Consider the following 72,089-nt stretch of genomic DNA (forward strand, 5'->3'; position numbering starts at 1 on the left):
AGACTAAACCTTTTCTTCTCCAGATGGAGGGAGTGCCCCCTCGTCCTTTGGGGGGGGGGGGGTTTAACCTGGAACAGTTTTTCTCCATATTTTTTGTATGGGCCATTTATATACTTATATACGTTTATCATATCCCCCCTTAAGCGTCTCTTCTCAAGACTAAACAATTGTAACTCCTTTAATCGCTCCTCATAGTTAAGATGTTCCATGCCCCATATTAGTTTAGTCGCACGTCTCTGCACCCTTTCCAACTCCGCAGTGTCCCTTTTATGAACAGGCGACCAAAACTGAACAGCACATTCCAGGTGAGGCTGTACCAATGCTTTATAAAGGGGGAGTATTATGTCCCTGTCCCTTGAGTCCATGCCTCTTTTGATACATGACAATATCCTGCCGGCTTTGGAAGCAGCAGCCTCACATTGCATGCTATTCTGTAGTCTGTGATCTACAAGTACACCCAGATCCTTCTCTACCAGTGACTCTGCCAGTTTAATCCCCCCTAAGACATATGATGCATGCATGTTCTTAGTACCCAGATGCATAACTTTACATTCATCCACTGTTGGTGAAATGTCTGCAGGGAAACTTTCCGTGTGGACATTTCTCTGTCTAAACATAGCCACAACCGCCCTTATGCAAATAACTAATTTAGGCCTCAAATGCGCATGGCGCTCTCTCACTTTGGAGCTCTGTCGTATTTCAAGGCAACGGTTTAGGGCAACATGTGGGGTATTTCCTTACTCGGGAGAAATTGTGTTACTTATTTTGGGGGGCTTTTTCTCCTTTTACCACTTCTGAAAATGAAAAAATTGGGGCTACACCAGCATTTTCCTTAAAATTAAAAATAAAAATTTTACACTAACATTCTGGGTTTTTCCTTAATTTTTCATTTTCACAAGAGGTAAAAGGAGAAAAGCCCCCCAAAATAAGTAACACAATTTCTTTTGAGTACGGAAATACCCCATATGTGGATGTAAAGTGCTCTGCGGGTGCACAACAGGGCTCAGGAGTGACAGCGCACCATGTAGATTTGAGGTCTAAATTGGGGATTTGCACAGGGGTGGCTGATGGTACCAAAGGTTTTGACGTAAACGCTAAAAAAAAACAACAACCCACATGTTACCCCATTTTGGGAACTACACCCAATAAGGAATGTAATAAGGGGTGCAGTGAGCTTTTATACCCCACAGGTGTCTGACACATTTTTGGAACAGTGGTGGTCCTTGAAGATAAAAATAATATTTTTTCATTTGCACATCCCACTGTTCCAAAAATATGTCAAGCACCAGTGGGGTTTAAATGCTCACTGTACATCTTGTTACATTCTCTGAGGGGTGTAGTTTCCAAAATGGGGTCACATGTGGGGGGGTTCCGCTGTTCTGATACTATAGGGGCTATGTAAATGCACATGGCCCCTGACATCAATTCCAGCCAAATTCTCTCTCCAAAAGTCCAATGGCACTCCTTCTCTTATGAGCCTTGTTGTGTGCCCACAGAGCACTTTATGTATACATATGGGGTATTTCCATGGGGTTAAAAATTATGGTGTCCTTTTTATCCTATTACCCCTTGTGAAAATAAAAAAAATTGGTGTGACACTAGCATTGTAGTGATATAATTTTTTTTTTTTTTCACATCCCACTTTAATGAAAATTTGTCAATCACCTCTGAGGTGTTTAGGCTCACTGTACCCCTTATTACATTCCTTGAAGAGTATAGCTTCCCAAATAGTGCGCGATGAGGGATGTTTTTTGCTGTTCTGCCATCATGGAGGCTTCCTAAATGTGACATGTCCACCAAAAACCATTTCAGCAAAATTCTCCAAAAGTCAAAGTTTGCTGTTTCTCTTCTAAGTATTGTAGTGTACTCGCAGAGCACTTTACGTCCACATATGGGGTATTTCCATACTCATAAGAGATGGGGTTACACATTTTGGGGGGTCTTTTTTCCCTTATTACCCCTTGTGAAAATGAAATTTGGGGGTAAAACCAGCATAAGTGAAAGAAATCTAATTTCTAATTTTCCCGTCCAAATTTACCGAAAATTCGTCAAACACCTGTGGGGTGTTAAGGCTCGCTATACCCCTTGTTACGTTCCTTAAAGGATTTAGTTTAAAAAACAGTGTGCCATGTGTTTTTTTCTTTTTTCTTGCTGTTCTAGCACCATAGGAGCTTCCTATATGTAAGCAACATGCGCCACAAAAACCATTTCAGCAAAATTCTCTATCCCAAAGTTGCTCTTTCCCTTCTGATCCCTGTAGTTCGCCCCCAGAGCACTTTACATCCAGATGTGAGGTATTTCCATACTCGAGAGAAATTGGGTTACAAATTTTGGGGGACATTTTCTCCTTTAACTCTTGTAAAAATGAAAAAAAATGGGGCTTCAAGAGCATGTTACTACAAAAAATTGAGATTGTGAGTTTTCTCCTCCACTTTGCTGCTATTCCTGTGAAACACCTAAAGGGTTAACAAAACTTTTTTAATGTCATTTTGAAAAACTTTTAGGGGTGCAGTTTCTATAATGGGGTCATTTATGGGTGATTTTTCACAGAAAGTCCCCTCAAATCCACTTGTAACTGAACGGGTCCCTGAAAAATTGCTGCTATACTTTGAAACCCTCTAATGTCTTCAAAAAGTGACATGTCACCTTTATGATGCTAACATAAAGTAGACATATTGTATATGTGAATCAATATATAATTTATTTGGAATATCCATTTTCCTTACAAGCAGAGAGCTTCAAAGATAGAAAAATGCAAATTTTTCTAAATTTTCATGAAATGTTGGAATTTTTCACCAAGAAATGATGCAAGTATCGACAAAAATGTATCACTATGTTATAGTAAAATATGTAATGGAAACACAACTTCAAAATCAAATTCATAAGTAAAAGCATTCCAGAGTTATTAATGCATAAAGTTAAGGTGGTCAGATTTGCAAAAAATGGCTGTGTCAGTGTAGGACCCAGCCATTTTTTGCACATCTGACCAGTTTAAGCATTAATAACTCTGGGATGCTTTTACCTTTCATTCTGATTACGAGACAGTTTTTTCAAAAAATACTCTACTTTATGTTAGTGGTAAAATTTTGTCAAAACTTGTACCATTTCTTGGAGAAAAATTAAAAAAATTGATGAAAAAATTGAAATTGTAGCATTTTTTTTTACTTTGAAGCTCTCTGCTTATAAGGAAAATGAATATTCCAAATAAATTATATATTGATTCACATATACAATATGTCTACTTTATGTTACCATCATAAAGTTGACAGGTTTTTACTTTTGGAAGACATCAGGGGGCTTCAAAGTATAGCAGCAATTTTCGAATTTTTCACAAAATTTTCAAAATCTAAATTTTTCAGGGACCAGTTCAGTTTTGAAATGGATTTGAATGGCCTTCTTATTAGAAACACCCCATAAATGACCCAATTAAAAAAAACTACACCCCTCAAAGTATTCAAAAAGACATTCAAAAAGGTTTGTTAACCCTTTAGGTGTTTCACAGGAATAGCAGCAAATTGAAGGAGAAAATTGAAGGAGAAAATTCAAAATCATTTTTACACTGGTATGTTCTTGCAGACCCAGTTTTTAAATTTTTACAAATTGTAAAAGGAGAGAAATCTTCCTAAAATGTGTAACACAATTTCTCTCGAGTAAGTAAATACCTCATATGTGTATGTCAAGTGCTCTGTGGGTGCACTACAGGGCTCAGAAGGGAAGAAGCAACAGTGGGATTTTGGAGAGCAAGTTTTTCTGAAATGGTTTTTGGGGGATATGTCACATTTAAGAAGTCCCTATGGTGCCAGAACAGAAAAAAAAAAAACACATGGCATACTATTTTGGAAACTACACCCCTGAAGGAATGTAACATGGGGTACAGTGAGCCTTAACACCCCACAGGTGTTTGACGACTTTTCATTAAAGTTGGATGTGGATATTTATTTGTTTCACTAAAATGCTAGTTTTTCCCCAAATTTTATATTTTTACAAGTGGTAATAGGAGAAAATGACCCCCAAAATTTGTAAACCCATATCTTCTGAGTATGGAAATACCCCATGTGTGGATGTCAAGTGCTCTGCTTGTGCACTGCAATGTTCAGAAGAGGAGGAGCGCTATTGAGCTTTTGGAAAGAGAATTTGCTTGGAATGGAAGTCAGGGGCCATGTGCCTTCACAAAGACCCCCCCCACCGTAGTGCCAGAACAGTGCCCCCCCCCACATGTGAACCCCTTTTGGAAACTACACCCCTCACAGAATTTAATAAGAGGGGCGGTGAGTATTTACACCCCACTGTCGTTTGACAGATCATTGGAACAGTGGGCTGTGCAAATGAAAAACTACATTTTTCATTTTCACGGACCACTGTTCCAAAAATCTGTCAGACACCTGTGGGGCGTAAATGCTCACTGTACCCCTTATTTCATTACATGAGGGGTGTAGTTTCCAAAATTGGGTCACATGTGGGGGGGGGGTCCATTGTTCTGGCACTATGGGGGCTTTGTAAACACACCTGGCCTTCAATTCTGGACAAATTTTCTCTTCAAAAGCTCAATGGTGCTCCTTCTCTTCTGAGCATTCTAGTTCGCCTGCAGAGCACTTTACATCCACATATGGGGTATGTTCTTACTCAGAAGAAATGGAGTTACAAATGTTGTGGGGCATTTTTCCTATTTTTCCTTATGAAAATGAAAGATTTAGGGTAACACCAGCATTTTAGTGAAACAAATTTTTTTTCCCATCCAACTTTAATGAAAATTCGTCAAACACCTGTGTGGTGTTATGGCTCACAATACCCCTTGTTACGTTCCTCGAGGGGTGTAGTTACCAAAATGGTGGTCACATGTGGATATTAATATTTTTGAGTTTATGTCAGAACCGCTTTAAAATAAGCTACCACTCTGCAAATCACCTATTTAGGCCTCAAATGTACATAGTGCGCTCTCACTCCTGAGCCTTGTTGTGCGTCCGCAGAGCTTTTTACGCCCACATATGGGGTATTTCCGTACTCAGGAGAAATTATGTTACACATTTTGGGGGCCTATTTTTCCTTTTACCACTTGTGAAAATAAAAAGTATGGGGCAACATCAGCATGTTAGTGTAAAAATGTATATTTTTTTTACACTAACAGGCTGGTGTAGACCCCAAATTTTACTTTTCATAAGGGGTTAAAGGAGAAAAAGCCCCCACAAATTTGTAGTGCAATTTCTCCTGAGTACGGAAATACCCCATATGTGACCCTAAACTGTTTCTTTGAAATATAACAGGGCTCCGAAGTGAGAGAGCGCCATGCACATTTGAGGACTGATTTAGGGATTGCATAGGGGTGGACATAGGGTTATTCTATGACAGTGATTCCCAAAAAGGGTGCCTCCTGCTGTTGCTAAACTCCCAGCATGCCTGGACAGTCAGTGGCTTTATTATGTGTTAGTGTAGTGGTTTTAGGGTATATTCACACTGGTGGGTTTACTTACTGTAAACTTACTGTAAATCTGCCCATGTGAATGTACCCTGTACATTCACATGGGGGGGAAACCTCCAGCTGTTTCAAAACTACAACTCCCAGCATGTACTGACAGACCGTGCATGCTGGGAGTTGTACTTTTGCAACAGCTGGAGGCACACTGGTTAGAAAACCTTCAGTTAGGTTCTTTTACCTAACTCAGTATTTTCTAACCAGTGTGCCTCCAGCTGTTGAAAACTACAACTCCCATCAGCATGTACTGATCGCCGAAGGGCATGATGTAGTTATGCAACAGCAGGAGGTACGCAACTACAACTCCTGTTTGCTGTTTGGGCATGCTGGAATTTGCAGTTTTGCAGCATCTTGAGGGCTCAGTTTAGAGACCACTGCACAGTGATCTCCAAACTTTGGCCCTCCAGATGTTGCAAAACTACAAATCCCAGCATGCCCAGAAAGCAAACTGCTGTGTGGGCATGCTAGGAGTTATACTTTTGCAAGATCTAGAGGGCCACAGTTTAGAGACCACTGCACAGTGATCTCCATACTGTAGCCCTCGTGCTGTTGCAAAACTGCAAATCCCAGCATGCCCACACACCAAACAGCTGTCTGGGCATGCTGGGAGTTGTAGTTTTGCAATATCTGGAGGGCTACAGTTTAGAAACCAATGTATAGTGGTCTCGAACTGTAGCTCCCCAGATGTTGCTAGGCAACTCACCGGCTTCCATAGGATCCAGGGAGCCGCATCCCCATCCTCTGTTGCAGCTGATCACCACCGCCGATTGCCGTCTGCTGCCGCTAATGGGTAAGTGGCCTTCGGCGCCGGTCCTCGTCGGTTTCCCCGTTCTGCCCAGCCTACTGTGGGTGGGCAGAACGGGGGAAACTGAAAGTTAACCCCCCCGGCCCCAATCTGCTATTGGTTGTCGCTTCTAGACGAACAATAGCAGGGATAGGAGGGGTGGCACCCCTGCTACCTCACTCCTATCCCTTCAGGGGGATCGTGGGTGTCTTGGACAACCCCGATCCCCCTTATTTTTCGTGTCACCAGAGACCCGTATGACCCGGAATTGCCGCAAATCGCTGGTGTGAATTCACCGGCGATTTGCGGCAATCGCCGACATGGGGGGTCTGATTACTATATCAGAAGTCATCCCGGTCCCCGCCCCGCGTGCTGCGGGGACCGTAATTCCCACGGACGTACATGTATGTCATGGGTCCTTCATTACCAGGGTCTCATGTTGTACCAGTAAGTCATGGGTCCTTAACAAGTTAAGAAGTTGAATCTTCAATCTTCAAATATTAGATTGTTAGTACAGATGCACTTTTTGCTCTTTCTTATCAACTCCTAACAAGGGAAAGCAACAATGTAATATTCCTTTGAAGAGGGTCTTTAGTCAGAAGTTATTAAATAGATAACCTGTAGGATAACACATGGCTTAATAGTAAAGCTGGTTACAGTAGGATCACGTCACAATGTTATATACAGTATATATCACAAAAATGTATTGGAATTTTTAACAAGACTTTGTATAACAACCATATATTAATTGTAATTTTGCATTTGCAGCATATTTAGTTTCTCTACTTACAGTCAGAAATGTATGGCATGTACAAGTTGTAAGCTGATAGTAAAGAAGAGAAAACTTTAGTCTGAGAAAATGAATCTTCACTCTAAAAATGCATACACATATCTGTGCTCTTTACTAAAGTACACAAAGGGGAATTAATCATTTGTGCCTTTCTCACACAGCTTTTTGAGCACTTGTGCTTTTCACACAAGTGTGTTACTTGCTTATTTTTGTGTCCTAATATGGATATAAATTCTCGTGTTTTCTAATGACCCTAACTATAAAGATCTTACTAGGATACTGTTTTAATTCAGGACATTCCTCCTGGACTTCTGGGGAAGCTGTGTGTGGCCATCATCTTCCTCATCTCCATGCAACTCCATTGTGGAGGCCAACCAGTATTCTGTGCTCCTCAGTAGACATAAGGGTGGCAGCACATGTAACAGCCAGGACCAAGACAGGCTCTCCCAGTGGTTTGACAAACAGGAGCAATTGATTCCTAACCTTTGTTGGAGACTTCTGACCTGTAGGTACTAGATTCTATCTGTTTTGCTGCCGTATTTTCCTGTATCTGGTTTTATAAACTACTAAACAGTCTGATACTGATCTCCTTTACTTCAACCCTCTCTGCTCATTTAGACTGTGCACTTTACTGGGGTCTACAACTTGTCTATATCCACAAAGAGAGAAGTCCACCATATCTTTAAAACCTATATGCCATATGGGTAACTTTGTTTGGGTAACATCTGTGAAAAATCATATGAGTTAACATCCGGTTATAAACATAGTTATGCTTCTCTTTTCCTCCGACAGCTCAACCTAAATTTACTGTTGCTGTTGTATGTACATTACCAACAACATACAAGTTTCTGCCCCAACCCACAAGTTTTATGTTTTTAGGTTTCTATAGATTAACAATAGTCCACATACTGTAATGACTCATACGTGTTTGACCCAAAGGGTTAAAGGGGTACTCCGGCCCTAAGAGATATTATCCCCGATCGCCACTGGGGACCCCCACAATCTCTCATGCGGCACCCACCTGTCTCAGCTGCACAATGCGATGATCGCTCTTTGTCTGAAGACTAACGACCATGGGGCCAGAGTATCGTGATGTCATGACTCTGCCCCCTTGTGACATCACGCGCAGCCCCCTCAATGCAAGCCTATGGGAGGGATCGTGACAGCCGGAGTACTCCTTTAAATTTTCTTGAGTTTTTGTTTGGTTTGGTTGCTGGCTACGCCAAAGCTATCTGGGCTTGTCAGCTAACCATGGTGAGATCGCACCTGTGTAGCTGGCTATTTAAACCTGCAGTGTGCTTCTAGTCCTTGACAATGAAAGACTCTGTTTACTAACCATCAATCTTATACTTCAGGTTTTTGATCTTTGCCTTGGCTTTTTGACTACTCTTCTGCTTAGTGTTCTGGTACTCTGCTTACTCCTGTTATTGACCCCAGCTAGTCTGACCTAGCTTTACTTTGTGTTTGTCTTAGTGTATCTCTGTTAGTATGTGTGCCCCCGGCTGTTCCCTGACTCCCACTGTTTTGTAGTTTATTATTTTGACAACGCTGCCCCAGCACTTAGCAGGGAGGGTCTGTCAACGTGGTTGTCAATCCGTCACTTAGGGCGGATAGGCAATAGGTAGGGACAGTAGCTGTGGGTGAGTTAGGGCTTCACTGCTCCCTGTCCATTCGTGACATATACATTTTACAATGATGCAGTGAATCTTAGAAGAAGGTTCCCCCTATGATAGGCTGATGGCTTTTGTCAACAGAGGCTTCACATATGACACTCGCATGAGGCATATTAACAGGTCTACCATGGTGCCAAATCATTAATAATAGCATTAATTTTTACAGACTATTTAACTATTGAAAGAATTCACAGATACATTTTTATATGACTGTCTTCTACACATGGTTTTTAGACTGTCCTCTGCTCTTTTGAAATTCTGACAGATACCAAACAGAATGAAAATGCCCAGTGTTGAAATTTGATATTGTGTGTGGGATTTTATAATCCTGTGAAAATAAAACCTTAACAAGACAGTATAACAATGTAGTGTCTTCTCAGCCATTAAATGCTTTGGACAGCTGCACTATTTTATAATAAATAGGAGAAATATTAACCTGTAATGTACAGACAGACTTGGCAGTCGTTTCTTGGGACGCATTCTCAACATCGGATTTGGTAAATAAATATACATTTATTGGCTGGACTTGCTGATGGACACATCAATGCAGAAAGGGAATAATTATATCTGTGCCTACTGCAGATTTAGTAATTACAGATAATTGATCTACTGACCAAAACTTTAGAAAAACTAACGTGGACTGATATACAAAGTAAAATAAAATAATTTACAAAAATTGTTGTTGCACTATAAGAAAAAAAAAAAAAAAAAGAAACAGATGCCCTGGCAATGTACTGTATATTTGCAGGTGTTACCATTGAAAAATGAAATATCAATGCATGAGTTAGCACAGAATACATTTACAGTTCATCAATTCTGGCTTGGAGTCCTAGTGTTACACTTGGCTTAGTTATAAACAGACCCTTCTCTGTGGACATATTTTCAGCTGCTATGCTCAGGGACATAAAATACAGATAGATACTAGCGATATGAATACCAATGAAACATGGACAGAATTCCTAAGCAGCAACAGCTTCAGTAGTATTTACCACCATATAACCGGTGACAGACTCAGAATAGGTGACAGATAGAATGTGTGTCTGCTGCCACTATCTCTATACCCAGTTGACAGTACACCTGGTGCTCATATATGTTTAGCTCTGTGTCCATTCAGAATCCACCAATGGTTACAAAGTCAACCACTGGAAATATTCTTAAAACAGCATTCTACATCCTTTTGAAAGGTATTACAATGAGGTGCACAGAGGTTTTTCACTAGGCTCCAGTTCATCAAATAATATCCATGTTACCATCTGCTTCTGACACATGAAAACTAGACAACTACATTAGGTAGCTGCCTTGCCTGTGTTGGCTTTTTCCTTCGATCATACTTGGTAGCTAGTGCTGTAATTTTTAGTGATCAATAATTTTCTCAATGCCAATTGTCCTTTAATTGTAAATGTATATTATGATATAGGGCCTGGATCAGCAGTGTAATCCTTGTTGCTTAAAGGGGTTTTCCCCTTTAAGCAATGTACTTTGTAGAAAATGCAAAAGTGCTTACTTTTTATGTTGTGCTTATTCTCTTTTATCACTTTGTATAGCTCATTGCCTAGGTTACAGACCACCACCCCGCTATTAAAGTGAATGGCTGCTGATGCCTTCTGTGTGTTATAAGTGTCTCACAGCCAGCTCAAGGGCTCGTGTACTAACCCTGGAGCAGTATGTGAGCCTCTTGTCACACGCAAAAGGTGACCAGGCAGGAAAGCATATTTCTGAAATAGCTTCCCGCATTGCTTCACTGCTTACTGAATGACCTGCATAATTTGAATAACTCACCCCCCCCCCTCCCTTCCCCAAACCAGGAAGTGGAACGGGAGGAAGCGATGCAGGGAGCCGTACTGGAAAGGTGCTAAAAACAACTGAGACGGCCTGTTGCACAAAGACCATCACCAGATCCCAATGGATCCCATTGACTTTTAATAGGATCTGCGTGGTTTCCATAATGGTGTCGTTTATTTGCAGGATTTGAGTTGGGAAGAAAACAGCTTGCAGTATTTTTTTCTCCACTCATGTTGTGCAATTTTAGGCTGGGTTTACATAGGGGCTTCTGGCATTTTCTCCCTCCGGTGCTGTAGAAAATTTTCTGGAAGAAAACTGATGCAAGAACTTACCCCATTTATTTAAATGTAGCATTTATTGTGTAGCATCCGGCGTCCATTGTTTCTAAATGCCAGACGAGGAAATGCAAGCAAGATGTGTTTCCCTATCTGGTGCCAGACAACGGACATATGTAATCCTATCCTAAATGGATTCTGTGACTAGAACTCCCCGAACTGAGCTCCAATACAGATGAGAACTTATCCTTAGGGTACGTTCTCATGGGTGGATTTTCGCAGCGTATTTAGCTGCGGATCCACTGGTGAAGGCCCCACTGTATGCTGGCTTTATATATGCCTGCTGGTAACGTCAATATGCCGCTACGAGCGGACACAGTGCAGCAATGTGCGCAGCGTACTCGCACATCGCGGCCGCTATCCCTGCTCTGAGCTAGGCAGAGAGCTCCCGCGATGTGCGAGTATACTGCGACTCGCACATCGCAGTGTGTCTGCTGGTAGCGGCGTATTGCCGCTACCAGCAGCCACATGTAAAGACAGCATAGAACGGGCCTTCACCAGTGGATTTGCAGCGTAAAATACTCTGTAAATCTGCGCGTGTGAACGTACCCTTAGTTGTTTATGTCTGGAACATTATCACACATATAGAATAGACATATATCACACTTATAACCCAGGCTATGTAAAGCACTGCTCTAGATATCTGAAACAAAAATAACAATTCTATATACATGCTAGGTCAAAATAATGTTATGTTGAAACAGAGTCAATGATTTTGGAAAATTGCGGTTTTATTATGTGGACGCAAACATGCAGTTAGCATATTCAATATTATTACAATGGCTCTTTATGGCATAAATTGGTTTATAGCCGTATAATGAGTCACATTGTGCCTAGAACAACCTTGACTGTGTACGCTTTACAAACTTTTCCTCTATTAGTTGCTCAAAATAAATCACAAATCACATAAAAAGGGAACAGTTGAAGTGTTTCACAAAGGGATTTCAGAAAATTTGCTGGTAAACAAGACAACTAATGTGTTCTTAGGACCTGTTCAAAAAGTGGGTATTGTTTCTGTTCAATCTGAATGAACTTAAATAGTTTTTGTAGGGGGGGGATGGGGCATAATTAGCGATATTGTAATAGTTACTTTCAGTAACGCCAATTAAAGAAAGCTTTATTTTTTTTTACACTTTCACACATTTAATTGATGCATGGATGCAGAAAAGCGAGACCAGTTTTATTTCTTCTACCATTTAAATACCATCTGCTTGAATAAGATTGTATTCCGTAAAGTGGCTGACTCTACTTGCCAACAAATGTTTTCGCCTGACTTCCTCAAATTCTGGCAGCTGCTTCTTTATTGGTGAAAATGGAAAAAAAAATTATGTAATAAAATGGGCTAAACACCTGTCATGTATATGGCTACTGAAGAAGAGGCAGAGCAATGATATAAATAGGATTAGGCAGAGCTCATTGAGAGATGATTTATTAGTTGGAAATAGATAAGATATAAAGAAATATTTAGTAAATGCAGCTAAGAAGTATAAATAGTATATCTAGCACAAGAATGTACATTGATCTTGGTCCAAGATTTTTTTGTTTTATAAACATTCCAGAATAGATAGGAGTTTTTAATGAAACTAGCAGAAAAGGCTCTGTTAATATTACAATTGCCTCCTACATTGGAGGTTTACATCAGAAAAGTTCTCCCAACATATACATTAGATGGAAGGCGGTATCACATTATTCAGTATAACCGTCAGCGGCTGGTCATTCTATCAACCCGATGACAGCGCCTGGTGTCGACCCCGACCATGATTTGTCTTCATTTGATCAAGTTTTTTATCCATCATTCAACTTTATAATATTTGATCTTATTTCCATTTTTATTTTATTTTTATTTTTCAGTTACATTTATTTTTATCTATATCCATTTTTATTACAATTTTTATCTTTTTTTTAATTTCTATATATTTTTTTTATTATTTTTATTATCATCCTGCTTTGTCTTTGTTCATATTTCCTCTCATCACAAGATTCTACATCACTCAGTACTATTTTTATTCATTTTTATCCGTATCCACTTATGTCCCATGTATAATGTTTTGTATAAATGATTTTTGCATAATATTCATTATTATCATCCATGAAATTATTAGTTTATCATCTATATGGTCTGTGTATTTTATTTTATTTTTCCCTAATTCTGATTATTTCTACATTTTTTCTCCTCTTATCCTTTTCTCTTTTTTTTCCATTTTGGAGAGAGTATATATATATATGTGTGTGTGTGTGTGTGTGTGTATAACACTTTTGTCTTTACATGTGGAATGGTTTTCCAGGTTTTATAGAACGCTTAAACTGTGACATCACTTACCTGTGTTATATAAACCCGAACCCTGGGATGACCAATTATTATATTTTTGGCTACTGGAGAATAAGACTGTTGTCTTAAAAAGCGTATAGCCCTACATATTATCTTTTATTTTATAATATCAGCACCTTCTACGATAATTAAAGCCTACGTACCAGACTTTGGCAGCGCTGCAGCACCTTAAGTTTCGGACCACTGTAAAGATCATGCGCGCAATCTAACATGAGGACGCCAGTTAACAGAAAGTCCAGTTACCTGTTTTCATCATCAGAGACCTCCTTGGCCGGACGCACATCCGTGCCCACCTGCACCCTGCTAGGACCGCTGAATGGGACAACTAACCCGCACCAAGGCCGACACAACTATGTGCCAGCTCCGACTACCACCCTCGCCGCTCCCACCTCGAGGATGCCGGTAATACAGATCATGAGTAACATATCATCTCGGACTGCAGGTATTACTATACATCACCTCTGAACCAGTTCTAAATATCATCAATACCTATTCTGGCTACTTTGTCCTCTGCATCATTTATCGGATACAGGTTACTTTACAAGACTGTTCAAAGACATTTATCGTTGTTATATGGACATTGCCATATTTTAATTTACAGGCTTGTTACATATATTGGCAAATTTTCATATTTTACCATGTGGCTGATTATATCCTTTTATCATTCATTGAATATTTTTATCATTGTACAATCGCATCAGGTCCAAGGGCCCTGCACAGATGTGATAGCTATGACACTTATTAAACATTTATTCTATGCTCTATGGCTCCATCCTTGACTCAGGTCTCTCCACATTAGATACAAATTATCTTTTCCATCCAATCTGTATCTTTTATTCTTTTCTCTCCTTCTTCTTCTCTTTTTTCTTTTTCTATTATGCCCCTTTTTTTTCTTCCCTTCTACACTGTCTCTTGAGGACTGGTTCTTTATATATAAGCTATTATATATAATTATTTTTCCGGTATCACATAATTCAATATAGTACAGTATGTAGCCATAATAGGGTCCTATGCTTAATAAATATAAAACAAGCTAAAAACAAACCAAGCAGTAGGAGTTTAGTATTACCAGGGGGAAAATATATCCAGAAAGAGATTATCAGCTCACCCAAGAAGATCTTCCACATCACGGACAGTGCTAGGCAGCACTCAAGGAACTCTCAACAAACAGAACAAATGTCCAGTGCAAATAAAATGCAGATATACATTTATTCATACACCAGGGTGGAAAGGGCCATTTATTGTGCCCCTGCCTAACCTAATAAACCGACCCTCTGTTTTTTCACCTCATACAACACCTTTTACTATGTCTGGGGTTTTGCACTCTTGGAGTGATACAGATGTTCTTTTTTCCAACTCATATTATAGAGAGTTAGTGTATTCTGATGTGATAAAGCTTTAGTCTGTATCTTAATGTTTTTCCCTGTCAACCCTTTCAAGAAGGAAGCATGACTGAACAGCGTGAAGTAGCACAGTCAGTATCATTCAGGGGAGTTTTATACCAATAATGGTAGGGACCCCCTTACTATATCACTGCACTTCTGGTCTGTAATTTATATTTTCAGCAGTGCTGTATGCATAGAGCAACTAGAAAGGCAAAGCTTGGCGAGAAGTTTCTGAGAACTACCAGAAGGGATTAATGCACAGGAAGTCCTTCAAACAAGGAGTTTTACATTCTGTACATACAGGAAACCAAGCTTTGGACTGGTGCTTATACTGGGGATCACACAACTTAGTAGTCTATTATGAAAGGGCTGAAAAAGTATGACCCACGGGCCCCCTTTTCTGTTTCACAAAAATAATATCAGTTTGATGCCCAGGAAGCCCATATGCTTTGCCCTTCACATCAAGTCATTATATTAACATGTTGGCACAGTGACATCACTATTACCAGCCACGGGCACGGGAGACCTCACGGTACTTTAGTGATACAATAAACAAGTCTTAGTGCAGCGTCAATAAAATATCCATGTTTCTGAACAAAGGCTCAAAGGTATAAATCTGAAGACAAAAACTGTGAGATTTGTCTTTAGCAACCAGAGTTCAGCTTTCATCGTACCAGATTACAATGGCATATGATAAATCTGGGCCTTACTATATATGCTTAAGTTTACTCCCTTATAAATTGTGCAGGCTTGGATACAGAAGATCGCTCTCTCTTTTCTTAAAAAATTCTGTTAAATAAAAAGAAGATAATTTAAATAAAGGGAAACTGGTGCATGAAAGTTAAACAGATTTGTAAATTACTTCTATTAAAAAAATCTTAATCCTTCCAGTATGTATCAGCTGCTATATGCTCCACAGGACTTTCTTTTCTTTTTGAATTTCCTTTCTGTCTGATCACAGTGCTCTCTGCTGACACATCTGTCCATGTCAGGAACTGTCCAGAGCAGGAAAGGTTTGCTAGGGGTATTTGCTCCTACTCCGGACAGTTCCTGACATGGATAGAGGTGTCAGCAGAGAGAATTGTGGTCAGACAGAAAGGAAATTTAAAAAGAAAACAACTTCCTGTGGAGCATAGAGCAGCTGATAAGTACTGGAAGGATTATTTTTTTTTTTAATAGAAGTCATTTACAAATCAGTTTAACTTTCTGGCACCAGTTGATAAAAAATAAAAAAAATCCAGTGGAGTACCCCTTTAACCACTTAGGGACCATGGGCGTGCAGGGAATTTCGAACACCGCGGTGCGCCGGACGCAAACCGGACCCGGGTGACTGCTGATATCAATGCTGATATCGATGTCCAGGGGGGTCATCAGACCCCCCCCCCATGTCGGCGATAGGTGTCGGCGACAGGTGAGTTCACACTTGCGATTTGCGTTGATTCCGGGTCATACGGGTCTATGGTGACCCGGTGACCCAGAATATAAGGGGGATCGGGGTTGTCCAAGACACCAACGATCCCCCTGAAGGGATAGGAGTGAGGTAGCAGGGGTGCCACCCCTCCTATCCCTGCTATTGTTCGTCAAGAAGCGACAACCAATAGCAGATCGGGGGCGGGGGGGTTAACTTTCGATTTCCCCGTTCTGCCCACCCACAATAGGCGGGCAGAACAGGAGACTGACAGGGATTGGGCGCCGAAGTCCACTTACCCATCGGTGGTGGCAGTGGGCAGCGATCGGTGGGGGCCACAAGCGGCAGAAGAGGACGGCCATGCGGCTCCCTGGATCCTACAGAAGCTGGTGAGTTGCCTACCAACATCTTGAGGACTACAGTCTGAGACCACTATACAGTGGTCTCTAAACAGTAGTCCTTCAGATGTTGCAAAACTACAACTCCAGCATGCCCAGACAGCTGTTTGCTGTGTGGGCATGCTGGGAGTTGTAGTTTTGCAACAGCTGGAGAGCTGCAGTTTGGAGATCACTTTGCAGTGATGTATAAACTGTAGTCCTCCAGATCTTGCAAAACTACAACTCCTAGCATGCCCACACAGCTGTTTGCTGTGTGGGCATGCTGGGATTTGTAGTTTTGCAACATCTGGAGGGCCACAGTTTTGAGATCACTGTGGCCCTCCAGATATTGCAAAACTGCAAATCCCAGCATGCCCAAACAGCAAACAGCTGTCTTGGCATCCTGGAAGTTGTAGTTGTGTACCTCCAGCTGTTGCATAACTACATCTCCCAGCATACCCTTCAGTGATCAGTACATGCTGGGAGTTGATATTTTGCAACAGCTGGAGGCACACTGGTTGGAAAATACTGAGTCAGGTAACCGAACCTAACTGAAGGTTTTCCAACTAGTGTGCCTCCAGCTGTTGCAAAAGTACAACTCCCAGCATGCACAGTCTGTCAGTACATGCTGGGAGTTGTAGTTTTGAAACAGCTGGAGGTTTGCCCCCCCCCCCCACCCATGTGAATGTACAGGATACATTCACATGGGCAGGTTTACAGTAAGTCTCCTGCTTCAAGTTTGAGCTGCGGCAAATTTTTCACCGCAGTGCAAACTCCTAGCAGGAAACTCACCATAACACGCCAGTGCGAATGTACTCTAAAAACACTACGCTATCACATAAAAAAGGGTAAAACACTACATTTACACCCCCTTACACCACCTGTCCCCCCAATAAAAAAGAAAAACGTATCATACGGCAGTGTTTCCAAAATGGAGCCTCCAGCTGTTGCAAAACAACAACTCCCAGCATTTCTGGACAGCCACTGACTTTCCAGGCATGCTGGGAGTTTAGCAACAGCTGGAGGCACCCTGTTTGGGAATCACTGGCGTAGAATACCCCTATGTCCAGCCCTATGCAATCCCTAATTTAGTCCTCAAATGCGCATGGCGCTCTCTCACTTTGGGGGCCCTGTCGTATTTCAAGGAAACAGTTTAGGGCCACATATGGGGTATTTCCGTACTCAGGAGAAATTGCACTACAAATTTTGGGGGGCTTTTTCTCCTTTTACCCCTTATAAAAAGGAAAATTTTGGGTCTACACCAGCCTGTTAGTGTAAAACATTTTTCATTTTTACACTAACATGCTGGTGTTGCCCCATATTTTTTATTTTCACAAAGGGTAAAAGCAAAGAAAGACCCCCAAAATTTGTAATGCAATTTCTCCTGAGTACGGAAATACCCCATATGTGGGCATAAAATGCTCTGCGGGCGCACAACAAGGCTCAGGAGTGAGAGCGCACTATGCACATTTGTGGCCTAAATTGGTGATTTGCACAGGGGTGGCTGATTTTACAGCGGTTTTGACATAAACGCAAAAAAATAAATACCCACATGTGATCCCATTTTGGAAACTACACCGCTCACGGAATGTAACAAGGGGTATAGTGAGCCTTAACACCCCACAGGTGTTTGAAGAATTTTCATTAAATCTGGATGGGAAAATGAAAAAAATAAATGTTTTCACTAAAATGCTGGTGTTACCCTAAATTTTTCATTTTCACAACGGAAAATAGGAAAAAAGACCCCCAAAATTTGTAACCCCATTCCTTCTGAGTAATAACATACCCCATACATGGATGTAAAGTGCTCTGCGAGTGCACTACGATACTCAGAAGAGAGGGAGCGCCATTGGGATTTTGGAGAGAGAATGTGTCTGAAATTGAAGGCCATGTGTGTTTACAAAGCCCCCATAGTGCCAGAACAATGGACCCCCCCCACATATGACCCCATTTTGGAAACTACACCCCTGACGTAATGTAATAAGGAGTACAGTGAGCATTTACGCCCCACAGGTGTCTGACAGATTTTTTGGAACAGTGGTCCGTGAAAATGAAAAATTTTTTTTTTCATTTGCTCAGCCCACTGTTCCAAAGATCTGTCAAATGCAAGTGGGGTGTAAATACTCACTGCACCCCTTATTAAATTCTGTGAGCGGTGTAGTTTCCAAAATGGGGTCACATGTGGGGGGGGGGGTCCACTGTTCTGGCACCACGGGAGCTTTGTAAACGCACATGGCCCCCGACTTCCATTCCAAACAAAATCCCTCTCCAAAAGCTCAATGGCGCTCCTTCTCTTTTCAGCATTATAGTGTGTCAGCAGAGCACTTGACGTCCACACATGGGGTATTTCCATACTAAGAAGAAATGGGGTTACAAATTTTGGGGATCATTTTCTCCTATTACTTCTTGTAAAAATGTAAAATTTGGGGGAAAAGCAGCATTTTAGTGAACAAAAAATTAATTTACACATCCAACTTTAACGAATAGTCGTCAAACACCTCTGGGGTGTTAAGGCTCACTGTACCCCTTGTTATGTTCCTTGAGGGGTGTAGTTTCCAAAATAGTATGCCATGTGTTTTTTTTTTTTTTTGCTGTCCTGGCACCATAGGGGCTTCCTAAATGGGACATGCCCCCCAAAAAGCCATTTCAGTAAAATTTGCTTTCCAAAAGCCAAATGTGACTCCTTCTCTTCTGAGCATTGTAGTGCGCACGCAGTGCACTTGATGTCCACACATGGGGTATTTCCATACTCAGAAGAGATGGGATTACAAATTTCGGGGGGCATTTTCTCCTGTTATCCCTTGTAAAAATGTAAAATTTGGGGGGAAAGCAGCATTTTAGTGAAAAAAAAAAATTCATTTACACATCCAACTTTAACGAAAAGTCGTCAAACACCTGTGGGGTGTTAAGGATCACTGTACCCCTTGTTACATTCCTTGAGGGATGGAGTTTCCAAAATAGTATGCCATGTGGTTTTCTTTCTGCTGTGCTGGCACCATAGGGGCTTCCTAAATGTGACATGCCCCCCAAAAACCATTAAAAAAAAAAACACTCTCCAAAACCCCAGTGTTGCTCCTTCCCTTCTGAGACCTCTACTGCACTTGACATACACATATGAGGTATTTCCTCACTCGAAAGAAATTGGGTTACAAATTTTAGGAAGATTTCTCTCCTTTTACCCCTTGTAAAAATTCAAAAACCGGGTTTACAAGAACATGCAAGTGTAAAAAAATTAAGATTTAGAATTTTCTCCTTCACTTTGCTGCTATTCCTGTGAAACACCTAAAGGGTTAACTCACTTACTGAATGTCATTTTGAATACTTTGAGGGGTGCAGTTTTTATAATGGGGTCATTTGTGGGGTATTTCTAATATGAAGGCCCTTCAACTCTACTTCAAATCTGAACTGGCCCCTGAAAAATTCAGATTTTGAAAATTTTGTGAAAAATTGGAAAATTGCTGCTATACTTTAGAAACCCTCTGATGTCTTCAAAAAGTAAAAACATGTCAACTTTAGGATGGAAATATAAAGTAGACATGTTGTATATGTAAATAAATATATAATTTATTTGGAATGTCCATTTTCCTGATAAGCAGAGAGCTTCAAAGTTAAGAAAAATGCAACATTTTCAATTTTTTCATCAAATTTTGGAATTTTTCACCAAGAAATTATGCAAGTATCGATGAAATTTTGCCACTAACATAAAGTAGAATATGTAATGAAAAAGCTATCTCGGAAACAGACTGAAAGGTAAAAGCATCCCAGAGTTATTAATGCTTAAAGTGACAATGGTCAGATGTGCAAAAAACGCTCTGGTCCTTAAGGTGAAAATGGGCCAGGTCCTTAACTCCTTAACGACGAAGGACGTATATTTACGTCCTCTGCCGGCTCCCGCGATATGCCGTGGGGTCACGCGGTGACCCCACGTCATATCAGGTTGGTCCCAGCGGCCATCAATGCCCGGGACCCACGGCTAATACAGAACATCACCGATCGCGGTGATGCCCTGTATTAATCCTTCAGACACGGCGATCAAAGCTGACCACTGCATCTGAAGCGAAAGTGAAACTATCCCGGCAGCTCATTCGGGCTGTTCGGGACCGCCCCGGCATCCCGAACAGCTTACAGGACACCAGGAGGGACCCTACTTGCCTCCTCGGTGTCCGATCGGCGAATGACTGCTTCGTGCCTGAGATCCAGGCTGGAGCAGTCAAGCACCAATAACACTGATTACAGGCATGTTAATACACGCCAGTGATCAGCATGAGAGATCAATGTATGTAATGTTATAGGCCCCTATGGGGGCTATAACATTGCAGAAAAAAAGTAAAAAAAAAGTGTTAATAAAGATCATTTAACCCCTTCCCTAATAAAAGTTTGAATCACTCCCCTTTTCCCAGTAAAAAAATAAAACAGTGTAAATAAAAATAAACATATGTGGTATCACCGTGTGCGTAAATGTCTGAACTATACAAATATATAATTAATTAAAGTGCATGATCAATGGCGTACACATAAAAAAATTACAAAGTCCAAAAAAGCTTATTTTTGGTCACTTTTTATACCATTAAAAAATGAATAAAAAGTGATCAAAAGTCAGATCAAAACAAACATAGTAGCAATAAAAACTTCAGATCACGGCGCAAAAAATTAGCCATCATACCGCCCTGTACGTGGAAAAATAAAAAAGTTAGAGGGGTTAGAAGAGGCCATTTTTAAACGTATAAATTTTCCTGCATGTAGTTATGATTTTTTCCAGAGGTACGACAACATTAAACCTATGTAAGTAGGGTACCATTTTAACTGTATGGACCTACAGAATAATGATAAGGTGTCATTTTTACCGAAATATGCACTGCGTAGAAACAGAAGCCCCAAAAAATTTCAAAATTGTGTTTTTTCTTCAATTTTGTCGCACAATGATTTTTTTTCCCGTTTTGCCGTGGATTTTGGGGTAAAATGACTAATGTCACTGCAAATTTAAATTGGTAATGCAAACAATTTGCCATAATATGTATTTTTAGGTGGGAAATTTAAAGGGTTATGATTTTTAAAAGGTAAGGAGGAAAAAAGGAAAATGCAAAAACTAAAAAACCCTGCGTCCTTAAGGGGTTAAGTTTTATTTCAAGTGTAAAATCTCATTGCTGTTACCAATTGTATTTAAGCATGTAGATATATAGCAGAGCAGAAAAAGGATTATTATTTGGCACACACAAAGTTGATGTCACCGTTTTGTTACATGGGATAATCCATCAGGTAAAGCTAAAACAATCTCAGCTTTATCTGTACGTTTTGCAAAACCATAATGTTTCTTCCTACGCTAGAAGCATTTCTGTCTTGGGAACATTTAACACTCTGAACTTTTTCCTTGCACAAGTAGATCAGTTTAGGTTAAAAACATTATATCCAGGTCTTCTGGTTCTCCAATATACCTCAATTTAACATCAGGTCTGTTGGTGACCATGGACTATAGAAGTCTGTGCATAGTCTCTCACCTCTTCAATATGTTGAGACAGCTGTACAATTTCCTGAGAATGATGTAAATCTGGAAAATGCATTTATAAAATAATGTAGCCAGAAAAGGAACATTTTCCAGGAGATCTCACCGAAGTTTCTGTAATGGAATTAAAGTTTAAACCCTAGGAATTTAAAGACTTTACATTAGGAGCATAAATCTTAAAAAATGTAAATGCAAAAAAGGATGCTAAGACATTGCCAAAGACAAGAGAGAGGGGCTGCAGAGGTTGGAGCTGCAAAATAGCTTTAGGCATCGAGAGCTTGTGCAGTGGTGTGTAGACGTGAGACCAGAGCGGGTACAGGAAAGACTACTCCTTTTTTGGTTGGCATGGAACGTGCTGGAGGAGTAGTGGGAGGAGACTTGTACAGAGCTAGCGCTATTCATTTGTTATAAACGGTATTCTACTGTAACTCAAAATGTGGGTGTCTTAAGTAAATGCACAGACCTGTTGAAGCCATTGCACACACAGACATGTCAAAAGTTTTATTGGTCAGGGTCTCTGTGCTGAAAACCCCATTAATCTCTAGATATAGCCAGGAGGAGCGAGCTTCACTCCCTGGCTTGTTGCTCAATCTGGGTAGTTGCAGGAGATGGGCTCTATTGTAAGTCTATGGAGCTCCTCTCCTAAACCAAGCTGCATAGAGTGGCAAGTTCAGAAGGAAAGCTTACAGTTATAGTAATATTATTTTATCTCCTAACCCAACTCTTCCAGAAAGAGGAGAAAGGGGACTCCCAGAGAGGAGGGCGAGTCTACATGGTCACCTAAATATCCCTCCCCTCCCAGGCACCCCCATGAGCATCCTGATACTGAGTGGTGAGCATCTTAAATGGGTACTTTTTTTTTTATGTACTGGTGCAAGAAAGTTAAACAGATTTGTAAATTACTTCTATTAAAAAATCTTAATCCTCTCAGTACTTTTTAACAGCTGTTTGCTACAGAGGAAAATCTTTATTTTTTTAATTTCTTTTTTGTGTTGTCCACAGTGCTCTCTGCTGACATCTGATGCCCATATCAGGAACTGTCTAGAGCAGGAGAAAATCCCCAGAGCAAACCTATGCTGCTCTGGACAATTCCTGACACGGACAGAGGTGTGAGCAGAGAGCACTGTGGACAACACAAAAAAGAAATTCAAAAAGTAAAGAATTTCCTCTGTAGGATACAGCTGCTAAAAAGTACTAAAAGGGTTAAGATTTTTTTTAATAGAAGCAATATACAAATCTGTTTAACTTTCTGGCACCAGTTCATTAAAAAAAAAAGTTTCCCACCGGAGTACCCCTTCAATGCCTGGTCTGATAAAGAGTGTATATAAATACAGTGGGGCAAAAAAGTATTTAGTCAGCCACCTATTGTGTAAGTTCTCCCACTTAAAAAGAAGAGAGAGGCTTGTAATTTTCATCATAGGAATACCTCAAATATGAGAGACATAATGAGAAAAAAAAATCCATAAAATCACATTGTCTGTCTGATTTCTAAAGAATGTATTTGCTAATTATGTTGGAAAATAAGTATTTGGTCCCCTACTAACAAGCAAGATTTCTGTCTCTCACAGACCTGTAACTTCTTCTTTAAGAGTCTCCTCTGTCCTCCACTTGTTACCTGTATTAATGGCACCTGTTTGAACTTGTTATCAGTATAAAAGACACCTGTCCACAACCTCAAACAGTCACACTCCAAACTCCACTATTACCAAGACCAAAAAAAACTGTTGGAGGACACCATAAACAAAATTGTAGACCTGCACCAGGCTGGAAAGACTGAATCTGCAGTAGGCAAGCAGCTTGGTGTGAAGAAATCAACTGTGGGAGCAATTATTAGAAAATGGAAGACATACAAGACCACTGATAATCTCCCTCGATCTGGAGCCCCATGCAAGATTTCACCCTGTGGTGTCAAAATGATCACACGGAGGGACCTAGTGAATGACCTGCAGAGAGCTGGGACCAAATTAACAAAGTAACCAAAGTAACAAAGGCTACCATCAGTAGCACACTACGCTGCCAAGGACTCAAAATCATGCAGTGCCAGACATGTCCCCCTGCTTAAGCCAGTACATTCCCGGGCCCATCTGAAGTTTGCTAGAGAGCATTTGGATGATCCAGAAGAGGATTGGGAGAATGTCATATGGTCAGATTAACTTTTTGGTAAAAACTCAACTCATCATGTTTGGAGGAGAAAGAATGCTGAGTTGCATCCAAAGAACACCATACCTACTTTGAAGCATGGGTGGGGGGGTGGGGGAAGCATCATGCTTTGGGGCTGTTTTTTTGAAGACTGATCCATGTAAAGGAAAGAATGAATGGGGCCATGTATCGTGAGATTTTGAGTGAAAACCTCCTTCCATCAGCAAGGGCATTGAAGATGAAATGTGGCTGGGTCTTTTAGCATGAGAATGATCCCAAACACACTGCCCAGGCAACGAAGGAGTGGCTTGGTGAGTAGCATTTCAAGGTCCTGGAGTGGCCTAGCCTATATAAACCCTATACAAAACCTTTGGAGGAAGTTGAAAGTCCGTGTTGCCCAAAAACAGCCCCAAAATTGCTCTAGAGGAGATCTGCATGGAGGAATGGGCCAAAATACCAGTAACAGTGTGTGAAAACCTTGTGAAGACTTACAGAAAAGTTTGACCTCTGTCATTGCCAACAAAGTGTATATAACAAAGTATTGAGATAAACTTTTGTTATTGACCAAATACTTATTTTCCAATATAATTTGCAAATAAATTGTAATCAGACAATGTGATTTTATGGATTTATTTTCTCATTATGTCTCTCATAGTTGAGGTTTACAGATGATGAAAATTACAGGCCTCTCTCATCGTTTTAAGTGGGAGAACTTGAACAATTGGTGGTTGTTAAGTGGGAGAACTTGCACAATTGGTGGCTGACTAAATACTTTTTTGCCCCACTGTAGGTAGTTTGGTGACTAGTCTGTAAACAGGGGGTATGCTTTGTGATCTTTAAACAGAAAGGATCTGGAGTTTATAAAATGGGGGAAAGTCTGGTCTGGGGTTGGTATATTGTGGGGCCTTTACTTGAGTCTGTATATAAAGGGGGTCTGGGCTGGTATCTCCATAAAAGACTGTGGTTTGTATAATGGCTTTGGTGTAGTCTTTTTATTCTGGTGTCTATATATATTTAGTGGGTTAAGTGTTATTTTTTGTGTGCTGAAAGGGTTCATATTGGTGATTAAAATGCCATAGGTTGGGGTAATGTCCCCATTTTCAGAATCTCCCTTATGTCCCATCCGAAATGTTGGCAAGTATTCTCTTATCCAACCATAAACTAATTAATATTCATTCTTAAAGAGCAGATGCTGAGTTCATAAGAGAATAGTACAAGTCTATGGATGTGAGGCAAGCAGATGAAAATGGATTTGTGTGTAGCCAAGGGAGAGATTCATTACAGATTGAGTAACATTGTAATGTATTTTAAATTGTTTCAAACCTATGGCTCACCATCTGCAAAACTACAAGTCTCAGCATGCTGGCAAAGTGGGACACCTCTAAGATATAACATATAATTTAGAATTTGTGATCACTTTGATGCACAAATTCATAGGTAAATGACGATTCATTTGCCTTTAGGATATCCTCAGCAACCAGATGGAAAGCAACATAACATTCTATTAACTATCAATTGGACCTTATTTGTTAGAGTGATACCATGGTAAGTAGTTAGGATGCACAATATTAAAACAATAATAAAACACTTAACTGGTTCCTGTCATTAGTAATATAAATAATATATTATAGATTAGTTAATTTGAATTACTTTTCTAATACATTACATTATAACTTGTTCCTCAATAAGGGAATCTCTCGAGGGGCCACAAAAACAATGAACTTTAGGAAGGCAAAGTTTGACCAACTCAGGGAAGCCCTTAACAATATAAAATGGGATAATGTCCTCAAAAACAAGAATACTGATACTAAATGGGAGACTTTTAAAAATATCTTAAACTCTCACTGTAAGATTTATATACCTTTTGGGAATAAAAGTGTGTGAAATAAAAGAAAACCAATATGGATGAATAAAAATGTTAAGGGGGCAATAAATGACAAAACGAAAGCATTGAAACTACTAAAACAGGATGACAGCGAAGAAACTTTAAAAAGCTATAGAGAAAAAAGTAAAATATGTAAAAAACTGATAAAAGCCACAAAAATAGAGACGGAAAGACTTATTGCCCAAGAGAGTAAAACTAACCCCAAAATGTTCTTTAACTATATAAATAGCAAAAAGATCAAAAATGAAAGTGAAGGCCCTTCAAAAAATGATGAGGAAGAAATTATAAACATGGATCAGGAAAAAGCTAATATATTAAACACATTCTTCTCCACTGTATTCACTGAGGAAATTGAAATAAACTCCCCAGTACAGGTCACTCGTCTAACCCAGGAAGAAGTACAGTGCTGTCTACAAAAAATCTAAGTAGACAAATCACCAGGTCCAGATGGCATTCACCCCCGTGTTCTAAAGGAATTCAGTAATGCAATAGACAGACCCCTATTTTTAATATTCAGGGACTCTATAGAAACAGGGACTGTTCCCCAGGACTGGCACATGGCAAATGTAGTGCCAATATTTAAAAAGTGGATAAAAGGTGACCCCGGGAATTATAGACCTGTAAGTTTAACCTCTGTTGTATGTAAATTGTTTGAGGGTTTTCTAAGAGATGCTATTTTGGAGTATCTTGATAAAAATAAATGTATGACTCCAGATCAGCATGGCTTTAGGAGGGATTGGTCCTGTCAAACTAACCTGATCAGCTTTTATGAGGAGGTGAGCTTCAGACTGGACCAGGGGCAATCGCTGGATGTCGTATATCTGGATTTTTACAAAGCATTTGATACGGTGCCACATAAAAGGTTGGTGCATAAAATGAGAAGGATTGGGCTGGGGGAGAATGTGTGTAAGTGGGTAAGTAACTGGCTGAGACATAGGAAACAGAGGGTGGTTAATGGTACTTATTCGGATTGGGTTTTACTAGTGGGGTACCACAGGAGTCAGTCTTGGGTCCTGTCCTATTTAATATATTCATTAATGACCTTGAAGAGGGGTTGAATAGTAAAGTAGAAATCTTTGCAGATGATACTAAACTCTGTAAAGCGGTAAACACTATAGAGGACAGTGCACTGTTACAAGTGGATCTGGATAGGTTGGAGTTTTGGGCTGGAAAGTGGCAGATATGGTTCAACACTGATAAATGTAAGGTTGTGCACATGAGGAGGAAAAATCCAGGCTAGAATTAGGTATTGAATGGGAGCACACTTGGGACAACAGACGTGGAAAAGGACTTAGGAGTCTTAGTTAACAATAAATTTAGCTGCACCGCAGTAAATGGAGTTTAATTAAGCGATTTGCGCGATAGAATGAAGGCAATATTCGCATTTGTTGCAAATCGAATATTTCCTGAAATTCGTATCAAATTCGGGCTCGTCAGCTTCGATTCGCTCATCTCTAATCCACTTAATCCCAAGTGACTTCTGACACCCCAAGTCAACAGTCGGTGGGTTCCTCAGACTCAACCCTCAGTTGGCATGGCCCGGGAGCAGTCCCTATCCTCCAGCTGCCTCTGTCCTATGCTGTTCCCTCCTAAAAGCCTTGCAAGTTACAAGGGTTCAATTTGAGGAACTGAACTTGAGGAACCGTCCTAGGAGAGAGTCTCCTAGGACTATATCACCCTTTTCCAGCCCACCGGAGCACCTTAAAGCTGAACTAATTTATGCAAGCTAATGTCAGCAACTGCCAAGCCGAGAAGTTTGTGACGAATCAAATCACTGTAACTTTGCTCATCTCTACCTATGATGTTTTTGTAAGAATTTATTCACATTAGTGTCACTTCTACAGCACTCTTCATATCCAAGCTATCCTACCAATCTCCCACATTCACACTCCAGTCCAGACAGTTGTGTAGCGTTTTATTCATGTAAATAAGTGTTTATTTAAATCTGTAGCCTATTAGAATGTTAAATTATGATTATGAAATTAACTAGTCACTTTTCCTAAATTATAAAATGTCTTTAAACAAAGTCTGCAAATTACAAGGCTCTTCTAACAGTGATCAAAGAAGCAGAGAAGTGCTAAACATTGTTACATGGGGGGAGATTTATCAAAACCTGTCCAGAGGAAAAGTTGCTGAGTTGCCCATAGCAACCAATCAGGTCCCTTCTTTCATTTCTCAGAGGCCGTTTCACAAATAAAAGAAGTGGTCTGATTGGTTGCTATGGGCAACTCAGTAACCTTTCCTCTGGACAGGTTTTGATAAATCTCCCCCATGATGTGCATTTCAGAACATGCAAAAAATGCAAACTTCAAAAAACATCTGTGATAAAAGTGCTATCAAAAAATAGGTAGTATTATATGTGACAAGGGCATCAAGGGTGGATTTAAAAAAGGGAAAATTTAAGTTGTAGACATTTCTGCAGAAGTCCGCTCCATAAACCTGAGTGAGGTTGTTTAAAAGGGGAACACTGAGATTATAATGCTTTGCCACTAGTTGTTTTCAAGTTTTTTTTTTTCAGATTTGTACTTTTCTTCTACTTAAAAATCTTAACACTACCAGTACTTGGAGCTGGAATTACCGGGGCTGCTTGCACCAGACTTGCCCTCCAATGGGTCCTCAAAAAAGGATTTAAAGTTTGCTCATTCCAATTACCAGGCTCTGTTATTGTGCTGCCATGTGATCTCCTTATGCTGCTGGCATATTAAATTTGTTAATTTCTTCAAAATCTTCAATTGACATTTAAAAAATCTCTTTAATCTCTTCAATTGTGATGCCATATGGTCTCCGGACCCTGCTGCCACATACAAACACTGTCATTGTGCCGCTCTGCGGCAGTGATTCTAATAGCGATGCCTGTAATCGGCATGTCATACTGAATAACAGTATTATTTCACTACACACCCCTATTGTTCCAAACCCCTATTGAGGCCCTCTCTAGCCTAGAAATAGCCGTTTTATATAGAAATCTGCAGCAAATAAATCCGGATTGAACCAAATTTTTCAGAGAAATTAGTCAAAACGGCCAAATCGAATTTTTGAAAAATTTGCTCATCTCTATTTATATAGGCTGCACATCGCTCTGTGTAAACAGGGGATGTATAGCTGAAAATTATGAAGTAAGGGCTGCACAAGCGATCCAGCAATCATTCATGCAGCCCAATTAATAAAGCCTTGTAAATGCTCACTAAATAAGTACTGTTCATAGAGATTGGCGCTTGTTATCCTTCTGCCCTGTCAGCCTATGTAAAAGGGCCCTCACTATGTTGGGCAACAATTTTGGCTATGGATGTTATCAACACACAATCAGCTGTGTACTGGATCAATGAGTGTCAAAGTTCAGAAGCTCCTTGCTGGAAATCCCGACATTGTAGCTGGTCAGTGTACCAGACATTCTCCTGTGCATTAGATAATTGACTTCAAGGCCTCTCCCCCTCCTAACTGTGCCCCCCAGTTCTCTCTAAGTTGCCTTGCATTCCCTTCTTTCTACCACCCTAGGCACAGGCTCTCTTCAATGTACATGTATCTGAAATACAAAAGGGCTTTAGTTATAAGTGTCGGTAACGTAAACATCCTACTTTATTATCAGTCTATATTTTCACTTGTTTTTTTATATGTCTTTGTACATATAAAACAAATGACTTTTCAGTAAAGATTTTCATATAAAAATATTAAGACTTTTCTGAAAAATGAACCAAAATGTTTTTGTGCTGAGTTGATGTTCTTGTTGAACCTATCACTTCTTGTTCCACCAATGCTAAGCAAAGAAGACAACAAAATGAACTGGGCTCAGCAAAATGACTATAAATGTAGACAATATTAAAATGAAATACCAAATGGACCATAATAGTTCACTTCTCTGTAATTGCTGGGACTTGCGATATGTATAATTACTTCTTAACATTTCTGTATTACAAGAAACTTCTCCTACAGAAACCAAGTATACATTTTACCCCATTCTAGTCACACGATACATCATGTTGAATTAGGTTCAGTGTAACTACAGATCATAATTTATTATACTCCACATTCTGCTATAAGACACATCTCTCTGGGTTAGCAATATATTCATACCAATGTCTTGAGTGCTTATGTTGATGAATAAAACTGATGCCATTTGTAAGTGTATCAGTATATCCTAGTTTCCTCTTGCTAACCCTTTAAGGACACAGTCCATTTTGGCCTTGAGAACACTGCCAAGTTAAATTTTTGCATTTTGGTTTTTCCTCCTCGCCTATTAAGAGCCATAACTCTTTTTTTCATCCACAGTCCCATATGAGGGTTTGATTTTTGCACGACCAATATTACTTTGTATTGACACCTTTTATTTCCCCATAAAATGTACAGCGCAACTAAAAATTATTATATATGGGAGTTGAACAAAAAGCAAATTTTCTCAACTTTTTGGGGGTTTTGTTTTTGCGCAGAACACCTTATGATAAAACTGACATGTTCTCTTCAATTTGATTGACATGTTTGTATGTTAATGATCTACTTAAAAAAATAAATATGCTTAAAATATGCTCAAAATTGCCATATTCTGACCCCTATAACATTCTTATTTTTCCAAATACACAGCTGTATTAGGGCTCATTATGTTGTCATCTGTAGTTTTTATCAGTACAACATTTGTGTATATTTGACTTTTTGATCACTTTGTACTCTTCTGGAATGTTATCAAATATCCGCAATTTTGAATGCTTGTGTTTTCTTATGTTTACACTTTTTACCATACAGAATCATTAATTAATTCTGACATTTCCGCAAATGGTGATACCAAATATATATATATATATATATATATATATATATATGTATATATATATATATATATATATATATATATATATATATGTATATATATATATATATATATATATATATATATTGGTTTTTTTTTTGTTTTTTTTGCAACAAAAATTTTATTTACATTTTAAAGTCCCCACAATACTTTAATGTTTTGGTTGCTCTGAGGCCATGTTCACACTGCATAATTCCCGTGTGGGATTTTTCTGCACTGTTCACATAGCAGAATTTCCGTGCCAGAAACATCTGGTTTAGAATTTTTAATTCTGGTGTCAACAGAAAGAATAGACATGTATATTCCTTCTGCGGATAACACACAGAATTAATTGCTGTCTAAGAGATGGCACATTCCTGAGCGGTCCAGCACCGGCATGTCTCGCTGTCAGAGGCAATGTCCACACAGAGATTTACAGTGCAGACATTGCTGTGTTAACATATACTTACTGTCCGTGATATGCATTGGCATAGCACTGATTTGTGTAATCAGTGAACTACTTGTATAGTTTGCCAGATGACCATACAAGAGGATCGCCGGAGCAGCCATGGAGCAGTAAACAGGACTACAGCAGCCATCTTGACTCATCAGACCGCTTTACAGCATCTAAAGGGTTATTGGCAGGCATCCGCAGGATCATTGATGTCTGCCATTACTGATGAGGTCCCAGCTGTTGAAACTGGGACCCACCGTGCATGAAGCAAGAACAGCTCCTAAATTTTGTCTCCTAACCTGCTCTCCAGACTTAGATTTTCAGCACATTTCAGAAAGGCAGGGGAAAGAGACTCTGTTTGAACCCCCTCTCCTCAGAAATTCATTCAGCAGGCATCCCGGCACATCGCCGAGGGGGGTCCCATATCAGCGTTCCCCGCAGATCGCCGGTCAATTCAGCTTCGGCGATGTGTGGCGATTCCGGGTCATTCGGGTCACATGTGATCCGATGACCCAGAAAAGGAGGGTAACCAGTGGTGTAATATACACCACCAATCACCCTCCGTTCAGTCCTGGGAGGTGGCAATGTTGTCACCCCCAGGACAGCTGTGATTGGCCAGTCGTAGTGACCGCGCCAATCACAGCAGTATGGGTAGGGGGGAGGAGGGAGAAGTAGAATGTTGCTTCATTCTGATCACAATTTTGTGTGATCTGGTGACCAGGACGTGCTGCCCCATGCTGCTGTCTCCCCTCCTAAGTACTCAATAAGTGCCCCTTGTGTACCATCTGTAGGTGTCTGCTAGTCCGCAGCAACTTTAGCTGCATGACCTGGGACTTGGGTTGCTGTGGGCTTCCCTCAGCCTTTTTTGGGGGCGCAGACCTTTTTTTTTTGCTAATCGTGTGGCCTCTTACATATAAAACTGGCCACCGTTAGCCAGTCACTCACCCACTGCTGATCAGTTTTGGAATACTGATCAGCATTTTTTTGTTGTGCAGGCACTTTTTTGGGGTTATTTTCTTTTTTGCAACCATTAGGCGGTCCGTGCCACCAGCAGCAGGCCAGTGCTGTATGGATGGACCATACCTGTGTGTGCATCAGGCCTACCCCGCTGTCAGTGATTTTTCACTGATCATCATATTTTTTTGGGTTCAGGCAGGTGCTTCTTTTTGGGTTTTAGTTTTTTTTGTGTCTGTGTGTGTTGGGGGGGGTGTCTACATAGTAACTACACAACTCAAAGAGACTGCCAGAATTCACACTATATAATGCACAGTCCCACTAGGGAGTTCCACCTCTCCCTTTCAGCTGCAATATAGTCACACACTGTAGGATATAGAGACACTTAAGACATGTCCATCTAATATAGACCCAGCCGGGTAGTAACTCACGATTCCGATGTTCATTTCAAGTTATTCAGCAGCTTTGATTTTTGAAACTTCATCATGGATCTTATAAACTAAGTGGAACTTGACATATCAACAGACGGATCTGAGCTGAGATCTTCCTCCTTCTCCTACACCTTGGACGTGATGGCGTTTCGGGGGCTTGCCCCGTTAGTCATATATGTACCAGGTGTGGGGAGGGGAAGGGTTATATAGCAAAATAGATTCACACAGACATAGTAACAATGAGAAAAATCATGCAATTATTTCAAAGTCAATTCACATTAACCAAAGTCCTATCATGCTATAAAAATTATTTAAAATTACATATTTCGTTCAAACCATGTGGAAAAACACTATCCAGTTCTGTAATTAGGCGCCTTTTATTAAGACTCTTTTTTGCCTCTGGAATCTCCTCAAGTATGAACCATTTATGTGCTGTAATAGAATGACCACATTCACGGAAATGTCTAGCAACAGTGCTCTCTCCATAACCCGATGCCTCCATTTTTTCTTTACCAAGAAATTTCCTAATAACAGACTTGTGTTTGGTGAGACGGGTTTTGATCATCCTAGCTGTTTGACTGACATAAGTAAGTCCGAGCATGTATATTACATTTTTAGTTGTACAGGTATAAAAACCTTTATGCATAATAAAATGACCTTTTGAAGGGTGGTTGAACTTTTCTCCTTTAATTATGCAACTACAGTGCCTGCAATTTAAACAAGGGAACATACCCTTACGTCTACTAGCCAAAAAAGTTTGCCGACTATAACATCACTTTTGATACCTTTTTCAACTATTGACTGGCCTTTTTTGTAAGCAAACCTCGGGGGGGGGTTGGGGTCTTTAACCCCTTAAGGACGCAGCTCATTTTCCCCTTAAGGACAGAGCCATTTTTTGCAATTCTGACCACTGTCACTTTATGCATTAATAAATTAAAAAAAGATGCTTTTACCGATTATTCTGATTCTGAGATTGTTTTTTCGTGACATATTCTACTTTATTTTAGTGGTACATTTTCGTCGTTACTTGGATCCTTTCTTGGTGAAAAATCCCCAAATTTCATGAAAATTTGGAAAATGTTGCATTTTTCTAACTTTGAAACTCTCTGCTAGTAAGGAAAATGGATATTCTAAATAAATGATATATTGATTCACAAATACAATATGTCTACTTTATGTTGGCATCATAAAATTGACCTATTTTTACTTTTTGAGGGCTTCAAAGTATAGCAGCAATTTTCAAAATTTTCATGAAAATTTCAGAATCTGAAGGGACAGATGTTACAGAACTCCAACTCCCAGCATGCCTGGGCAGTCTATGCATGTTGAGAGTTGTAGTTGGAGGGCTACCGTTTGGGCACCACTGTATATAGTGGTCTCCAAACTGTGACCTTCCAGATGTTGCAAAACTACAACTCCCAGCAGGACCAGACAGCCTTTGGCTGTCTGGGCATGCTGGGAGTTGCAGTTTGGCAACCACTAGGAAGACAGCAGTAAATATCGCTTTACTGTCACCTTCCTTGATGCTCCGCGCCGTCGCCTCCCTACCTCCGCCGCTGATCTCCCCTGATGCCACCAATGATCGGCGGTCCCCACGGCATCTTCTCCCCAGGTACCAGCTGCCATCTTCTCCCCCTGTTCTGCCCGACATCCAGGGGCCAATAGCCATTGGTCAGTAGTCATTGCTGACTAATGGCAGGGGATAGGAGGAGGCGGCACCACTGCAACCTCACTCCTATCCCTTAGGATGATCGGGGCTGTCACTGACCCCTGGGGGGGCCCGGCAAGCGGCGGGGAACAGAATTCCCACGGGCGTATCCATACTCCCTACGTCCTTAAGGACTCAGGATGCAGCCCTGCGTCCAGAAGAAGTTAAATAATTTACCATAGTTTTTATCTGTCTGCAATATATGCCAATTCTTTAGAATGGTTCTTTTAACAATACATGTTCTCTTGTCGTACGTACCCAAATACATCACACGATCCTGTACTTTTTTTTTATTTTAGGCTCAATAGATTTTTTCAATAAATCGCTCCTTTTCATCTCTTGAACTTTTTCTCCTTCATGTATTATTTGTTTAGCATTGTAGCCCTTTTCGATAAATTTCTGGTCTGTGTACATGCCACCAGCCACTGTTCTGGGCTGAGTGGATGGACCCCCCCACTGACTTCTGTGCCCCCTGCCACCACCAAGCACTTATCAGTGTGCACACCACTGATTAGGGGAACTTTTTTTTTTGGCGCAGGGCTTTTTGCGCTAGAAGTCCCTTTGAAAAAAATAAAAAACTTTCTTTTCCTTTTTTTAGTTTTTAGTTTACTTTTATTTAATATTTTTTATATTTTTGTTCTGTTAAGGCGGGTGGGGTAGTGGGTTAGTGTAGGAAGTATCGCACCACAGCACACACACCAATTAAGTTTTCACCCCACACATACATACACTTCACCCCCCATTAGAGTAGGGAAATGGCCCACAGTGCATTTTCAGCAGAGGAGGCATATGCCTTACTTGCCTCTGACACTAAAAGCACCAGTGAGGATGAGGAAATCCCCACATTCCTTATTTCTTTTGCGTCCTCCTCATCATCTAGTGATGATGAGCCGCCAAGACAACGGAGTCACCACCATGCGAGGCCACAATCCTCCCCTGCTCTTCTGACCCTGTGACCGATGCTAGTGCGAGTCCCCCTGGCATTCGTACTAGTGAAACCCCCCCAGCCAAGTTGATGGTTGAGCAGATGAACCTGTATGCCCAACAGTTTGTCACCACAAACCAGGGCACAGTTTTGTCTAGGCCCAGTTGCTAGTTCCCAGTTGATTCAGCCAAAATAAGGACCTTTTGGGGCCTCGTGCTGCATATGGGCCTTGTCAAAAAAACATGTGTCAGGCAATACTGGAGTTGGGTGACGTCCTCTACCAGCCGCCGCTCTACAGTATGGCCATCGCACATCCCCGGTTCGAGGCCATTCGAAAATTTCCAGGCGACAATTCGGAGTCACATGTTGGTTGTTCACAGAAGGATAAGGCATAGCAAAGATTGAAAACAGCAATTTTGAAAAGCTACCCTTCATCCATTCCTGTAAAATAAATTTAGGAAACACCCGTGCGTTCAAAATGTCCTCTTTAGCCCTATACCCATTCCTCGGGGGGTACTTTCTGTAATCGTGTCACATATGGGTGTTTCTTTTTTGTATTTTCCTCTGAATGTATATAACCGTCAGCTACTGATATGAAATAGGCCTCAAATGCAAACAGACCTCTATGACTTCTGTGCCTTGGTGTGCGCCCACACAGCACGTTACCCCATATGTGGACGTATTTCCATAGTCAGGGGAAAAAGCTCTCCAAAATTTGTAACCCAATTTCTCCCATTACTCCTTGTGAAAATGTTAAAAATTGGGTAACCCCAGCATTTTAGCGTAAAAAAAAATATTTTTTAAATTTACGGTCCACTGTTCAAAAAACCTGTGAGGTGTAAGTTCTTTCTCACTGTACCCCTTGTTACCTTCCTTGAGGGGTGTAGTTTCAAAATTGTGGTCACTTGCCACTTCACCACTTCAGGCCTCAAATCTCATTGGTGTTGTCTCACTCCTAAGCCCTGATTTGCACCCGCATAGTGCTTTACCACCATAGATGGGGTATTTCCTTATTCTGGAGAAATTGGGCTACAAATTTTGGGGAGCTTTTTTTCTCTTACTACTTGTGAAACTTAAAAATGTTTATTAATACCAGCAATTCAATGTTAAAAATCTAATTTTTACTGTTCAAAAAACCTGTGAGATGTAAGTACTCACTATAACCCTTATTACATTCCTTGAGTGATTTAGTTTCCAAAATGGTATCACGTGTGGGTTTTCTGCTGTTCTTGCACAATGGGGCTTTGTAAATGCAAATGGCCCCCGACTTCAATTCCAACAAACTTTTCACTCCAAAAGCCCAATGGCGCTCCTTTATTCTGAGCATTGCAGTGCGCCCGCAGAGCACTTTACATCCACATATGTGGTATTTTCTTTCTCAAGCGAAATTGCACCACAAATTGCACCGCAAATTTGCACCCTTATCACTCCATGTGTAAATGAAACATTTGGGTTAACATTAGCAATATAGTGCAAAAAAAAAAACACATTTTTCACTTTTACAGCCCACTGTTCAAAAAACTTGTGAGGTGTAAGTACTCACTGTAACCCTTGTTACATTCCTGGAGGGGAGTAGTTTACAAAATGATGTCACATATGGGGGGTTCTGCTGTCCTTGCACCATGGGAGGTTTTTAAATGCACATGGCCCTCCACTTCAAGTTCAGCAAAATTCTCTCTCCAAAAGTCCAATGGCACTCCTTCTGTTCTTAGACCTGTTGTGCGCCAGCAAAGCACTTTACGTCCACATATGGGGTGTTTTCTTAATCGGGAGAAATGGGGGATCAAATTTTGTGGTCATTCTTCTTATATTACACCGTGTGAAAATGAAAAATTTTGAGTAACACCATAATTCTAGTGTTAAAAATCTAATTTTTCACTTTTACGGTCCACTGTTCAAAAAACCTGTGAGGTGTAAGTACTCACAGTAACCCTTGTTACATTCCTGGAGGGGTGCAGTTTCCAAAATGGTGTCAATGGTGTGAAAAATTTGGAGTAACACCATCATTTTAGTGTTAAAAATAAATGTTTTCATTTTCTCGTCCAAGCTTAACGCAAACCCATCAAACACCCATGAGGTGTTAAGGCTCACTGTACCCCTTGTTACATTCCTTGAGGAGTGTAGTTCCCCAATCAATATATAATTTATTTGGAATATCCATTTTCCTTACAAGCAAAGAGTTTCAAAGTTAGAAAAATGCAAAATTTTCAAAATTTGCATGAAATTTTGGGTTTTTTCACCAAGAAAGGATGCAAGTAACGACGAAAATGCACCACTATGTTGAAGTAGAATATGTCAAAAAGGGCCCAGTCCTTAAGGTGAAAATGGGCTGCATCCTTAAAGGGTTAAAACGTGTACTTCACAACTTGTTGAAGAGACTCGTTAGACTGTACAAGAAGATGAAAGATCCTGCAGCACGGAGATCTCTGTCCGCCATATTAACTCACCAGACCCCAACAATTGTGCTGCAGGGGTTAAATAAGCAACTCGATCCCAATGGCATATCCATTTATCTACTTAAGATACCATGATTAAGGGAAGACAGCGGAATGATCCCTGATGTCCACCATTAGCAGTTTCCAGCTGCTATCAGTACTAGTGTTGGGTATTCGCTATATATTCTAAATTGCGAATATTCTTTTTTTCCGCATATGTGAATATTTGCATATGCCTTCTTTTCATTTATGGGCCAATTAGAATGATGCAAATACACTTGTCAGAGGTTATAAACAACATCCCTAGCAACCAATAGTAAAGTTTCTGTCACGATTCGGCTAGCTGGATGTGGATCCTCTGTGTCAGCGAGGGATTGGCGTGGACCGTGTTGGTGGACCGGTTCTAAGATGCTACTGGTATTCACCAGAGCCCGCCGCAAAGCGGGATGGTCTTGCTGCGGCGGTAGCAACCAGGTCGTATCCACCGGCAATGGCTCAACCTCGCTGACTGCTGAGAAGGCGTGGGACAGAAGGACTAGGCAGAGGCAAGGTCAGACGTAGCAGAAGGTCGGGGCAGGCGGCAAGGTTCGTAGTCAAATGGAATAGCAGAAGGTCTGGAACACAGGCTTTGGACAACACTAAACACTTTCACTGGCACAAGGCAACAAGATCCGGCAAGGAAGTGCAGGGGAAGTGAGGTAATATAGCCAGGGAGCAGGTGGAAGCTAATTAGGCTGATTGGGCCAGGCACCAATCATTGGTGCACTGGCCCTTTAAATCTTAGAGAGCTGGCGCACGCCAGGACATGACAGCCGGGGGCCGGGACAGGTGAGTGACTTGGGATGTGATTCGCGAGTGGACGCGTCCCGCTATGCGAATCGCATCCCCGCCGGCAGTGTCAGTGCAGCGCTCCCGGTCAGTGGGTCTGACCGGGGCGCTGCAGAGAGAGAAACGCCGCGAGCGCTCCGGGGGGGAGTAGGGACCCGGAGCGCTCGGCGTAACAGTTTCCCACCCCCTCACTGTTTTCTTCCTCGAATACGCGAATATGCGAATATTGCCATATGCGAATATTCCCATATGCGAATATAACGAATACACAAAATTTGCGAATTTAGGACGAATATTCATCTATATATTAGCGAAATATCGCAAATTGGAATATGGCCAATGCCGCTCCTCACTAATCAGTACCCGCTAGGAAGCTAGCTAGGAGCCCCTGCAATTCCTTCCTAGACAGTAAACATGCTGCAATCTAAATCTATGGCACTGTGAGCAAAGGACCAGGTGGCAGCAGTGCACATTTACTGTGCATGCCCCCTAGGGATTAGAGTGTACTTTTTACATGCAGTATGATGTGGTTTTTTAACTGTATTGTTCCAATGCCATACCCCATTTCAGCCTATGGGTACAGTATAGGACAGATGCAGCTGATCTAGCATGGTACATCCAGTGTTCCTATCTGGGACTGTTCTAGATTGCTGGACATTCAATCTGGATTGCTGGGTGATTAAATCATAAGAAGTTAAGAAATGACAAGCTCAGAGTCCTGTCTACAAATGCCTGCAGTTTAGGTAAAACAATCAATTAACTTTGGTCAATAATGGCATCTGAGAATGTAGATTTAGTGGCTGTTACTGAGACATGGTTTAACCCCTTAAGGACTCAGGACGTAAATGTACGTCCTGGTGCGGTGGTACTTAACGCACCAGGACGTACATTTACGTCCTGTGCATAACCGCGGGCATCGGAGCGATGCCCGTGTCATGCGCGGCTGATCCCGGCTGCTGATCGCAGCCAGGGACCCGCCGGCAATGGCCGACGCCCGCGATCCGGCTGGCGTCCACCATTAACCCCTCAGGTGCCGGGATCAATACAGATCCCGGCATCTGCGGCAGTGCGCGATTTGAATGAATGATCGGATCGCCCGCAGCGCTGCTGCTGGGATCCGATCATTCAGAACGCCGCACAGAGGTCCCCTCTCCTTCCTCCGTCCGGCTCCCGGCGTCTCCTGCTCTGGTCTGTAATCGAGCAGACCAGAGCAGAAGATCGCCGATAACACTGATCTGTTCTATGTCCTATACATAGAACAGATCAGTATTAGCAATCATGATATTGCTATGAATAGTCCCCTATGGGGACTATTCAAGTGTAAAAAAAAATGTTAAAAAATGTAAAAGTAAAAGTAAAAAAAAAGTGAAAAATCCCCTCCCCCAATAAAAAAGTAAAACGTCCGTTTTTTTCCTATTTTACCCCCAAAAAGCGTAAAAAATGTGGTATCGTCTCGTGCGTAAATGTCCGAACTATTACAATAAAATGTTAATGATCCCGTACGGTGAACGGCGTGAACGAAAAAAAAAAAAAAAGTCCAAAATTCCTACTTTTTTAATACATTTTATTAAAAAAAATCATAAAAAATGTATTAAAAGTTTTTTATATGCAAATGTTATATAAAAAAAAGTACAGATCATGGCGCAAAAAATGAGCCCCATACCGCTGGTCATCAAAATAAAGGGATTATAAACTTACTGATTTGGTTAAAAGTTTGTGATTTTTTTTAAGCGCAACAATAATAGAAAAGTATGTAATAATGGGTATCATTTTAATCGTATTGACCCTCAGAATAAAGAACACACGTCATTTTTACCATAAATTGTACGGCGTAAAAACGAAACCTTCCAAAATTAGCAAAATTGCGTTTTTCATTTTAATTTCCCCACAAAAATAGTGTTTTTTGGTTGCGCCATACATTTTATGATATAATGAGTTATGTCATTACAAAGGACAACTGGTCGCGCAAAAAACAAGCCCTCATACTAGTCTGTGGATGAAAATTTAAAAGAGTTATGATTTTTAGAAGGCGAGGAGGAAAAAATGAAAACGTAAAAATTTAATTGTCTGAGTCCTTAAGGCCAAAATGGGCTGAGTCCTTAAGGGGTTAATGAAAGTAATGAATGGGACATATCCATACCAGGGTACTCTTTATACAGAGAAGGCAAGAAAGGAGGCAATAAAGGAGGAGGAGGAGTGGCCCAATATGTGAAAGATAGCATAAAATCTAACCTAATACAAGTTAGTGAGGCAAACATAGAGTCAGTTTGGGTTATGTTGCAGTTTGGCAAACATGTAGTAATAAGTGTAGGTGTGATATATAGACCACCAGGCCAAGTTAAAGAAGTAGATGATCTACTAGTTGAAGAAATAGCTAAAATGAAAATGAAAGGAGAAGTATGGATGGATGTATAGAGAGAGGTATAAGCAGTAGAAAGAGAGAAGTGCTCATGCCGCTGTACAGAAGACTAGTGAGGCCTCATTTAGAGTATTGTGCGCAGTACTGGAGGCCGTATCTCCAAAAGGATATAGATACTCTAGAGAGAGTTCAGAGAAGATACTAAACTAGTACAAGAGACAGAGGGGATATGATAGAGACTTTTAAATACATAAAGGGAATCAACACAAAGGAGGAGAGCATATTTAACCCCTTAAGGACTCATGACGTACTGCTACGTCATGAGTCCGCTCCCGATCTATAACGCGGGGCCACAGCCTTTAACAACAGCCGGGACCCGTGGCTAATAGCGCGCGGCATTGATCGCAGTGCGGCGCGCTATTAACCCTTCAGATGCGGCGATCAAAGTTGATCGCCGTGTCTGAAAATGAAAGTAAACCGTTCCCAGCAGCTCAGTCGGGCTGATCGGGACATTGCGATAAAATCGCGATGTTCCGATCAACTGGGATACAGGCGGAGGTCTCCTTACCTCTTTCCGCGGCGTCCGATCGTCGATTGATTGCTCCAAGCCTGAGCTACAGGCTTGAGCAATGGACCACCTATCTGAATGATCCCTGCAAAGCTATGGCTTTGCAGGGATAAGCATAGGAGATCAGTGTGTGCAGTGTTATAGGTCCCTATGGGAGCTATAACACTGCAAAAAAAGTGAAAAAAAAAAAGTTAACAAAGGTCATTTGACGCCTTTCCTATTAAAAGTTTGTATCACCCCCCCTTTTCCCATAAAAAAAAAAACGGTGTAAATAAAAATAAACATATGTGGTATCGCCTCGTGCGAAAATGCCCGAACTATAAAAATATATCATTAATTAAATCGCACAGTCAATGGCATGTGCGCAAAAAAATTCCAAAGTCCAAAATAGTGTATTTTTGGTCACTTTTTATATCATGAAAAAATGAATAAAAATGCAATCAAAAAGTCCGATCAATACAAAAATGGTACCGATAAAAACTTCAGAACACGGTGCAAAAAATTAGTCCTCATACCACGTACGGGCCGTACGTGGAAAAAAAAAAAAAGTTATAGGGGTTAGAAGATGAGAATTTTTAACATATATATTTTCCTGCATGTAGTTATGATTTTTTTCCGAAGTACGACAATATCCAACCTATATAAGTAGGGTATCATTTTAACCGTATGGACCTACAGAATAAAGATAAGGTGTTATTTTTACCGAAAAATGCACTGCGTAGAAACGGAAGCCCCCAAAAGTTACCAAATGACATTTTTTCTTCAATTCTGTCGCACAATGATTTTTTTTCCGTTTCGCCGTGAATTTTTTGGTAAAATTACTAATGTCACTGCAAATTAGAATTGGTGGCGCAAAAAAATAAGCCATAGTGTGGATTTTTAGGTGCAAAATTTAAAGCGTTATGATTTTTGGAAGGTGATGAGGAAAAAATGAAAATGCAAAAACGGAAAAATGCTGAGTCCTTAAGGGGTTAAAAAAATAAGATTACCACATGAGGACATCGTTTTAATTAGAGGGGCAAAGGTTTAAAAGCAATATGAGTAAGAATTATTTTACTGGGAGAGTAGTGGATGCATGGAATAGCCTTCCTGCAGAAGTGGTCGCTGCAAATACAGTGAAGGAGTTTAAGCATGCATGGGATAAGCATAAGGCTATCCTTCATAAGATAGGGCCAGGGACTATTCATAGGATTCAGATTATTGGGCAGACTAGATGGGCCAAATGGTTCTTAACTGCCGACACATTCTATGTTTCTATGTTTCTATATGTGCAGTCACTTAGTGAAATGGATGGCATCTGGAAAAAGCCGATTTGACTGATGACAGCTCATCATATCTTGTTTATTTGTCTTGAAGAGTATTGGAACTCGGAACAAAACCTTTGAGCTGCCTTATTTTTTTTACTTAAAACTCCCAATGTTTCTGTAAAAATCTGTTTTCACTTATCTAGTAAAATAAAAATTCCTTGTCCTTAGAAAGCAGACTTTACTTTTCAGCTAATACGACTGACTACATGGAGAGCTGGCCAGTGTATTCTTTCAAATGAAAAACACATTCAAGTGATCTATGAACTGACATCATTTGTTGTCAGCCCAAAAAAATGGAATGACTTTAACGGGACTCACTTCCACTGATCGATAAATCTAAATTTGAGGTGCAGATAAAGTTTTAACACACAGGTGAACTTCAAATAATAGCATTTTTTTTTTATTGTTGAGAATTGTGTCTCCATGGATTACCATCGGTGACCCATGTGTTTGCCTAGATAAAACTGTCCTAATGATGGATGGTTCAGCATTGGCTCTTTCACACAGGTCTAGTAAAGAATACAGAAGGAACATTTGTTTCACATTTAATTGCCTTTATTGTTACCTTTACAAAAAAAAAGTGATACATAAGGACCATTGAAAAGATCAAGTGATACAGAAGAGTACAGATCAGTCTTACCTGTAAAATCAAGAAATTCATTCAAACTGAGTCTATGAATGACAACACAACTCTTATCCCCACAGAGACTACTGAAGGCTAAAGACTGATACATTTCTTTACCTTGGTGGCTGTTTATTTGCAGATAGGAGAAGGCATAAACAACCAATTTGTCTGCAAGCTGCACTTATTCGAGCCTCCTGCCTACCATCAATTAAATTCTGTTCCAATTCTAGGTACACCACTTATTAGGTATTCTAAGTGAAGAGACTGGGGAAACAAAAAAGTTTAGGTCAATTTATTTTGTTTGCAATCAAGTGTTAAATGTCATTTTTGGAAAGCAACAATTTTTAGTCCATTAAAAAGAGTTTAAATAGAAAAAACATGATTAGAAAAGGGTGATAGGATTGAGTCTTACCTGTTGTGCTTCAAAGTTGGCAGTATGTGGTATTTTTGGTACTACAGGTGGTTGTGAAATAGATTTCATACAGAAATACATAGAAGGGTAGTTGTTAATAAAGTTTCTGAATTAAAGGGGTACTCCACTGCCTCAGCGTTCAGAACATTTTGTTTCGAACGCTTGAAGTGGGCAGCGGGGGTCATGACGTCACAGCCATACCCCATTGTGACATCACACCATGCCCCCTCAATGAAACTCTATTGAGGGGGCGTGGGGTTACGTCACGAGGGGGGCCTGCCCATCATGTCACGGTCACCGCTGCCCACAGCAAGCATTCTAAATGAACGCCAGGTATTGCACAGAGATTGCGGGGGTCCCAGCTGTCAGGGATAAGATGTCTAGAGGCAGAGTACCCCTTTAAGGACTGAGCCAAAGAAATTATGGAGACAGCTGTCACACCCCCTCCATAGGCTTGCATTGAGGGGGCGGAGCGTGATGTGACACGGGGGCGGAGCCGTGACGTCACTATGCTCCGTCCCCGTGAGCGCCAGTAATCAGACCCCGAGCGAGCATACTCCGGGGGCTGATTCTAACAGGGTGCGGCATGGAAGATCACGGGGGTCCCCAGCGGCGGGACCCCCGCGATCAGGCATCTTATCCCCTATCCTTTGGATAGGGGATAAGATGTCTTAGCGCCGGAGTACCCCTTTAAAGGGCTTCCAAGAGACAGAACACAGTTTTTCACAATTTATACACAAAAAAGTTACATTACAATTTAAAAAGTTACAATGCTTACAGTTAATTTTTGTGACCAAAGATTTATGAAAAGGGATTTATTTTTTTTTATTGATTTTGATTGCCATTTTTTGTCACAAATCTTGTTAGGCCTCTAAAGGGTTTAGTGCTCATGCAGGTGACACTGCTGTGGCTGCTGATTGTTAAGTGGCATTGCTCTATGCAGTCCACAAACATGGAAGAGCGGCGCATTGGGAAGAAGAACTCTTTTACAAAGGCAGCAGTAAGGGAGTGTGGAAGGCAAGTATGCATTTTTTTATCCCCTCATAAGCCTGTGCACAAATTTAAACATCATTTAAACCTCAATCTATGATTGCAATATTCTCCAATCTGGCAGGCACATTCAGTTTAGTATGGCTGTAGAAAAGTCAAAAATTCCTTAAAATTAGGCTCCCTGATTATCCAGATCATAACAAGCTACAGACCTTCACATGATGTTGTCAAGAACTGCTCGTATCTATGGGCAAGTGTATATCCACACATAGAGATTTTTTTGCTGAGATTTGCTTGATCTTGCCTGTGGATGGGGCTAGTTTTAGAACAAGTTCCTGGGCAAAAAATTTAAAATTGGGCCCCCAGATTGCGTGACCAAAGATCAGTATGTTGCGCTCCCTGAATTGTGCTGCATCTCAGCTAATGTGAGAAAGGGTACTGTGCATACTGGGAGTGCGATCAGTACATACTGGGATTTGTAGTTTTGCAACAGCTGGAGGCACACTGGTTGGAAAATACTGAGTTGGATAACAGAACCTAACTGAAGGTTTTCCAACCAGTGTGCCTCCAGCTGTTGCAAAAGTACAACTCCCAGCATGCACGTACATGCACGTCTGTCAGCATATGCTGGGAGTTGTAGTTTTGAAGCAGCTGGAGGTTTACCCCTCCCCCCCATGTGAATGTACAGGGTACATTCACACGGGCAGGTTTACAGTAAGTTTCCTGCTTGAAGTTTGAGCTGCGGCAAATTTTTCGCTGCAGCGCAAACTCCTAGCGAGAAAATCGCTGTAAACCCCCTCCAGTGTGAATGTACCCTAAAAACACTACACTACACTAATACATAATAAAGGGTAAAACACTACATATACACCCCCTTACACTGTCCCGCCCAATAAAAATGAAAAACGTATCGTATGGCAGTGTTTCCAAAACAGAGCCTCCAGCTGTTGAAATACAACAACTTTCAGCATTTCCGGACAGCCACTGACTGTCCAGGCATGCTGGGAGTTTAGCAACAGCTGGAAGCACCCTGTTTGGGAATCACTGGTGTAGAATACCCCTATGTCTACCCCTATGCAATCCCTAATTTAGTCCTCAAATGCGCATGGCGCTCTCTCACTTCAGAGCCCTGTCGTATTTCAAGGAAACAGTTTAGGGCCACATATGGAATATTTCCGTACTCGGGAAAAATTGTACTACAAATTTTGGGGGGCTTTTTCTCCTTTTACCCCTTATGTAAAGGAAAAGTTGGGGGCTACACCAGCCTGTTAGTGTAAAAAAAAATGTTACACTAATATGCTGGTGTTACCCCATACTTTTTATTTTCACATGCGGTAAAAGGAAAAAAAGACCCCCAAAATTTGTACCACAAATTTTTACCACAAAATTTGAAGCACACATTTTTCTCCTGAGTATGGAAATACCCCACATGTTGGCTTAAAATGCTCTGCGGGTGCACAACAAGGCTCAAGAGTGAGAGAGCACTATGTACATTTGAAGCTTAAATTGGTGATTTACACAGGGGTGGCTGACCTTACAGTGGTTCTGACATAAACGCAAAAAAATAAATACCCACATGTGACCCCATTTTGGAAACTACACCCCTCACGGAATGCAACAAGGGATATAGTGAGCCTTAACACCCCACATGTGTTTGACGAATTTTCATTAAAGTTGGATGAGAAAATGAAAAAAAAAGGTTTTCACTAAAATGCTGGTGTTACCCTACATTTTTCATCTTCACAAGGGAAAATAGGAAAAAAAGACCCCCAAAATTTGTAACCCCATTTCTTTTGAGTAAGAACATACCCCATATGTGGATGTAAAGTGCTCTGTGGGCGAACTACAATGCTCAGAAGAGAAGGAGTGCCATTGGGATTTTGAAGAGAAAATTTGTCCGGAATTGAAGGCCACGTGTGTTTACAAAGCCTCCATAGTGCCAGAACAATGCCCCCCCCCACATATGACCCCATTTTGGAAACTGCACCCCTCATGTAATGTAATAAGGGGTACAGTGAGCACTAATGCCCCACAGGTGTCTGACAGATTTTTGGAACAGCGGTCCGTGAAAATGAAAAATACAATTTTTCATTTGCACAGCCCACTGTTCCAAAGATCTGTCAAATGCCAGTGGGGTGTAAATACTCACTGCACCCCTTATTACATTCTGTGAGGAGTGTAGTTTCCAAAATGGGGTCACAAGCGAGGGGGTTCATATGTTCTGGCACCATGGGGGGCTTTGTAAACGCTCAATGGCGCTCCTCTTCTTCTGAGCATTGTAGTGCGCCACTAGAGCCCTTGACGTCCACACATGGGGTATTTCCATACTCAGAAGAAATGGGGTTACAAATTTTGGGGGTCATTTTCTCCTATTACCCCTTGTAAAAATGTAAAATTTGGGGAAAACCCAGCATTTTAGTGAATTTTTTTTTCATTTACACATCCAATTTTAACAAAAAAGTTTTTTATTTTTATTTTATTTTTTTTGCTGTTCTGGCACCATAGGGGCTTCCTAAATGTGACTTGCCCCCCAAAAACCATTTCAGAAAAATTTGCTTTCCAAAATCCAAATGTGACTCCTTCTCTTCTGAGCATTGTAGTGAGCCCGCAAAGCACTTGACGTCCACACATGGGGTATTTCCATACTCAGAAGAGATGGGGTTAAACATTTTGGAGGGTATTTTCTCCTATTACCCCTTTTAAAAATTAAAAATTTTGGGGAAAACTGGCATTTTAGTTAAAAAAATAATAATTTACACATCCAACTTTAACAAAAAGTCGTCAAACACCTGTGGGGTGTTAAGGCTCACTGTACCCTTGTTACATTCCTTGAGGGGTGTAGTGTCCAAAATATTATGCCCTGTGTTTTTTTTTTTTTTTTTGCTGTTTAGGCACCATAGGGGCTTCTTAAATGTGACATGCCTCCCAAGAACCATTTCAGAAAAACTCACTCTCCAAAATCCCACTATCACTCCTTCACTTCTGAGCCCTCTAGTGCACCCACAGAACACTTGACATACACATGTGAGGTATTTCCTTACTCAAGAGAAATTGGGTTACACATTTTAGGAAGATTTCTCTCCTTTTACCCCTTGTCAAAATTCAAAAACTGGGTCTACAAGAACATGCCAGTGTAAAAAAAATGAAGATTTTGAATTTTCACCTTCAATTTGCTGCTATTTCTGTGAAACACCTAAAGGTTAACAAACCTTTTGAATGTAATTTTGAATACTTTTAGGGGTGCAGTTTTATATAATGGGGTCATTTATGAGGTATTTCTAATAAGAAGGTCCTTCAAATCCACTTCAGAACTGAACTGTTCCCTGAAAAATTTCAATTTAGAAAATTGTGAGAAAAATTGGAAAATTGCTGCTATACTTTGAAGCCCTCTGATGTCTTCTAAAAGTAAAAAAACATATCAACTTTATGATGAAAATATAAAGTAGACATATTGTATAAGTGAATCAATATATAATTTATTTGGAATATCCATTTTCCTTATAAGCAGAGAGCTTCAAAGTAAAAATAAATGCCAAAATTTATAAAAATTTCATCAACTTTTTGAATTTTTCACCAAGTATCGACAAAATTTTACTACTACCATAAAGTAGAATATGTCACAAAAAAACTATCTCGGAATCAGAATGAAAAGTAAAAGCATCCCAGAGTAATTAATGCTTAAAGTGACAGTGGTCAGATGTGCAAAAAATGGACGGGTCCTACGGTGAAAATTGGCTGGGTCCTGAAGGGGTTAATAAACCACCTAAAGAGGAAAAACTGATTTGTGCTGGATTTCTCTATGTGTGACCACATTAACTTACATTAGCCGAGATTCAGCACAATTCAAGGAGAACAACATGGCGATCTTTGACTGTGCAACCCTTCTTTGCCATGTAGGCATAACCTAATAATACTGTCACCTTATTCTTGTAATAGTAACTGCGCACAGATTAACAATGATCTTCTCAGTGCTTCCTGTCAGTAATAATGCTCTCATATACTATAACAGTTATCTTCTCAGCGCTGCCTGTCAGTAATAGCGCCTACTTATACTATAACAGTGATCTTCTCAGTGCCTGTCAGCAAAGTGCTAATTTTATTCTTTACGCAGTAATAGTTTTCCTCTTAATGCCCCACCCTGTAATAATGCTCATTTTGTGTCCCTTACTGTGTAAAAATGCCCACCTTCATGCTACAGTACTACAGATCACTGCGCAAAAAAATTAGTCCTCATGCAGCCCTGTACACAGAAAAATTAGAAAGTTATAGAGGTTAGATTTTAACAAAAAACTTATTTTGCTAAGACTATGAGTTTTTTTTAAAAAGCAGTACAATAATAGAAACACATAAAATATGGGGATCATTTAAATTGCATGGACCTTCATGATAAAGAGAGCCTGTCATTTTTACCATAAAGTGCACAGCATGAAAACTAAAATCCTCCAAAATTAGCAAAATTGCAGTTTTCTTTTCAATTTCCCCACAAAATTATATTTTTTTGGTTGTGCTGTACATTTTATGGTAGAATGATGTTATTACAAAATACAATTGATAGTGCAAAAATAAAATAAAAAAAACAATCCCCACATGGGTCTGTGGTTTTCCAAATATAAGAGTTATGGCAAAAATCTAAATGAGTTGTGTCCTCAAGGGGTTAAAATCTTAAATCACCCACCACAATATCTGTTAGTGGTTCCACACTGGGTAGGCAGTGATATATGTGATGTAATTGAATAATTAACCTCCCCACCCTCTCCATACTTTTCCCTATGACCTTGTCCTTTCTTTATCCATTGCACAGAGCCCATACACAGCACAGACTTACTATGGATCTTCTAAGACCTGCAATGAAATCCTGCAATGAGTCCTAGCCTATAGGAGCAATCACAGGTCTTAGCAGGTCCATAGTAAGTCTGTTAGTGCTGTCTATGGGCTCTATGATTTAGGAAAATACTACCACTACTGTATTTTGCCACAATTTGCTCAAAATCATGGCGAAAACGCAGCGGTTTTACAGCGATTTTGCGCAAATTGCAGCAAAATGCAATAGTGTGTCCTAAAGCTTTTCAGGGGCCCCCTTTTGGATGGGGGCCCTGGGCAACTGCCCAGGTTGCCCCCCCCCCCCCTAACGCCAGCCCTGCCTGTGGATTGCAATAATCAACATGCTTGCCGCCATCAGCTAAATGGGACCATTTTTTGCAGGAGTAATTTTTTTTTGCAACAAATCAGTAAATGTGACTATATTTTTAAAGGGGGTTTCTGTGGCTTTTGAAAGGAGCAGAAAAAAAAACCAATAAAGAAGTTCTGTGCCTCCTGTCCCCAGAGAGTTCACTTTTCATTAGATTCATAGAAATGTATGCAATTAGAATAAAAAGGGAAGTATTGTTGTAGCAAGTAATGTAAGCAGCTTATAATTTTTTTAACCTTTTTTATGTTTATTTCAAGGACAAAAACATATCTGTTTTTCTCTAATGGCTGCGCAGCGATTACATCATGTCTGGCATAACCATTTATTAATATTTGGTGCTAGAATCAAGGCATAAAGTAATCAGATTGGGCAGGTGAAGTCATTCCTATTAGCATTGTATAATTTACTGCCTTTGACTAGTGAGATTATTTAGATTGTGTAATCCATTTTCGTGCACCTTTTTATGGTTTTCCATTTCATTCAACTTTCAAAAAGAAACAGACTTCACATTTGATGGCTCCCTTTACACTACAAAGCAGAATAAAGCATTTTTTTTTATTAAACACTCGGAGCCAATATTTATTGAGTTATAAAACTGCATACTGAAATTTCCAATCTGAAAAGCTAATGTATACATCCATTGTGCCTTTCCTAAACATGCCAGTGGCAACCGGCCTGTAATAACATTGACTGAAGCCATTCAATGGACACATGTAGATCGCACAGTCTGGAAGTTGCATGCTAGATTTCCATTTTGATATCATCAGCAAAGCATGTGTTTGCAGAACTGGTTGAAACTGGAATAGCTCCACTTTTTATTGCATTTTTTTTAGAATAAATGTAGAGGGTGTTTTAATAAGAAATTTGCTAAGCGGCCTTCCTTTGGAAATATAACATTTGTGAACTGGAGTAACACATATGTTTTTTAAATAAATACATCCTCTTACTACTCACGGGGGATTGAAGTTTGGCTGAGGGCCAAATTCATAGGTTCCCAAAGAGAAGCAAAGTTCTGGAATAAAACCTCAAGCCATCTGTGATCTCTGATGTTTAATAACCCTGCATACTAGTATCTTAAATCCAATCTGCCTTCTAGTTCTACTGCTTTCAAGCCAACACATGCAAAACATTTAGGAATAAACCTAGACGTGCTCTACCCCGAGATAAATTAGTATTTACAGTGTGCAGACACAACTCCATAGATTGCAAATGCTGGATACTAAAGAATTCTCCAAGGTGCTTTATTGCAAGGAAGAACACAGGTTTATTCCAAGAATGGACAGATATTGGCGCTGGTATAATTCTGACTTGAGAAAAAAGCTGAGTAAGGGGTCCAATGTACAATGAGTTCTCCACCGTAATTGCCGCGACTGTACATTAGTTAACTATGACCTCAGTAGACTTTCCCACTGAGATTAATTGCACATCATTTTTTATGACAATCATGCCATAAATTTAGACAGGTCATAAAATACTGATGCAATAAAAAAGAAAAAAAAAAACTAAATGTCACCTTGAAAATGTGGTGTCCCTTAGTCCCTTAAAATCCTTGCAGGGAAATGACAAGGAAAGAGTTTGGGGCAAACAGTTTTCATTTCTATAGCATAATTTAGAATATGAAAGGGAAAGGTGGACGTGTGAGGCAAAGGTTACCAATAAGTGGTGTTTTATTGTCAGTTAACTGTGTTGTCTTGTTCAGATGACATTTTTAAATAAGGTTCCCGCATGATTTCTCTGTGTAAAATGTCATGTTGCATGTTTATGAAATGTTTTATCACATCCAACTAGGAAAGAAGGATCTTCATCTTAATATGCAGAGAAAGTTTATAAAATACCACATACTCGAAATATGAATCCTATGTAAAAATAGATAATAGCTAATGCTTATTACAAATTTTAACCCCTTAAGGACCCAGCCCATTTTCACCTTAAGGACCCGGGCATTTTTTGCACATCTGCCACTGTCACATTAAGCATTAATAACTCTGGGATGCTTTTACTTTTCATTCTGATTCCAAGAGTGTTTTTTGTGTGACATATTCTACTTTATGACAGTGGTAAATTTATTTTTATTTTTTTTACTTTGAAGCTCTCTGCTTACAAGAAAAATGGATATTCCAAATAAATTATATATTGATTCATATATACAATATGTCTACTTTATGATTGCATCATAAAGTTGACATGTTTTTACTTTTGGAAGACATCAGAGGGCTTTGAAGTTCAGCAGTAATTTTCCAATTTTTCATAAAATTTTCAAAATCGACATTTTTCAGGGACCAGTTCGGTTTTGAAGTGGATTTGAACAGCCTTCATATTAGAAAAACCCCATAAATGACCCCATTATAAAAACTGCACCCCTCGAAGTATTCAAAATGACATTTAAAAAGTTTGTGTTTCACAGGAATAGCAGCAAATTCTTCTGAGTATGGAAATACCCCATATGTGGATGTCAAGTGCACTGTGGGCGCACTACAATGCTCAGAAGAGAAGGAGTCACATAGGAAAGCAAATTTAGCTGAAATGTTTTTTTGGGGGGAATTTAGCATTTAGGAAGCCCCTATGGTGCCAGAACAGCAAAAAAAAAGTGTGAAGTGTGTAGTGTGTATGCTTGGTGTAACTTTTGTATATAACAGTGTGTGATTATGTCACACACCATTAGAAAAAAAACGCTGCAGCCAAAAAAAAGGAGGGGGGGATGACACACCAAATGCAGCACCCTGAGCCCCTAATAGGGCCCGGGTCATGCTGAAAAATCTGCGGCGGACCGTTGGGGACTTATTACTATTAGGGGGCCGGGGGGGATTTTTTTTTTTACTTTTTTTTTTTTAACCTCCTACTTGTCCCTTTACTGTAAATTCACCCTGCACTACAGACAGTTCTTCAGCCCTGAGGGGCACAGATCTCGGCAGAGGGGGGATCCCTGGCTCTCTCTCACAGCTCTGCCTGCAGACTGAATGCGGTGGGTGAGCAGAGCTGCGAGATGGGGACATTAACCCCTCCTCTGCCGGCTGCTATTGGTCCAACCAATAGCAGTGCTCCTGGAGGGGGAGGGGTGACGAGATCGCCACCTCTCCCTAGCTACAGGAGGTGATTGGCAGTGTATAGTACACCGCCAATCACCTTCTAATTCCCGGTCATCAGGTCACAAGTGACCCGTATGACCAGAATTGCAGCAAATCGCCGGTGTGAATTCACCGGCGATCTGCGGCGATTGCCAACATGGGGGGGACCCCCCTGGGCATTTGCACGGGATGCCTGCTGGTAGATATCAGCAGTCATCCCGGTACACGCCCGGCGGATGGCGGGGACCGAAATTCCCACGGGTGTACTGGTACGCCCTGGGTCCTTAAGTACCCCGGAGCCAAGGCATACCCATACGCCCTGGGTCCTTAAAAGGTTTATAGCTGTTGAGAATTTTGTTGAGAATTTTGATCTAGACAACAATCTGAATATATCATGATACAACAAATATTTATTTATTCATATTTCATGGGTAGCGCCAACTTATTCTGCAGCAGTGTCACTTACATAATTTTCTTGCGCCCAAGGAGACTCTTTAGTAAAATTTCATATCAAACACAGGTGAAAGGTTTAACCAATCAGTGGATTTTTGGAAGTTTTGGCGAAAGCAAATGTATATAGAGAAAATGCATATACTTTACACTGGAAACAGACAAAACCTTCAAGACGATAGAGCCATCCATTGAGCTCAACCAGGCTCAAACAACACATTTTTAGAAGTAATATCATTGTTTGCACTATTAATTTCCTGCAATGTTAGGTCAAAACCTGGACAGTAAAACAGAGCTCAGCATTTGGACAATAGCCATACAGAGGCAAGCTGTTTGCAGGCAAAGTTGTATTTATTACAGAACAATTTCTAGGTACATATAGGGGGTGATGTATTAAAACCTGTCAAGAGGAAAAGTTGCCCAGTTGCCAATAGCAACCAATCAGCTTGCTTCTTTCATTTTTAAGAAGGCCTCTGCAAAATGAAAGAAGTGATCTGATTGCTTTTCTTTTGGACAGGTTTTGATAAATCTCCCCCATAATGTTTAAAGAGTTAGAGGCCAATCACTCAGGCAGCAGGATACATTTAAATTCCCAGGCAATCCCATAGCCTGAAAATTTCTCATGTGATCATATGGATTCCCGGATGACTTGCATGAAACCTTCAGCATTGGAGTTCTGAGAATCGGTCTGATCACGTGAGTCTTGGAGTAATTCTTGGGCTATGAGATCACCTGGGAAGTTGTAATGAATCCTGCTGACAAAGCAAAGGGAGACTGACGCTTTAAACTTTTTCCTATTTTTATCTATTAATTTTTTGTGATTGGTTATGAGCAAATTTTTCTTACACAATTGATAAATCTCGGTCAGTAAAATTATACAGCAGGTTGTTATGGATGTTACAAATGCTCTGATTCCAAAAGGATGGCTGTTTGGGGGAAAGGGGGGGGGGCAAAGCTGGGGTCATTGATGCATGCCCATAACCTGTGCAAAACAAGGTAATGCATGAGGTGCCCCTTCATACAGGGAAAATACACTCATAGGAGTGCGCCTTTGCCCAACTGTTTAATGCCCTAAAACTAAAGATCAAATGGGTATTCCAGGATTTATTTTTATTTGACTATGCTTAGTGTAGCTCATAATATATTGTCTGTACCTGTGTGTGATGGTTTTCTCAAAATTCTTATGTGGTTTTCATGCCAGTATTTATTCTTAACAGCATACAAAATGACTGTTGTCTCAGATTTTTCCCAGTTTGCAATGCAGCCGAGACCTGACTCACTAGTCAGCTGATGACAGGGAGCCTGTCTGCTTCAATGGGTGGAGGGATCGCTTGGAGGGAGAAGGATCAATCTTCCACTAATGCAGCAGCTGTAGGCACCCTGATTGAAAACCACAGGTCTTTTGAATGGATGCAGCTCATTTATGTTTCAATGGGTGGGGAGGCTGATGTTTGGGAGGGAGGAAAATGGAATTATGGAATTTGTAGACAAAGAAGAAACCTCAAAAAGGAAATACCAATTCACAAAAAGCTAGCAACAGTGCAATCAAAGCAATCAATACTGAGACCAAAGGCAATTAATTTCATTATATGAATGAACAGGGACTCTTAACCCTATTGTGCAGATAACCTGTGTAGACATGGCAAACAGTTGCTTCACTATATATACTGTATAACACGTATATATTCATGTATTCTATATATATTACAGGGGTATTCCAGGATTCCAGGTAAAGTTAGTGTAGTTCATAATATAGTGTCTGCACCTGTGTGTTATGGTTTTCTTACAATTCTTCTGTGATTTCCACTCCAATATTTTTTTTAACAGTAACAGCATACAAAATAACTGTTGTCTCGGCTTTTTCCCAGCTTGCAAGGCGGCCGAGACCTGACTCACTAGTCAGCTGATGACAGGGAGCCTGTCTGCTTCAATGGGTGGAGGGATCGCTTGGTGGGAGAGAGATCAACTGCAACTAATGCAACCGCTGTAGGCAACCTTTTGTTTCAATGGTTTGGGTGGCTGTTATGTGGGAGGGAGGAAAATGGAATTGTGGGATTTGCAGTAAAAAAAAAGAAAAGTCATACAGGAAATACCAGTTCACAAAAAGCTAGCCACAGTGTTATGGTAATCTCATGACATAGCCATTGAGCCCCAAGACAAGCGCAGATCCTTCCTAAGCATGTCCATTACTGCCTGTCAGGTACGTACTAAAATCATCTTATGGTGGATAACCCCTTTAACACTGCTGGCAGATGGAATGAATAACATTGTTTATTTTCAGACAATGACACTAGAGATGAGCAAACTTTTCAAAAATTTGATTCGGCCAATTCACCAAATTTTCCGAAAAAGTTTGTTTTGATCCGAATTTTTTCGCGGTGAATCTATACTAAAAAGCCTATTTCTAGCCTACATACAGCCTCTATAGGGGTATAGAACACTTTGCTATGTTCTAAAACACATATGGAGTGTGCTGGGGTAGTGAAATAATACTGTTATTCAGAATAGCATGCAGATTACCTGCATCGCTTTAAGAATCACTGCCGCACAGCAGCACAATGACAGAGCCTGGTGATGGCATCAGTGTCAAGAGACCATATAGTGACTGAATGACATAGCGTGGAGGTGTTGGCAGCATGAGGAGACCATTTAGTGGCTGAATGGCACAGAGTGGAGGTGTTGGCAGCATGAGGATACCATATATTGGCTGAATGACACAGCTTGGATGAGGCTGAAGCATGAGGACACCATATAGTGGCTGAATGACACAGCGTGGAGGTGTTGGCAGCATGAGGAGACCATATAGTGGCTGAATGGCACAGCGTGGAGGTGTTGGCAGCATGAGGAGACCATATAGTGGATGAATGGCGCAGCCCGGAGTTGCCAGCAGCATGAGTAGGCACTAGGCCTTCACAATTCCTAAGATTAAAAGATGAATTAAGAAATTTTAACTGAAGATTTTGGATAGCGGGTGCTACCTATGAGAAAATTAAAAATTCCCAGACCCAGGCCCCACAGCGGCATCAGTAAACCATATATTGCCTGAATGACACAGCCTGGAGTTGGCTGATGCACGAGTACACAGCAGGGTTTCACAAATCCCCTTAAAAAACAACACAATTTTAGAAATTTCGTAAAAAAGATTTTGGATAGCGGGTGCTACCTATGAGAAAATTTGAAATTCCCAGACCCCACAGTGGCATCAGTAAACCCTATATTGCCTGAATGACACAGCCTGGAGTTGGCTGATGCACGAGTACACAGCAGGGCTTCACAATCCCCCCCAAAAAAACAACACAATTTTAGAAATTTTTGAAAAAGATTTTGGATAGCGTGTGCAACCTATGAGAAAATTTAAAATTCCGAGACCCAGGCCCAGCAGCGCCATCATTTTTTAATTTGAAAATTAAAACAAACTTTGAGTGTCCCGGACCCCATCGTGTGGGTACGAAGGACCAAATCCACAAGCCTCCACAGCAACATCAGTAAAGCATATATTGCCTGAATGACACAGCCTGGAGTTGGCTGATTCACGAGTACACAGCAGGGCTTCACAATTCCCCCCAAAAAACACCACAATTTTAGAAATGCTTGAAAAAGATTTTGGATAGCGGGTGCTACCTATGAGAAATTTGAAATTCCTAGACCCAGGCCCCACAGCGGCATCAGTAAACCATATATTGCCTGAATGACACAGCCTGGAGTTGGCTGATGCACGAGTACACAGCAGGGCTTCACAATCCCCCCCCAAAAAAAAAAAAAATTAGAAATTTTTGAAAAAGATTTTGGATAGCGTGTGCTACCTATGAGAAAATTTGAAATTCCCAGACCCAGGCCCATCAGTGCCATCATTTTTTTTTTATTTGAAATTTAAAATAAACTTTCAGTGTCCCGGACCCCAGCGTGTGGGTACGAAGGACCAAATCCAACAAGTCCCCACAGGGCTCATGTGGCTGTGAGATGTAGGCGCAACGTCTCCATTGCCCTCCCTGGCCATTGTTTCCAATACTTTTTGCCAATGCAAACCATGTGAAGAACAGTGTGACACCGCCGTGCCCTGCACATATGGTATGCTGAAGGGCCACTGAGACTTGTCCGGGCAGTGGAGGCTTAAGACACAGTGGAGGATGTGGAGGCGGAGTAGCACACTGTCACAGGACCAACGGGCTGACAAAGTGTAGCAGGAAGCAGCATTGAGTACACACCAGGGTTTCAGAATCCCAAAGAAAAAAATGGAATTGTGGGATTTGCAGTAAAAAAAAAGAAAAGTCATACAGGAAATACCAGTTCACAAAAAGCTAGCCACAGTGTTATGGTAATCTCATGACATAGCCATTGAGCCCCAAGACAAGCACAGATCCTTCCTAAGCATGTCCATTACTGCCTGCCAGGTACGTACTAAAATCATCTTATGGTGGATAACCCCTTTAACACTGCTGGCAGATGGAATGAATAACATTGTTTATTTTCAGACAATGACACTAGAGATGAGCAAACTTTTCAAAAATTTGATTCGGCCAATTCACCAAATTTTCCGAAAAAGTTTGTTTTGATCCGAATTTTTTCGCTGTGAATCTATACTAAAAAGCCTATTTCTAGCCTACATACAGCCTCTATAGGGGTATAGAACACTTTGCTATGTTCTAAAACGCATATGGAGTGTGCTGGGGTAGTGAAATAATACTGTTATTCAGAATAGCATGCAGATTACCTGCATCGCTTTAAGAATCACTGCCGCACAGCAGCACAATGACAGAGCCTGGTGATGGCATCAGTGTCACCTATGAGGGTGCTACCTATGAGAAAATGTGAAATTCCCAGACACAGGCCCAGCAGCGCCATCAGTAGGCCATATATTGCCTGAATGAAACAGACTGGAGTTGGCTGATGCATGAGTACGCACCAAAGCTTCACAATCCCTAATAAAAAAGACAAACATTTTTGACGAGAAATTTTAACGAAAATGTAGGACAGCAGGTGCTCTCTATATATTACAAGAATGACGCAGCCTGGAGTTTGCTGCAGCATGAGGAGACCATTGAAATGTCTGATTTTTTAATTTGACATTTAAATCAAAATTTGTGTCTCGGACCACGCCGTGTGGGTACAAAGGACCTAATCTCACAAGCACCCACAGGGCTCATGTGGCCCTAAGAAGCACCCACAGGGCTCATGTGGCCGTAAGATGTAGGCGCAACGTCTCCATAGCCATGACCGGCCATTTTTGGTTTCTGTACCTTTGTTTAAGAACAAGCACATATCCAAGAGTCCAGAAGACTCTATAATGCAGGACAGTGGACCACCAAAAGACATTCTTCTCTAAAATAATTTTTTATTAAATAAAGAAGCAGAGTTCATCCCCCTCCGTATTTTTTTTTGAAAATGTTACTTAAAAAAATCACACGCAACAAGCGTTCAATGGTGTAATTATTCTGGAAAATTCAAGTTTATTACTGTGATAATTATCAGAAATTTGAAAAAAACACTACCCAAGAGTGTTTAATAACCCCATACATTGCACCATATATGTTGAAATTTAAATTTAGCATGTATGTATGTATTTCAAAAATCCTAAAATGAAAGGCCCAAGCCCAGAAGCATCATGAAGTTAAGTAGTTCCTGAAAGACACAGGAGCCGTCAGGAATAGGCATCAGCAGTACCCAAGAGGCTTTAATAACCCCTTACATTGCACAATCAATCGCGAGATCGAGCAAAAACAGGTGTGTTATGCCGTCAGATGTCCGGGGGCTGCATGCGCACTGCACTGAACGTACCAGCGTGTGTCTATCTTTCACCGACAGGTGCGGGTAAACCGCTGAACCCCGTTCGCGATAGGGATCATGGATTGCAATTGTTTGCCAGGAAAGAAGAATCCCAACTAAGTGCGGGTCATAAGCTCGGGTTCATTAAGTCCCTGCCCTTTGAACACACCGCATGTCTCTACTACCGGTTGGATGGTTTAGTGAGGTCCTCGGATCGGCCCCGGCGGGGTAGGAGAAGGCCCTGGCAGAGCGCCGAGAATTTAAAGATCATTGTTGAAATTTGCATTAAGCATGTATTAGCTGCTGCTAAACTTCCAAAAATTAAAGGCCCAAGGCCAGAAGCGACAGTGAGGCAAGCAGTTCCTGAAAGACACAGGATAAGTCAGGAGCAGGCATTCGCAGTACCCAAGATGGTTTTATAACCCCTTACATTTAAAGATCAATGTTGAAATTTGCATTAAGCATGTATTTAGCTACTGCTAAACATCCAAAAATTAAAGGCCCAAGGCCTGAGACATCAGGGAGGCAGGTAGTTCCTGAAAGACACAGAATGAGTCAGGAGCAGTCATTTGCAGTGCCCAAGAGGGTTTCATAACCCCTTACATTTAAAGATCAATGTTGAAATTTGCATTAAACATGTATTTAGCTACTGCTAAACATCCAAAAATTAAATGCCCAAGGCCAGAAGCGTCAGTGAGGCAACTAGTTCCTGAAAGACACAGGATGAGTCAGGAGCTGGCATTCGCAGTACCCAAGAGGGTTACATAACCCCTTATATTTAAAGATCCATGTTGACATTTGCATTAAGCATGTATTTATCTACTGCTAAACTTCCAAAAATTAAAGGCCCAAGGCCAGAAGCATCAGTGAGTTAAGTAGTTCTTGAAAGACACAGGATGAGCCAGGAGCAGGCAATCACAGTACCAAAGAGGGTTTCATAACCCTAATTGATAACCCAAGAGGGTTTCATAACCAACCATAATTGGGAAATGTTGGTGTAGCAGCATGGTCAATCTACTCTGAGGCTTCTGGCATTGGTGGCTGGAAATCCCGGCTGATCCTTCCCTGATTCATCTTGACAAACGTCAGTCTCTCCACATTTTTAGTGGACAGACGAGTTCGCCTTGGGGTGACTATGGCCCCCACTAAACACCCACTCTGATAGCACACTACTGGCCTGGCAGGACAGCTTTTCCAGGAAAAACTCTGCTAGTTGCGGCCATAAATCAAGTTTGGCTACCCAGAAGTCCAGCGGATCTTCAATGGTTGTTGGCATGGACATGTCAAGGTATGCCACCACCTGCTGGTTCAGGTCCTGCTCCATGTCTACCTGCTGCTGATGAGTTGCTTTACTATGCGGGTGAAGAAAGCTACTCATCAGCGACTGTAGTCTCAGGCTGCTGCTGATTGAGCTGGTACTGCTCCTGCCACCCCTCCCCTCCCCAGCAGCCATGGCAGTGGAAGGTGAGAGCAGAGGGCCCCCAAGTCAGACCTGCGAGTGGATGGACTATGTGGCTGATAGGCATCGGCAAGCTGACTACGTAGAATCTCTCTGTAGTAGGTCAGTTTGTCCTCCCTCTCAGTGGGTGTAAAAAAGGCCCCCATTCTGGGACGGTAGCGAGGGTCTAATAAGGTGGAGATCCAGAAGTCATTCCGCTGACAAATTTTGACAATTCGGGGGTCACTACGCAAGCAACTGAGCATGCATCGTGCCTTTTATGTCAGTGACTTGGAGGGACTACCTGCCTCCATCTCCACTGCATACTGCTACGGTGTGTCTGGGTCCTCTGTCTCGCCTTCCTCATAACCCTCCAGCTCCTCTGGCTGCTCCTGCTCCTCCTCTTCTGTCCGATGACTAGAAACACCGGCCATCTCATCCAACCTAAACTGTGCTCCGCTCTGCCCCTCATCATCCTGCTCCTCCAGTTCAGCCCCCTCAAGGCTCATGTAGCCTTGAGATGTAGGCGCAACGTCTCCATTGACCAGCCATGGTTTCAATCATTTGTTGTATGAAATGTAGGAGTGGAATTACGTCGTTCATGGCGTAATTCGAGCGACTTACAAATAATGTGGCTTCCTCAAAGGGCCTCAGCAAACGGCAGGTGTCACGTATGAGCTGCCACTGGTTCACATTGAAGTTACACAGGGGAGTACTCCTATCTGCTTGGATCATCAAGAAATCGGTGATGGCTTTTCTTTGTTCGTATAGTCTGTCCAACATACTGAGGGTGGCATTCCAACGTGTGGCAACGTCACAAATAAGACTATGCTGTGGGATACCGTTCTGACGCTGCAGCTCAAGGAGGGTGTGCTTTGCCGTGTAGGAGTTGCTGAAGTGCATGCACAGTTTCCTTGCCATTTTCTGGATGTTTTGCAAATGGGGTGAAGAGGAAGTGCTTGACAACCAGATTCAACACGTGCGCCATGCAGGGCGCATGTTTCACACTTCCTTGTCGCAGCACGGACACAATGTTCTTCCCGTTGTCGGTCACCATGGTTCCCATTTCCAGATTTTGTGGAGTAAGCCATACTCTGATTTCTTTACAAATGAACTTTAGCAGTTCTTCCCCTGTGTGACTCCGTTCACCAAGGCAAACCATGTGAAGAACAGCTTGACACCGCCATGCCCTACACACATGGTACGATGAAGGGCCACCGAGATTTGGACATGCAGTGGAGGCCGAGGACACGGTGGAGGATGAGGAGGCGGCGTCGCACACTGTAACAGGACCAACTGCCTGAGAGCGAGAGCGTGGAGGAGGAATCGGTGTGACCTGCTGTGGCTGTGCAGGAACCACATTTACCCATTGGGCCGTAAAAGACTAGTACTGTCCCTGCCCGTAGTTACAGCTCCACACGTCGGCACTGCCGTGCACTTTTGAACACACCGACAGGCTCAAGGACTGGCCCACCTTCTCTTGTACAAACTTATGCAGGGCTAGTACTGCCTTCTTCGCAAAAAAATGATGGCTTGGGACTCCCCACCTCGGCTCAGCACAAGCCATCAATTCTCTGAAAGGTGAAGAATCCACCGCTTGAAAAGGGAGGGACTGCAACACCAGAAACTTGGACAGGAGCACATTCAACTTTTGAGTGGGCGCATACTGTTGTCTCTTGGACATGGCTTCGCCAATGGATTGTTGGCGAAATGGCTGACTAAAAGTGGGAGAAGCAGGAGCATCTGGAGTGACAGAGGGAGGGTTTGATACACAGCTCCCTTCGGCTGAGGTGGTGGAGCCTTGGCTGGATGAAGGAGGGAGCGAATGTCCACTGGGTGATGCAGCAGGCTGGACCACTACATCAGAGCCACGGTTCTCCCAGGCCGCTTTATGGTGGCGAAGCATGTGTTGACGCAGGGCCGTGGTGCCGACATTGGGACCCTGTCCACGCTTCACCTTCTGCCGACAGATCTTGCATGTGGCTACGTGAACCTCCTCTTAATGCCTTATGAAAAACTTCCACACAGCTGAGTAGCTGATTTTCCCACCGGCAGTCCGCACTAATTGACTGCTACTGGCGAAGTCTCCAGGAACCCCTGTTCCACTACCTCCCGGAAAGGTAGGCTGCCGCGAAGCAGGTAGACTCCCCCGGGCTTGTTTGGCTCCTGAATTTCCACTCCTGCCACCACGCTGACTGCCAACCGTGCTACCGCCTTGCTGCCTCAAGGGCAACCTGCAACTCTCTTCTCCTGATCATGATGAAGCCCTTTCTGCACCCGGCTCCCAATTGCGATTGGCTTCATCATCAACAGGTGTGTGCACCTCACTGATGTCCTCCTCAGGTTCCCCAACAGTGTCTGCTTCAGGACCCTGAACACTTGCAACACCGCCTCCCACGTCACTCTCCGTCTCACTACTTGGCCGCCTAGCGGAGCAAGCAGCGCGTGTCTCCTCCCCTTCTTGGCTGGCCAGTAGCTGCTGACTGTCCTCTATTAGATCGTCCTCAGTAAATAGTGGAGCTGAACCCAAAGCATAAAACACTTCTTTAAGAGAGGGAACATCTGACTGGGGGTATCAGATGTCACTTGTGATGATGTGGATGAGCGTGTTAACCAATCGCTGATGGCAGATGGGTTGCTGGTCGAGACACAACCGCTGGCTGATGATGGGAGCTCAGGCCTCTCACTGCGACTCCTGCTGCCACTCACCCCAAGTCTGCTGCAAACTCTGCTTGAAGTGCCACTCCTCTGCACACGTCCTGGCACCTCTCTGCCTCACATACTTAGGGCGTTTATGAGGGTATTAAAATATGCTACACTACTCTTTAAACAGTATTTGTCTAGAACTGCAGCAGGTGATTACTTATGGCTGTCCTTTCACAGTATGTAAGCCCTTGACAGATTAACAGTTACAAGAGGGTACACTACTTGGAATTACGTATGCGGTATGCACTGATGAGGGCAGTAATATGCACAACTATAGGCAGAAAAAACTCTGTATTTTTTAAAAACACCAGCCGGTGAATACTATTGTTTGGACTTTGACAGTATGGAGCACCTTGACAGATTAACAGGTACTAAATGGTACAATACTTGGATGTACCTATGTGGTATACACTGATGAGGGCAGTAATATGCGCAACTATAGGCAGAAAAAACTCTGTATTTTTTAAAAACACCAGCCGGTGAATACTATTGTTTGGACTTTGACGGTATGGAGCACCTTGACAGATTAACAGGTACTAAATGTTACAATACTTGGATGTACCTATGCGGTATGCACTGATGAGGGCAGTAATATGTGCAACTATAGGCAGAAAAACTCTGTATTTCTTAAAAACACCAGCCGGTGAATACTATTGTTTGGACTTTGACGGTATGGAGCACCTTGACAGATTAACAGGTACTAAATGGTACAATACTTGGAATGACGTATGCGGTATGCACTGATGAGGGCAGTAATATGCGCAACTATAGGCAGAAAAAACTCTGTATTTTTTAAAAACACCAGCCGGTGAATACTATTGTTTGGACTTTGACAGTATGGAGCACCTTGACAGATTAACAGGTACTAAATGGTACAATATTTGGATGTACCTATGCAGTATGCACTGATGAGGGCAGTAATATGCGCAACTATAGGCAGAAAAAAATCTGTATTTTTTAAAAACGCCAGCCGGTAAATACTATTGTTTGGACTTTGACGGTATGGAGCACCTTGACAGATTAACAGGTACTAAATGGTACAATACTTCGATGTACCTATGCAGTGTGCACTGATGAGGGCAGTAATATGCACAACTATAGGCAGAAAAAACTCTGTATTTTTTAAAAACACCAGCCGGTGAATACTATTGTTTGGACTTTGACAGTATGGAGCACCTTGACAGATTAACAGGTACTAAATGGTACAATACTTGGATGTACCTATGTGGTATACACTGATGAGGGCAGTAATATGCGCAACTATAGGCAGAAAAAACTCTGTATTTTTTAAAAACACCAGCCGGTGAATACTATTGTTTGGACTTTGACGGTATGGAGCACCTTGACAGATTAACAGGTACTAAATGTTACAATACTTGGATGTACCTATGCGGTATGCACTGATGAGGGCAGTAATATGTGCAACTATAGGCAGAAAAACTCTGTATTTCTTAAAAACACCAGCCGGTGAATACTATTGTTTGGACTTTGACGGTATGGAGCACCTTGACAGATTAACAGGTACTAAATGGTACAATACTTGGAATGACGTATGCGGTATGCACTGATGAGGGCAGTAATATGCGCAACTATAGGCAGAAAAAACTCTGTATTTTTTAAAAACACCAGCCGGTGAATACTATTGTTTGGACTTTGACAGTATGGAGCACCTTGACAGATTAACAGGTACTAAATGGTACAATATTTGGATGTACCTATGCAGTATGCACTGATGAGGGCAGTAATATGCGCAACTATAGGCAGAAAAAAATCTGTATTTTTTAAAAACGCCAGCCGGTAAATACTATTGTTTGGACTTTGACGGTATGGAGCACCTTGACAGATTAACAGGTACTAAATGGTACAATACTTGGATGTACCTATGTGGTATACACTGATGAGGGCAGTAATATGCGCAACTATAGGCAGAAAAAACTCTGTATTTTTTAAAAACACCAGCCGGTGAATACTATTGTTTGGACTTTGACAGTATGGAGCACCTTGACAGATTAACAGGTACTAAATGGTACAATATTTGGATGTACCTATGCAGTATGCACTGATGAGGGCAGTAATATGCGCAACTATAGGCAGAAAAAAATCTGTATTTTTTAAAAACGCCAGCCGGTAAATACTATTGTTTGGACTTTGACGGTATGGAGCACCTTGACAGATTAACAGGTACTAAATGGTACAATACTTGGATGTACCTATGTGGTATACACTGATGAGGGCAGTAATATGCGCAACTATAGGCAGAAAAAACTCTGTATTTTTTAAAAACACCAGCCGGTGAATACTATTGTTTGGACTTTGACGGTATGGAGCACCTTGACAGATTAACAGGTACTAAATGTTACAATACTTGGATGTACCTATGCGGTATGCACTGATGAGGGCAGTAATATGTGCAACTATAGGCAGAAAAACTCTGTATTTCTTAAAAACACCAGCCGGTGAATACTATTGTTTGGACTTTGACGGTATGGAGCACCTTGACAGATTAACAGGTACTAAATGGTACAATACTTGGAATGACGTATGCGGTATGCACTGATGAGGGCAGTAATATGCGCAACTATAGGCAGAAAAAACTCTGTATTTTTTAAAAACACCAGCCGGTGAATACTATTGTTTGGACTTTGACAGTATGGAGCACCTTGACAGATTAACAGGTACTAAATGGTACAATATTTGGATGTACCTATGCAGTATGCACTGATGAGGGCAGTAATATGCGCAACTATAGGCAGAAAAAAATCTGTATTTTTTAAAAACGCCAGCCGGTAAATACTATTGTTTGGACTTTGACGGTATGGAGCACCTTGACAGATTAACAGGTACTAAATGGTACAATACTTCGATGTACCTATGCAGTGTGCACTGATGAGGGCAGTAATATGCACAACTATAGGCAGAAAAAACTCTGTATTTTTTAAAAACACCAGCCGGTGAATACTATTGTTTGAACTTTGATGGTATGGAGCACCTTGACCGATTAACAGGTACTAAATGGTACAATACTTGGATGTACCTATGTGGTATGCACTGATGAGGGCAGTAATATGCGCAACTATAGGCAGAAAAAACTGTATTTTTTAAAACACCAGCCGGTGAATACTATTGTTTGGACTTTGACGGTATGGAGCACCTTGACAGATTAACAGGTACTAAATGGTACAATACTTGGAATGACGTATGCGGTATGCACTGATGAGGGCAGTAATATGGCCAACTATAGGCAGAAAAAACTCTGTATTTTTTAAAACACCAGCCGGTGAATACTATTGTTTGGACTTTGACAGTATGGAGCACCTTGACAGATTAACAGGTACTAAATGGTGCAATACTTGGTTGTACCTATGCGGTATTCACTGATGAGGGCAACAATATGCGCAACTATACGCAGATAAAATAAGTATTTTTTTAAAACACCAGCAGGTGATTACTTTTGCCAGGAGTCAGGACTTTCCCTGTATCTAGACTTGTTTCATAAACAGAATAGTAGACTGCTTTGATGTAGGCATGTGTTATGCACGTATGAGGGCAGACAAATGCACTACAGTCCGCTGAAAAATAACGTATTTGTGAACAGCAGCAGGACCCAACAGTGCAGCACCACAATAAAAAATATACAGGGATTAAACCCTAAATTGCACTCTGTCACACAATTCTGAGCAGAAGATGATTGCGCTGAAAAATGAGGTGACCATCACCAAAAAATAGGAACTATACAGAAAAATGTATATATGGAAGAATAATCTTTATTGAAAAAGTCACAAAATTTAAAAACACATATAAAAGACATGTAAAGAATGGGCGCTATGGTTATAAAAAACAGAAAACATGGAAATGAGGGTGCTACAATGTAAAATAAAACAGGTACAGATGAAAAGTAAAGGGAGTGGTGGTCACACCATGTGGACCTCTCCCTCAGCAGGACATAAATATACAGACATCACACAATCATGGTCACTGCTGTAAGGTGCAGAAAATGGCAAAAGAGCAACAGCACAATAACAAATAGTAATTCCTAATGTAAAGCTTAGACTCATGCACCTGACAGGCACCGCTCACTTCCTTATCCCAAAAGTGTTTTCGCTCAAATGGCTTCCTCAGGGGGCATGTGAAAATAAAAGTAAAAAAAAATGTGAAAAACCCCCTCCCCCAATAAAAACGTAAATTGTCCCATTTTCCCTATTTCACCCCCAAAAAGTAAAAAAATAAATATTTTATATACATATTTGGTATTGCCACATGTGTAAATATCCCAACTATTAAAATAAAATGTTAACGATACCGTACGGTGAACGGTGTGAACGTAAAAAAAAAAGTCCAAAATAGCTGCTTTTTTATAACATTTTATTCCCAAAAAAAATTTATAAAATAAAATATTAAAAGTTTTATATAAGCAAATATGGTATCAATAATAATTACAGATCACGGCGCAAAAAATGAGCCCTCATACCGCCGCTTATACGGAAAAATGAATACGTTATAGGTCTTCAAAATAGGGGGATTTTAAACGTACTAATTTGGTTAAACAGTTTGCGATTTTTTTAAGCACAACAGTAATAGAAAAGTATATTATCATGGGTATCATTTTAATTGTATTGACCCAAAGAATAAAGATCACATGTCATTTTTACCGTAAATTGTACGGTGTGAAAATAAAACCTTCCAAAATTTGCAAAATTGTGGTTTTCTTTTTAATTTCCCCACACAAATAGTATTTTTTGGGTTGTGCCATACATATTATGGTAAAATGAGTGATGGCATTACAACTGACAACTGGTCTCGCAAAAAACAAGCCCTAATACTAGTCTGTGAATGAAAATACAAAAGAGTTATGATTTTTTGAAGGCGAGGAGGAAAAAACTGAAAGCGTAAAAATAAAATTGTCTGAGTCCTTAAGGCCCAAATGGGCTTCGTCCCTAAGGGGTTAAAGAGTACCTGTCATGATCTTGTAAAATTTTATAACCCTCCCATTTCACTGCCCCTTCATTATGAATTTATTTTTATTATTTTTTAGTTTTCTACCTTGATATTTGTATTTTCTGCTCAGTCTCAGATTCACAGACTGGGAAGAGGTGTTCCCCAGCAGACTTGACATTATTTGAAGCCATTCAGGGGAGGACTTCCTCCCTCATTCTGCTACACACAGCCCAGAGCAGTTCAGTGTGAGATGAGCCATGATTGGCTGCACACACATATAAGGCTGCACACACACAACCCTCTGCACTCCAGACTGCATTTCCTGATTTTGGACTTCTGCTAGGCCAGCAGGGGTCCAAAGTCTGTTCAAGAGATAGGGGGAAATGTGCCCTGAACAAGTAGGGAGACACCTAGTGGCAGCTTTTTAACCCCTTAAGGACACATGACGTTCTCATACGTCTCCATTTCCGAGTCCTTAAGTACACATGACGTATGAGAACGTCATGTGTTTTACCGGCCCCCCGCAACCATCTGGAGCGGAGCCGGTCCCCAGCAGCGGCGGCGGCGGAGACGACGAGGGACTGACCTGTGCGGCGAGGATCGTTGGAGGTGAGTGACAGCCTCCTGCTGTTGCTTTGCAACAGCTCCCAGCATGCAAAAAGGGCATGCTGGGAGCTGTAGTTATGCAACAGCAGGAGGCAGACCACCACAACTCCCAGCATGCCCTTATGGGCATGCTGGGACTTGTAGTTTTGCAACAGCTGGAGGCACATTCTTTCTATGGAAAAGTGTACCTTCAGCTGTTGTGTAACTACAACTCCCAGCTTGCACAATCAGCTAAAGTGCATGCTGGGAGTTGTAGTGGTGCATCTGGTGGTTGCATAACTACAACTCCCAGCATGCCCGTTGGCTGTCGGTGACTGCTGAGAGTTGTAGTTTTGCAACAGCTGAAGGCACACTGAGTTAAGTAGCAAACCAGTGTGTCTCCAGCTGTTGCATAACTACAATCCCCAGCATCCCCAGCCAAAGTAGTATGCCTCCAGCTGTTGCATAACTACAACACCCAGCTTGCCCTTCCGCTGTCCGTACATGCTGGGGGTTGTAGCTTTTGCAACAGCTGAAGGCACACTGGTTGCAAAACACTGAGTTTGTTACCAAACTCGGTGTTTCACAACCAGTGTGCCTCCAGCTGTTGCAAAACTACAACTCCCAGCATGCACTGATAGAACGTACATGCTGGGAGTTGTAGTTTTGCAACAGCTGGATGTCCCCCCCCCCCCCCAATGTGAATGTACAGGGTACACTCACATGGGCGGAGGATTACAGTAAGTATCCGGCTGCAAGTTTGAGGTGCGGCAAAATTTCTGCCGCAGCTCAAACTGCCAGCGAGAAACTACTGTGAACCCCCCCGCCCGTGTGACTGTACCCTAAAAACACTACACTACACTAACACACAATAAAATAAAAAGTAAAAAACACTACATATACACATACCCCTACTGTTACGCCGAGCGCTCCGGGTCCCCGTTCTTCCCCGGAGCGCTCGCCTCATTCTCGTTGCTGCAGCGCCCCGGTCAGATCCACTGACCGGGTGCGCTGCGGTACCGCCTCCAGCCGGGATGCGATTCGCGATGCGGGTGGCGCCCGCTCTCGATGCGCACCCCGGTCCCCGTACCTGACTCGCTCTCCGTCGGTCCTGTCCCGGCGCGCGCGGCTCCGCTCCCTAGGGCGTGCGCGCGCTGGGTCTCTGCGATTTAAAGGGCCAGTGCACCAATGTTGGTGCCTGGTCCAATCTTCCCAATTACCAATTAGTGAGATCACCTGTGCACTTCCCTATATTACCTCACTTCCCCTGCACTCCCTTGCCGGATCTTGTTGCCTTAGTGCCTAGTGAAAGCGTTCCCTTGTCTGTTCCTAGCCCGTGTTCCTGACCTCCTGCCGTTGCCCCTGACTACGATCCTTGCTGCCTGCCTCGACCTTCTGCTACGTCCGACCTTGCTTCTGCCTACTCCCTTGTACCTCGCCTATCTTCAGCAGTCAGAGAGGTGAGCCGTTGCTAGTGGATACGACCTGGTCACTACCGCCGCAGCAAGACCATCCCGCTTTGCGGCGGGCTCTGGTGAAAACCTGTAGTGGCTTAGAACCGGTCCACTAGCGCGGTCCTCGCCAATCCCTCTCTGGCACAGAGGATCCACCTCCTGCCAGCCGGCATCGTGACACCTACACAGCCCCCCCTCCCTCCCCAATAAAAATGAAAAACGCCTGGTACGCCACTGTTTCCAAAATGGAGCCTCCAGCGGTTGCAAAACTACAACTCCCAGCATGCACTGATAGACCGTACATGCTGGGAGTTGTAGTTTTGCAGCAGCTGGATTCCCCCCCGTACAGGGTACACTCACATGGGCGGAGGATTACAGTAAGTATCCGGCTGCAAGTTTGAGCTGCGTCAAATTTTCTGCCGTAGCTCAAACTGCCAGCGAGAAACTACTGTGAACCCCCGCCCGTGCGACTGTACCCTAAAAACACTACACTACACTAACACAAAATAAAATAAAAAGTAAAAAGCACTACATATACACATACCCCTATACAACCCCCCTCCCCAATAAAAATGAAAAACGTCTGGTACGCCACTGTTTCCAAAACGGAGCCTCCAGCTGTTGCAAAACAACTACTCCCAGTATTGCCAGATAGCCGTTGACTGTCCAGGCATGCTGGGAGTTTTACAACAGCTGGAGGCACCCTGTTTGGGAATCACTGGCGTAGAATACCCCTATGTCCACCCCTATGCAAGTCCCTAATTTAGGCCTCAAATGCGCATGGCGCTCTCACTTTGGAGCCCTGTCGTATTTCAAGGCAACAGTTTAGGGCCACATATGGGGTATCACCGTACTCGGGAGAAATTGGGCTTCAAATTTTGGGGGGTATTTTCTGCTATTACCCTTTTAAAAAACGTAAACTTTTTGGGAGAACAAGCATTTTAGGTAAAAAAATATATATATTTTTTTACATATGCAAAAGTCGTGAAACACCTGTAGGGTATTAAGGTTCAAATTACCCCTTGTTACGTTCCCCGAGGGGTCTAGTTTCCAAAATGGTATGCCATGTGTTTTTTTTTTGCTGTCCTGGCACCATAGGGGCTTCCTAAATGCGGCATGCCCCCAGAGCAAAATTCGCTTTCAAAAAGCCAAATGTGACTCCTTCTCTTCTGAGACCTGTAGTGCGCCAGCAGAGCACTTTTCACACCCATATGGGGTGTTTTCTGAATCAGGAGAAATTGGGCTTCAAATTTTGGGGGGTATTTTCTGCTATTACCCTTTTTAAAATTGTAAAAATTTTGGGAGACCAAGCATTTTAGGTAAAAAAAATATATATTTTTTTACATATGCAAAAGTCGTGAAACACCTGTAGGGTATTAAGGTTCACATTACCCCTTGTTACGTTCCCCAAGGGGTCTAGTTTCCAAAATGGTATGCCATGTTTTTTTTTTTGCTGTTCTGGCACCATAGGGGCTTCCTAAATGCGGCATGCCCCCAGAGCAAAATTTGCTTTCAAAAAGCCAAATGTAGCTCCTTCTCTTCTGAGACCTGTAGTGCGCCAGCAGAGCACTTTTCACACCCACATGGGGTGTTTTCTGAATCGGGAGAAATTGGGCTTCAAATTTTGGGGGGTATTTTCTGCTATTACCCTTTTTAAAATTGTAAAAATTTTGGGAAACCAAGCATTTTAGGTAAAAAAAATATATATTTTTTTACATATGCAAAAGTCGTGAAACACCTGTGGGGTATAAAGGTTCACTCAACCCCTTGTTACGTTCCCCGAGGGGTCTAGTTTCCAAAATGGTATGCCATGTGTTTTTTTTTGCTGTTCTGGCACCATAGGGGCTTCCTAAATGCGGCATGCCCCCAGAGCAA

The sequence above is a fragment of the Hyla sarda genome, chromosome 4, assembly GCF_029499605.1.
Source record: "Hyla sarda isolate aHylSar1 chromosome 4, aHylSar1.hap1, whole genome shotgun sequence".
Classification (NCBI taxonomy): domain Eukaryota; kingdom Metazoa; phylum Chordata; class Amphibia; order Anura; family Hylidae; genus Hyla; species Hyla sarda.